General features: G+C 47.2%; 1 protein-coding gene across 3 annotated transcripts; it reads right to left on the reverse strand.

Moving 5' to 3' along the window:
* Window positions 1–10726: 10726 nt before the first annotated feature.
* On the reverse strand, window positions 10727–39985 carry LOC146833685 (heme-binding protein 2-like). 3 transcript variants are annotated; one of them, XR_014960609.1, is made up of 6 exons: window positions 39886–39985; window positions 37430–37545; window positions 32649–32781; window positions 16782–16947; window positions 11640–13686; window positions 10727–11438 (listed from the first exon to the last, which is right to left on the reverse strand). XR_014960609.1 is itself a non-coding variant. In XM_085601583.1 (6 exons), exons 2-6 carry the CDS (start codon window positions 39021–39023, stop codon window positions 13509–13511), a joined length of 642 nt encoding a protein of 213 aa, XP_085457709.1. In that variant the 5' UTR covers window positions 39024–39069; window positions 39886–39904; the 3' UTR covers window positions 10727–13508. The 3 variants fall into 3 exon arrangements, 2 of the variants coding, with proteins under 2 accessions (XP_085457709.1, XP_085457710.1); XM_085601583.1 differs by adding an exon at window positions 38975–39069 and having other exon boundaries at window positions 10727–13686; window positions 39886–39904; XM_085601584.1 differs by having other exon boundaries at window positions 10727–13686.
* Window positions 39986–72089: the final 32104 nt, after the last annotated feature.

Raw genomic sequence — 72089 nt, forward strand, 5'->3', positions numbered from 1 at the left:
CATGTTGTGTCTGCAGTAGGACAAAATAATTAAAGGAAATAGTGCTCACAGACTCAATAAACATACCATGTAACTACACAAGGCAAAAGTCCAGTCCTCATGGGAGGTTACAAATGCAGATAAGGCGTTACTAAGGAGGGATGAACAAGCCTATTAATGAATCAGAAGCAACCATTTAGAAAGGACAGTAACAGGAGCCAATTGAAAAGATGGGCAGAGTGGGCGGAGCTTCAAGTCCATACCATAATACTGCATGCCTCGCAGAGCAGCGCATACGTTGCCCAGGCTTGACCTAACAATCCAGCTTTAAGTGCCAGGCCAGGTCCTCCTTGAACCAGAACACAAGCAACCCAGGACCGTTTTCGCTCTTCTTAGAGCTCATCAGCTGGGTATTTCTTGGCTCCACTGGAAATGTGTACATGGGACCCACGTCTGGGTATACCTGTCCCACTTAGAGCGACACACTCAAATATGCAAAAAGTGATGGATTGTAATTACTTGGGCCGCATCCCAGTCCATTGTTATTTTGCACACAATGCTGCCTCAGTTTGGTGGTGGGAGGTATGTCTGTACGCTGCAGTACACAGGCTACAACCTCAACCGTTTGGGTGGACTGCACCCTTCCAAGGTAGCTCTTCGGGTTAAGATTCCTGTTTTGGAGACTCGTTTGCTCATTGCACAGTATAGGCTGTAATCCTAGACAGGCGTTCCCCTTTTTCACAAGCACTTTTACTCTTTTCTGAGGGCACACTGGCTGCATAAATTGCCAGTTATTGTATTTTCCCATCTCTCCCATCCAAAAAGGTCAATGTGTGTCAAATGACCAAAGCTTGTTTTTGATTACCCCACAATGCCCTCTTCTTGAACATTCAAAGGTTACTGGACTGGGAGAAGTGAGGCAGGGGTGACTGGGTGTCAATCATTAACTGCCCGCAAAAGACTGCTGCCAGGAGAGACATCCTGTGCTTGACTAAGCCGCTCTTCCCTGTCCATCCTGTGACTGTCCCAGAAGAGACCCCTGGGCAACAGATAGGACGAACACTGTGACTACCGTCTACAAGGGACTCCCACCACTGGAGAGACATCCAGTCTGTGACTGTCCAAGAAGAGACCTCCCATCAAGATAGAATACAGACTAAGTCCAAGCTGTGACTGCCACCTACTAGAGACTCCCACAATTGGAGAAGGTTGAGAGACATCCAGCCTGGGACTGTCCCAGAAGAGACCCCTGGGCAACAGACAGGACAAATAGAGTCCACACTGTGCCTACAAGAGACTGCCTCTACTAGAGAAGACAGAGGAATTTCCACTCTGTGATTGTCCCAGAACAGACCTCTCAGCAAGAGAGCGCACAGATGGAGTCCTGACTGTAACTGCAGCCTATGAGAGACTCCCGCCATTGGAGAAGTCAGAGACATCTAGCCTGTGACTGTCCCCAAAGAGACCCCTCAGCAAGAGAGAAGATAGACCAAGCCCAGATTGTGGCTGCCGCCTACGAGAGTCTTCTGCCACCAAAGAAGGCAGAGGAATTTCCAGTCTGTGATTGTAAGAGACCTCTCAGCAAGAGAGCAGACAGGCGGAGTCCAGACTGTGACTGCCTCTTACAAGAGAATCCCGCCATCAGAGTAGGCAGATAAACTTCCAGTCTGATTGTGCCAGAAGAGACCGCTCAGCGAAAGAGCGGACAGACGGAGTCCAGACTGTGACTGCCGCCTACAAGAGACTTCGTGCATTGGAGAGCTCCTTACAGTTTGTGACAGCAAAAAATCAGACCTCTTGTGGGAAAGAGAATTGCGTGCCCGCTAATACTCTGGGGCATATCATCAAGGCCAGGCGATAAAATTATCGCCGCTTTAGCGTCCGTTTTCAGACGGAAAGCAGCGATAATTTTATCGCCTTATCAGCAAGGTCACGCTATTGCGTGAATCCTTGCCTTTTCGCCCTTTCCCCCAACGCTCATCTTTGCACCTCTAATGAGATGCAAAGTGGGCGTTCCACCCCAAGATAACGGGAGAAATGTAGTTCCTATTATCTAGCCACACACTGACCTGCAGAGCGACAAGAAAAGTAGCGATAACCTCGGTTATCGCTCCTTTCCTTACGCCTGCTTTTCAACTGCCTTAGCTACGATATCCTATGGAAGGTGGATATCATGGCTAAGTCTGCCTTGCCCTATCAGCAAGCTTTCGCCAAACGTTGTGCAATTATCGCTGGATTTCCAGCGATAATCGCACAGTTGGCAGCTTGCGCGTTGAATTTTATCGCTTTGGAGATAAGCGTTACTTATAGCAGGCTATCTCCGCGATAAAATTCAGCGTTGGTCGGCAATAATTATCCTCGCGCTAAGAGTGCTGAGCGATAATTATCGCCTGGCCTTGATGATATGCCCCCAAGTTCTTAGAGATTACAGATGGCATCCATACTCCTCTGCTAACCTTAACTCAAACCCAGAGCAACCAGTTCTCTATAATTAATTCTATGGGAAATATACTTTTAATTTTGAAAACAAAACTGTACTTTTTAGAACCTGAAGTAAAAAAACAACATAAAAAGGCTAATAAAACAACAGTAGGAAATATGCATGCAAAGAGCTCCTTCAGACTGAAAATAATATATTACGGTCCATTCACTCAGCACTCATAAACTAAAAGGTCTCTCCTCTCTCACGTAGCAAGTATAATTATTAAACTCAGTGGCACTTATTTTTTATCTATTCTGAAATGACAAAGCTGAGCCTGTGCTCGTGGAATCTCGGGCCTGGCTGGCAGAAGCAGGTCATTGCAGCAGGCCCACAGCCTACCGACCTAGCCAACAAGTTATAAGGTGTAAGATTTAGAAAGGTAAATGGGGCAAAGGAAACTGTACACCCTGTTACATAAACCCTGGTCAGGTTTTTAGGTCTCGGCCGGACGTCAGCAGCGCATGCGCTGCTCTCGTCATACGAGACTTCTTGGAATCGATACGATTCCAGAAGCCTCGTCCCAGCTCTGCCTTCAGCTTTCATTTGTGTGCGTCGTTTGGCGTCACAAATTATGCCAAAGGCAGTGCAATGATTGCACTGAAGGCATAAATAACTATTGATGGACAGAATGCAGAACAATGTCATACATTCACCCCATTACAGAGATCTGGGCCTAAATCCATCGTTTTTTTGCTCACCATGCCATTCCAGTTTGGACCAAGCCATATGCAAATCAGTCTTGACCCTGTGTCCAATGGGAACAGTCCAGCCCGAACTGCCAGGCCAGGTCCTCCCTGGACTGGAAACAAGCATCCTAGGACCGGTTTCGGGGTTTCACCCCGCTTCAGCCAGGATAGCTTGATTTCAGTGGCATGGAGAGCACGGGACTCACGTCTGATCATACCCGTCCCCCTCGGGGGGACAAATGCAAAAAGAACTATTGATGGACAGAATGCAGAACAATGTCATACATTCACCCCAGTACAGACATCTGGGCCTAAATCCATCGTTTTTTTGCTCACCATGCCATTCCAGTTTGGACCCAGCCATATGTAAATCAGTCTTGACCCTGTTCCCAATGGGAACAGTCCAGCCCGAACTGCAAAGCATTGAGAGCAGGGGACTCTGACATTGTTCTGCATTCTGTCCATCAATAGTTCTTTTTGCATTTGTCACCCCGAGTGGGACGGGTATGCTCAGACGTGAGTCCCGTGCTCTCCATGCCACTGGAATCAAGCTATCCTGGCTGAAGAGGGGTGAAACCCCGAAACCGGTCCTAGGATGCTTGTTTCCAGTCCAGGGAGGACCTGTCAATAGCGTGACCTTGCAGATAAGGCGATAAAATTATCGCCGCTTTTCATCCGAAAACTGACGCAAAAGCTGCGATAATTCTTTAACACGTGCTTGCTGATATGCCCCCAGGTCAGCAGAGCTGCTTAGGAGCCAGAGAAACCAGGTCAGCAGAGCTGGTTTAGAGGGAGAGAACCAGGTCAGCAGAGCTGCTCTAGAGCCTAAGAACCAGGTCTGCACAGCTGCTCTAGAGCCAGAGAACCAGGTCAGCAGAGCTGCTTTAGAGCCAGAGAACCAGGTCAGCAGAGCTGCTCTAGAGCCTAAGAACCAGGTCAGGAGAACTGCTTTAGAGCCAGAGAACCAGGTCAGCAGAGCTGCTTTAGAGGGAGAGAACCAGGTCAGCAGAGCTGCTTTAGAGCCATAGAACCAGGTCAGCACAGCTGCTCTAGACCCAGAGAACCAGGTCAGCAGAGCTGCTTTAGAGCTAGAGAACCAGGTCAGCAGAGATGCTCTAGAACCTAAGAACCAGGTCAGCAGAGCTGCTCTAAGAGCTGCTTTAGAGCCAGGGAACTAGGTCCGCAGAGCTGCTTTAGAGCCAGAGAACCGGGTCAGCCGAGCTGCTTTGGAACCAGAGAACCAGGTCAGCAGATTAATTATTAATTGGTAATAACTAATTTATTGTAATTAATTATTCATTGGTAATTAATTTGTAATAATTGGTAAATATTTTTATTAATTGGTAATTAATTTGTATTAATTGGTTAATTGATCATTATGTTAATTGTACTAATTTATTATTCGGTGCGGGTTGTGGGTTTATAGGGTAATAGGGTGGGAAGTAATGTAATTAAAATTAAGTAATTATTGAATATATTTTTGTGTATTAATAATTATTTACTGTTAATTATTAATTGGTATTTTTTATTATTTATCAATTTTTGATATAGAAAATTAATTGTTTGTTGATTAATTATTAATTGGTAAGTAATGTGTATTATTTTGTAATTAATTTATATTAATTGTTTAATTGATAATTATGTTAATTGTATTAATTTATTATTTGTAGTGGGTTGTGGGTTTATAGGGAATATGGTGGGAAGTTATTTAATTGTAAATAAATAATTTGTTGAAAATATTTTTGTATATTGATCATTAATTTATTATGAATTAATTATTAATTTGTATTTGTATTAAGTTTTTTTTAATTGAACATTAATTGGTTGTTAAATAATTATTAATAGGTATTTATTGGTATTTATAAATAATTAATTATTAAAGGTTGTGTGATTGGTAAATAATGTTAATACATTTTTTATTACTATTAATAATTAATTTATTTTTAATAAAATATTAAATTATTATTTTTCCTACTATTGCACTCACTGGAGTGGGAATAGTAATTGTTACCCCTACGCTATCCAACGCTTTCCCTACTATTGCACTTACTGGAGTGGGAATAGTAATTTTTACCCCTACGATATCCAACGCTTTCCCTACTGTTGCACTCACTGGAGTGGGAATAGTAAATTTTACCCTCCCGCTATCCAATGCTTTCCCTACTGTTGCACTCTCTGGAGTGGGAATAGTAATTTTTACCCCTACGATATCCAACACTTTCCCTACTGTTGCACTCACTGGAGTGGGAATAGTAAACTTTGCCCTCCCGCTATCCAACGCTTTCTCTACTGTTGCACTCTTTGGAGTGGGAATAGTAATTTGTACCGCTATGCTATCCAATGCTTTCCCTACTGTTGCACTCACTGGAGTGGGAATAGTAAATTTTACCCTCCCGCTATCCAATGCTTTCCCTACTGTTGCACTCTCTGGAGTGGGAATAGTAATTTTTACCCCTACGATATCCAACGCTTTCCCTACTGTTGCACTCACTGGAGTGGGAATAGTAAATTTTACCCTCCCGCTATCCAATGCTTTCCCTACTGTTGCACTCTCTGGAGTGGAAATAGTAATTTTTACCCCTACGATATCCAACACTTTCCCTACTGTTGCACTCACTGGAGTGGGAATAGTAAACTTTGCCCTCCCGCTATCCAACGCTTTCCCTACTGTTGCACTCTCTGGAGTGGGAATAGTAATTTTTACCCCTTCGCTATCCAACGCTGTCTCTACTGTTGCACTCTCTGTAGTGGGAATAGTAATTTTTACCCCTACGCTATCCAACGCTTTCCCTACTATTGCACTTACTGGAGTGGGAATAGTAATTTTTACCTCTACGCTATCCAATGTTTTCCCTACTGTTGTACTCTCTGGAGTGGGAATAGTAATTTTTACTCTCCCGCTATCCAGCGCTTTCCCTACTGTTGCACTCTCTGGAGAGGGAATAGTAAGTTTTACCATCCCGCTATCCAATGCTTTCCCTACTGTTGGACTTACTGGAGTGGTAATAGTAAATTTGACCCGCACGCTTTCCCTACTGTTGCACTCTCTGGAGTAGGAATAGTAATTTTTACCCATACGCTATCCAACGATTTCCCTACTGTTGCACTCTGTGGAGTGGGAATAGTAATTTTTACCTCTACGCTATCCAATGTTTTCCCTACTGTTGCACTCTCTGGAGTGGGAATAGTAATTTTTACCCTCCCGCTATCCAGCGCTTTCCCTGCTGTTGCACTCACTGGAGTGGGAATAGTAATTTTTACCCCTACGCTATCCAACGCTTTCCCTATTGTTGCACTCTTTGGAGTGGGAATAGTAATTTTTACCCCTACGCTAGCCAATGTTTTCCCTATTGTTGCACTCTGTGGAGTGGGAATAGTAATTTTTACCCTTGCGCTATCCAGCTCTTTCCCTACTGTTGCACTCTCTGGAGTGGGAATAGTAATTTTTACCATCCCGCTATCCAATGCTTTTCCTACTGTTGGACTTACTGGAGTGGTAATAGTAAATTTGACCCGCCCGCTATCCTACGCTAAAAATATAGAATATTTTTTATTAATATTACGTTAATATATATAGGTATTAATTTTATTTATTTTTTAAACTTACAGTAATTATTTATTAATTGTAAAGTTATTTAAGTATTTGTAAGTATGTTTTAGTTAATTATATGTATTATTTCATTAATTTTACATTACTTTTAATATATTAAAAAAATTCGATATTTTGACTAACTATCTTTTTTACAACGATATTTTGGAATCGATATTTTAGTACTTACCTGTTTGTAGATAGGCAGTCGATATTTTGGCATTCTATATTTTTTCCTCGATATTTTTGTAGGTCGATATTCTTGTCATCGATATTCTGTCAGTGATCCGTCAGAAGAGCTGCTCTAGAGCCAGAGAACCAGGTCAGCAGAGCTGCGTTAGAGCTATGGAACCAGGTCAGCAGAGCTGCTCTAGGGGCAGAGAACCAGATCAGCAGAGCTGATTTAGAGGGAGAGAACCAGGTCAGCAGAGCTGCTTTAGAGCCAGAGAACCAGGGCAGCAGAGCTGTTCTAGAGTCTAAGAATCAGGTCCGCAGAGATGCTCTAGAGCCAGAGAACCCGGTCAGCAGAGCTGCTGTAGAGCCAGAGAAACAAGGTCAGCAGAGCTGCTTTAGAGGGAGAGAACCAGGTCAGCAGAGCTGCTTTAGAGGGAGAGAACCAGGTCAGCAGAACTGCTTTAGAGCCAGAGAACCATGTCAGCAGAGCTGCTCTAGAGCATAAGAACTAGGGGGCAGATTTATGAGGCCCGTTGCGCCATCGGAACGTCACTTTTTGTGACGTTCCGTGGCGCAAAATCCTGCGTGATATTTATCAGGCAGCACTGAGCCACTTTTTTTGGCTTAATGCTGCCTCATAAATATCAGTCCCTTTAACGCAGTGTTCTGCGTTAAAGGGGCGTGCAATGGGTGTTGCTGGGGGCGTTCCCAGCAACATCCATGGCCTTTTGACACTGCCTCAGATTTACGAGAAATCGTAAATCTGAGGCAGCGCCAAAAGCTTCCGCCTCCCCAGGGGAGGCGTAAGGGAGGCGCAACAGGGAGAAATATCTTTATTTCTCCTCGTTTTTCCTTTTTCTATGTGTGCTGCATTCTGCAGCACCCGTACAAAGAGGAAAAACCTCTTGTGATTATTTTTGTACAGAAAGGTTTCCCTTCCTGCACAAAAATATTCATCTCCGCAACGCAGGCACCCTTGCACCATGGTGCAGAGGTGCCTGCGTTGGCGCAGGCAGCCCATTGTGCGCCGGCGCAGGGGAAAAGGACAGGAATGCGCCGCATTTTATAGATACGGCGCATCCCTGCTCTTTTCTTTTGCCGTAGGGCTACGGCAAAACCTCATAAATCTGCCCCCGAGTCAGCAGAGCTGCTCTAGAGCCAGAGAACCAGGTCAGCAGAGCTGCTGTAGAGCCAGAGAAACCAGTTCAGCAGAGCTGCTTTAGAGGGAGAGAATCAGGTCAGCAGAGCTGCTTTAGAGCCAGAGAACCAGGTCAGCAGAGCTGCTTTAGAGCCAGAGAACCAGGTCAGCAGAGCTGCTCTAGCTGACACTGACTCACTGACACTGACTGACTGATACTGACTGACTGACATGGACTGACACTGACTGACTGACAGACTGACAGACTGACTGACACTGACTGACACTGACTGACTGACAATGACTGACTGACTGACACTGACTGACTGACACTGACTGACTGACTGACACTGTCACTGACTGACTGACTGACACTGACTGACTGACTCTGACTGACTGACACTGACTGACTGACTGACTTTAGGTCTCGCCTTTCATTAACGTAAAGCCATTTGCTTTGCTATACAATACCATTAGCAAATGGCTTCAACTTAATCAAAGACGAGACCTATTTCATTTTCTATGGTTGGTAAGCGAGGGTAGGTGCAACTGATGCACACCTCCGAAGGCCAATGCAAACCTTTTGAGACGCCAGTCTATATCCCGTTGAAGCATCCCCTTACATTGATTAGGGTTGGATATATACATTTAAGTGGTTTTGTATGACTGTAGCAGACAAGAGGACCACAAAAACCTGACTAGGGTTCATGTAACAGTGTGTACATTTTCCTTAGCCCCCTGTTTACCTTTCTAAATCTTCCACGTTTCGTCGGTTCTGATGAAACGCCAAAGATCCAGTATGGACTATTAGGGCATGAAACCCCATGACCTCTCTCACTCACTCACTTTTCATAAGTAGAACTAACCCTCCTTATTAGTGGAAGGCCAGACAGTTCTTTTCTGTTTTTAACCATACCGAATGGATCCAAGAATAAAATACTATTAGGTGAACCGTTACAATATTTTTAATTCACCTTCACACAGATACTACACACCCGCACTCACCACAACAGCGTTACTCTTAAAAAGATCTCCGCTAAAGAGCCCTCTAGCTGGGCCCGTGGGGGACTGCAGCGCCAACCAAACGAGGAGCAAAAACGCCCTATGAAGAAGCGTGACACCTTAACAAGTGTGTGAGGGCAACTCTTCAAATTTGAGGAATTTCCCTCTGTTTATGCTATCCAACTTGACACTTGTCTGTCTCAGATGAGTGATTCTCTACTTCTTTCCACTCTCTACATATTCCACAACAAAGCTGTCTGGAATCTAACTCTAGGGAGTCACCCTTCAGTGGATTCATTGTATGATCTTGGGAGCATGGGTACTGGACCTCCTTTTTAAGCTACCCGTCCCCCCTCTCTTTTTGTACTTAGATCTGACTTTGAATGCCTGAGGAATAGGGGCGGCTCCTCCATTAGGGCGGAGGAGTGTCACCCCACTGCTTTCTCACAGTGCGAGAAGCAGAAACATAAAATGCTTCTGCTTCTGGTGCTGCGAGAAAGCAGAAGGCAGGGTATGCCTGGTTGGGGGCGGGCGGGAGGGTATGACTGGTTGGGGCGGGGAGGAGTGGCTTGCCCACTGTTGTGGGCCCTGACTGTTTGGTCGGCCCTCTGGGGCCGACCAAACAGTACCATGCGCACTCTACATTTTCTCTATGTAGGCTGCATGCAGCCTACATAGAGAAAATGGCCTCCTTACAGGCGCCCGGCTGAGCGCTGTCCGCACCAATCACAACGCTGCCATTGCACCATTGTGATTGGCGGAGGGGAGGGAGGATGAAAGCTTCCTTTTCCAGGAGCAGAGGTGGCATGGAACCCGGTAAGGTAAGTTTAAAAAAAAAATGTTTAACACCCTTCTCCCCCGCGCGGCACCTCGAGTCATGCAAGCCGCTACTGCTAAGGAGGCGAGGTCTCAAAAGCATGTAGTACTACAGGAGTACTCTTTTACATACTATTGCAAGCCTTTTAGTAAAAGTGCAAAAGAGGGCACAGCCCTTTCTATTTGTTCTAATTGTATACGAATGTCCCCATTTTAAATGTTTTGTGGACAATTCACAAAGACCTGCAAGGGTACATAAGAGTCCTGCATGGATACTACTTTACGTACTCCAAAATGCCTTTGTTAAGATGCTCCTTAGTTTTGTGAATGTGGCTCTGATTAATCTTTCAAGTAACCAGAAGCATTTGCTGAATAAACCTTCATTGGTGCCTGGTGTCCAGGAGCCAGTGTACGTCATCTCTCCTCCGAGGCCCTGCTCTGCCCCTTCACTGCACCCCTACTTAATTATCCATCTGCAGGCTGGATTACTGCTTTAGTTCTGTTTCTACCAGTACTTCCTTTTTCCCCACTCTACAGTATGCCTGTGCTCATCCCTCTTCGACAGGCTGTATGCTGTTCTATATCAGGAGGGACCTGCATACACCAGTGTTCGCCCATTGAGAAGACTTGCCAACCATGATTCGCTGGTTTATGATGAGCAGTTCCTTTTATCTACTGTCAATGTGCCTAGTTATGTGGACACAGTATACTTCAAGGCACGCCATTGCACTACTCACACGATAAGCTATGGACTTAAAACCTACATAGGAGGGTCGACTTGCCCACCTGGGCAGCAAACGCCCAATCACCATAAGCTAGGCTACCCAAAGCCTTTTCATGACCAAAGACAGACTTTGCACTCACAGACACAGCAGTTTTTAATAGAATACATGTTTTTAGTTCATCATTATGTACAGGAATGTTTTTAAAAATGTAACAAAGGAATATAAAAATTTGTATATTAGACAGACTAATAAACAACTGTAAGGTTTTAGCTTATGAATTTGCAGGTCAGTCTTTGCTGAAGTTGAACAACTTAGGCCCTGATTACGAGTAGGCCCTGTCAGATACAATAATTATAACATAACGTGTGTATTTGTAAAGTGGACGTTGACCCGTGGGCATCTTGGCTCTGAATAACAGACGTTTGTTGTTTCCCAACTCAATGGTACTCATTTTATCAACCTCAGGAGGATGAAAGGCAGAGTGAACCCGCCCAGATTTGAAAGTGTGACCATGAGGTCAAACACAGACACCTATAGTAGACGCATTAGTCCACTAAGTCACCCGCCCTGGCATAATTATCCCAGCTGATAAAAATCCGACATTGATGTGTTTGAGATTTATCTGATGTGATTTATTCCAATGGTTTAGTCTTATACCACCAAAATCTGCACATCCTGGTAAATGGCAGACATTTTCTACTTCTTAAATTCTGGCGTGTTTGACCTGCCAGCATTTCACAAGGTGTTTGTGCCGAGAACATAATTTAACAGGCCTTTTGTAGTCAGGTCCTAACTTGTAAGAAAACTTGGGGGCATATTATCAAGCCAGGCGATAAAATTATCGCCGCTTTAGCGGCAGAAAACTGCCGCTAAAATGGCGATAATGGGCTTGATAATATGCTCTAAGGAGTTCCAATTGAAGCCCATGTTAGACGTCCTTCACATTTAACATGGGCTTCAATTGGAATTCCATAGAGCATATTATCAAGCCCATTATCGCTGTTTTAGCGGCAGTTTTCTGCCGCCAAAGCGGCGATAATTTTATCGCTTGTCTTGATAATATGAGCCTACGTTCTATTCATTTGGGCATGGGTGCTGTGGCGCATCCATCTTTTGGAAGGATTCTATGGCACGCATGTGTCAACGCCACTTGGAGGTAGCAGTTGCTGAAGGCTTGCAATGGTGTAGAAATAAGTGAATTTTACAAACTGCAAGCAAGGTTCATAGGGGCATATCAACAAGGGCTGGCAATATAATTATCGCCGCCTTAGCGTCCGTTTTGGGGCGAAAAGTGGCGATAATTATATCACATTATTTACAAGGACACGCTATCGCGTGTTTCCTTGATTCAGCTCCCGTTTAGTTCACGCCTCGCTTTGCATCTCTAATGAGATGCAAAGTAGGCGTTCCCTGCAAAAACTAAGGGAAAATTATCGCTAACTGTCCTTCTCCGTATTTACAATACGGCCCAGGACACCCATAGCGATATAAAAAACAGTGCTAACCGCTGTTATCGCCGGTATTTTAAGTCTGCTATTTTTCATGACTACCCTATCTATGACATGGGAGGTGGATTCAGTGGCTGAATCCACATCTCCCTATCATCAAGATTTCTTCTATCGCTGTGGGAATATCGCTGGATTAACAGCGATATTCCCGCATAACGCCGCTTTTGATGTATAATTTATCGCCCTGGAGTAACGCGTTGTTGATAACGCGTTATCTGGGCGATAAATTACAGCGATATGCGGCGATAAATATAAAAGCGCTAAGCGCGCTTTGCGATAGTTATCGCCGTCTGTTGCTGATATGCCCCATAGAGTCTAAACCTTAATGCATATACAGTAGTTGGTACAGCAATATACTTTCTAGGACAATCGCTGAAGTCTCAGTTTTCATGTCATATTAAAAAACCTATCTAGGTATCCCATGAAACACCAACCCAAAAAAGGAGCGAATTCAGGAATTTGAACTACATTTGGGAAATGAAGACCCTATTTCCTAGGCTTTTCAATTTATCACATAATACTTGAAGACAGTAGGTACAGTAGGCGTGCAGGAATTCAAAACTGTTCCCTTGTAGGTTTGACTTTCACAAATGGCCCCATCTATGAAGCGGGTTGTTTGTGTGGAAGGCCGAAACTTGTCAATTCAAGCTTCCATGTTGGAAGTGATTTAAAAAAAGGTATTTCTTCCTAGATATTTTCAAAGCATCATCACCCATACAAACCATGGGGGTAGACTTCATACAATAAGTCAATCTTACTCCCCATTAGATTTGTACCCAGACTGCCAAAATACTGCCCGATTACACATGCTTAAGTAGTAAACATTTTGGGTTGTGTGTTGACCAATTGAGGTGGACTGTGAAGTTTTTATCTAGAGAGCCCGGTCACATATCGGTATCGGATTCATTTGATTATAGGTTCTGTAACTATGTAGAAACCTCTAGGGCTCTGAGTGTAGCACCAAAGTAGGATTGGAACAAATGAATTTCAATTATGTTTTTAAGTACTTTTTTTTCTCAATGGTAAGAAACCGAGGTACAGAACAGTTGACGCACACGTGAACTATTGCATATGCTTTAGGGTTTTTAGAACCAGGAACATGCAATGCAGGTCTCCTCCTCCCTGGATATATCCTAAAATTGTTGATCTACGAGCGAACAATTAGAGAAATTATGAGAGGTTACATGTACAATAATAGTTATGTTTGTGAAAGATCAGATCCCTGTGAACTTCAGTGTCCTTCCTGGCTGGATTAATGTTTTTTTTAAGTTTAACTCCCAAATCCAACTGAATTAGTAAAAAACCATGAGACGTTCCACAAACAAAATCCTTCGCTCCCTTTCGAGCATGTCTCCGTGAAATTGAATTTGCACCACTCGGTCTCCTTGGCGTTGTTAGGTGATAGGCCTTTACTCCTTCTTGAAGTACCACACCTCATTGTGGCGGTTAAAGACCTTGAATGGGCTGTCATAGCCTGCAGTGTAGTAGAAGTCTTGATGGAAGGATTGCCCATCCTTTATCAGGCTCTGCGCCAACTGCTGGGCCTCTTCTGCAAACTTCTCTTGAGACGCAAAGCCACCAAAGGACCTACAAAGAGGACAAGAGCAGAGAGTTGTCTTGTATCTGGCACTAACTTTGGGACAATGATAATAACTGTGCCTGCTCTCTTATGGGATGCAACACTTACTGTGTCCACTATTGTAAGGTGCACACCACTCCCTGTGTATATCACTTGATATTTTTAATCTCTTGTAGTACACATTGGGCCTCATTTACTACATTTTGACGCACAGCAGCGCAGCAAGCCTTCCTGCAGCGCTGCCGTGCGTCAAAAGAAAAGGGCAGGAATGCGCCATATCTACAAGATATGGCGCATTCTTGTCCTTTTGCCATGCGCTGGCGCACAATGGGCTGCCATGCGCTAACGCAGGCACTCTTGCGCCATGGTGCAAGGGTGTCTGTGTTGTAGCGGGTGATTGTTTTTGTGCAGGAAGGTGCCCCTTCCTGCACACAAATAATCATGAGAGGTGTTTTCCTCTTTCCACGTGGGCTGCTGTATGTAGCACCAAGAAAAAGGAAAAACAAGGGGAAATAAAGGTTTTTCTCCTTATTAAGCTTCCCTTAGTATAGAGAACATTGGGGCATATGTACAAGGAAATGGTGCTGTGGCAGATTATGTAGTACCTCGCTGCGCCATTTCCAAAACGCAGGGAAATGATGGGGCAGATTTACAAACCCCTTGCGCCTCTATTACGCCGCCGGTGCGTCACTTTTATGACACAGCGGCGGCGCAAAACCAGCGCCATGCCGCAGGATATTTACAACGTGACGCATCTGGGAGATGCGTCACGTTGTAAAGCCCTGCGCCAGAAGTAGGCGTTCCGGTGCAAGGAGGGGGGGCGTTCCGGCGCAGGAACGCCTCCTAAAAGTGGCTGAGTGAAATCTACAAGATTTCACTCAGTCACTTTTAAGCCCATGCTGCGTCAAAACCCTGCGCCTGCTTGAAGCAGCCGTAAGGATTGACGCAGCATTTTAAAAATAGGGCACCCCGGAGCCTTGCTGGAGCTGCGTCGCGCTTGTGACGGCACAGCATCTGTCCGTTTTTGCCCCATGGTGCGCCGCATTGTAAATGCGGCGCATCCATGGTGGCGGAGCCGTGACGCACAATAACTGGCACATCCCTGCTGATATGCAGTGATGCGCCAATTATTGTAAATCTGCCCCCATGTATTTACAAGAATGCGTACCACCACTATATTTTCCCTAGCACTGGTGCAAAAAATAGCTGCCTAGCGCCAACACAGACACCCTTGCACCATAGTGCAAGGATGTATGCATTGCGGGAATGATTGTTTATGTGCAGGAAGCTGCACATAAACAATCAATAATGCTGATTTGCTCTTTCTAGATGTGCTGTAGAATGCAGCACACACAGAAAAAGCAAAAACGAGGAGAAATAAAAGTATTTCTCCCCGTTGCGCCAATCGAATGCCTGCTTTTGCATGGCGTTTGGTTTTGACGTTGCCTCAGATTTACAGATCCTTGTAAATCTGGGCAGCGTCAAAAAGCAATGGGTTTTGCGGTGGAACGCCCACAGCAACACACATTGCACGGTCCTTTCACGCAGAATCAGGTGTTGTGGTAGAACGCCTACAGCAACACCTACTGCACGCCCCTTTCACTCATATACCTGTGTTAAAGGGTACCATATTTGCAAAGCGGCGTTAAGTCACAAAAAGTGAACATGGAGCAGGGCATTATGCCACCGGAACATTGATAAAAGTGACGTTCCAGTGGCGCAATCCCCTTGTGCATATGCCCCATTGTTTTCTATATTTTCAAGCTGACCACTGCTTTGCGTCATCATTTTACGTCAAGTAACACATCTTAAAAGTATAGAAAATATTCTTTGGGCAGTGATGGGGTGAATGAGAAGGGAGCAATGGAAAGTGCGCTCTAAAGAAAAAGAAAAATTATATACCATGCACTCATACAGAGGGCTAAACAACAACAGGAAGTAAAAACAAAAACAAGGCCTTCCATGAGGGTCAGTTGTAGAAGGATATGCCCCATCTAATCACATACAAGAGTAAGCAAGTTTGTTCCAGTGGTGGGACGAACAAGAGCAGGGAACTAAGGGGCATATTTACAAGCTGGCGATAAAAAATTATCGCCGCTTTTGCGGCCATTTTCGTCCGAAAAGCGGCGATAATTTTATCGCCTAATTAGCAAGGCCACGCTAACGCGTGAAACCTTGCTTTAGCGTGAGGATTCCTAACGCCCAGCTTTGCATCTCTAATGAGATGCAAAGAGGGCGTTCCTGACCTAACATGTCAGGAGAAATGTCGCTAAGCGACATTTCTCCTATCATCAAGCCCCACGCTATGAAGCATAGCGGCAGGAAAAGTAGCGATAACCCCTGTTATCGCTACTTTCCTTATGCCTGCTTCAGGACTGACTTAGTCATGATATCCTATGGAAGGTGGATATCATGGCTAAGTTTGTGAGTCCCTATCAACAAGCTAACGCCACACTACGTGAGATTATCGCTGGGTTTCCAGCGATAATCTCACGTTAGCCTATTAGCGTGAGGTTTTTATCTCTGAGGAGATAAGCGTTGCTAATAGCACGCTATCTCAGCGATAAAAATCCACGTTACCCGGCGATAATTATCCTCACGCTAAGAGCGCTGAGCGATAATTATCGCCGGGTGTTGCTGATATGCCCCTATGATTGTATACCATGATGTCTACGACAGAAGTCTGCTGTGGTACCGCACAAATTGAGGCTAATATGTAAGGCAGTGAAAGAAAATAATCATACCCTGTGTTTTCCAATCCTGAGAGCAAAACAGAAGTCACAGCAGCAAATGAGAATTTTTTCAGTGTGCCAAACTGGGCAGAGGAAATGGTGGAAGGTGCTCAGCTCTCAAATGGGGAAAACGTACATCAACCAGTTCAAAAAACACTTCAGAAGCTGGATACATGGGCATCATATTGCAATACTTTGATTTGTTTTACTTCCTGGCTCTTTTCTCTAGAGACTTTGCCTTTCAGGATTAAAACGTTTTCAAAATGGGCCTAGCAGAAACATTGGTGCCAGATGCCAATGATTTTCTGTATATATATTCATATACATCCAAATCCTAAATTCCTACAACTAGGGAAGAGCCCTCTTCCTACCTGACAAAGATGGCGGCGCCCTTCCTCTCCTCGATGAAGACGTCTCCACTGGTTGGCTTTGGCGGGCTTTCCTGGTGAACCGGCGGGACGAAAAACGACATGTGAAGGTCCGGGCACCCAGTTTTCACCACCGTAGTCACTGGTACAGTCATCTCTATCTTGGTCTCTGGAAAGACAGGTTTGGCGTCAAACAAGGAAATGTGCACCCCTGAATCAATTAAGCCACCCTAACTGAAAACCCCCTAAAGGAACAGGTGTGCCAGACGAAGGGTGCCAAACACTTTCAGAAAAGTACCAATGCCTGAACTATATACATGTCCAGCAATTTGAATTCCATTCCTGTTCAGAGGTTAAAATGGCAAGGAAGAGAGGAGGAATAGGCAGAGATGAAAAATAACGAATGCTGTGCCTTGGTTTCTCTAAGACGGATGTGGGCATTCTGGGACAGTAAAGACTTGGGGTTGTGAGTGTGCTTTGGGGACATGGAAGGTGCCATAATAGTCAGTCACCGGCCAGTATGCTCACTCCCTTTTTGCGGGGCAGGTGGCCTGTTCCTATCACCTGTGATGGATCCCTGCCGCCACCAGCAGTGTGCAGCAAAAGAAAGCCCTTAGGGCATATTTACAAGAAAGTGGCGAAACGACACGCTTCGTCACTTTAGAAACGGAGGGCTGCACCATATTCACTAGAATATGGTGCAGCCCGGGGTTTCTCCCTGTGCTGGCGTGGTTGAGGGAAAGATTGTTTATGTGCAGGAAGGTACCCCTTCCTGCACATAAACAATCTTGAAATACCGTTTTGCAAGTTCTATTTGTGCTGCTTAATGCAGCACACACAGCAGTTGCAAAACGTGTTTTTTCTTTTTAAATGATTGTTTATGTGCAGGAAGGATACCTTCCTGCACGTAAATAATCATTGGCGTTTTGCTGTTTCTATGTGTGTTGCCCAAGGCAGCAAACATGGTAACAGCAAAACGAGGAGAAATAAAGCATTTCTCCTCGTTTTGCCTGTTTAAGACCAGGTTTTCCCTGATCTCCATTTTGGCGCTGCCTCCTATTTATGCTGCTTTTGTAAATAGGGGGCACTGTAAAAATAAATGGGTGTTGCAGTGGAACGCCCACGACAACACCCCTTGCCTGCCCGTTTCACGCCAAGTGTAGCGTGAAAGGGGGCCTTATTTACAAGGCAGCATTAAGCCACATTAAGTTGCTTATCACTGCATTGTTAATAAGGCGAAGCTCCTATCGCCATCACAACGTCACTAAAAGTGATATTGTGGTGGCGATAGGGGCTTGTAAATATGCCCCTTAGCTACCAACATAAAAAAAAAATACCATCCATGACTCCTTGGTGCCACAGCTGCAGGGTTGCAACGGAACAAGGTGCTGCCTGTCAGAGCAAGACTTTCAGGAGCACCCAAAGGCACATCTACAAGGCCCAGCGGTAAATATCGCTAATCGCGCTTAGTGCGATTGAAGTTATCGCTGGCTATCGCTGGATGTTATCGCTGAGATAGCGCGTTATCATCAACGGCTATCTCCAAAGCGATAAAATATCCAGCGATAGCTGCAAAATCGCTGGTAATCCAGCTATAACATGTCAGCGATAGGGTAGTCCTTGTTGATAAGCCATGGGGTATTCAGCATGACAATCCACCCCCCATAGGGCAATATGGGTAAGTCAGAAATTAACCTGGCGTTAGAAACTAGCGTTAATTGGGTCTTTGCGCGACTTTCATAGCCGCAACGCGGGAATGGGCAATCCTTGTTGATAGCGCAAAGCCGCGATATCGATGTTCTGACATGTAGTGAATGTCAGGAACGCCTACCTTGCATCTCATTAACGATGAGATGCAAGGCGTTAGTGAAATGTGCGATGACACAAGGTAACACACGCTAAAGCCGGTTAGCGTGCCCTTGCTAATACCGCGTTAGGATTATCGCCGCTTTACGGCCGAAAATGGCCGCTAAAGCGGCGATAATCGTCTTGATGATATGCCCCCCAGTTAGTTGAAGCAGCTGAACTTAGCTCAAAATACGGTCTTCCTGTTCCCCTTCAGCCATCACTGCCTTCATCTCGGGTTGTGCGATTCTTAAAATACATGGAAAAACAAGCACGGGCAAAGCCAATATGCCTGATGGCGGCTGACAGTCTTTTGGCTTTGTCAATGTCTGTTGTGTGACGTTTCTTGCAAAGGTTTATTTTTGGGCCTCCATCAATCTGAGGAGGAAAAAACAACTAAAAGCAAAAATATATTTTGGCCTCCAATAGCACATACTGCCATAGTAGTCCCTGGCATTAAAGGGAACTACTTTGCGTGTGAGTGTGCTACTTGAGAAATATCTAATGCTGTCAATCACACTAAAGTTAACCAATGGATGGAGTGGGATGATCAACTGCCCCATACTGTATGCAATAGCTGGTGGAAGAAAAAAAGTGAATGACAATAGCAGATCAAAGCATGAAGAGGACTGGCTGAAAGCCCCTATAAGTAACTATACTATAGATGTAAATTTAGTGCAATCAAAAGGTCTTAGCTAATGCCAGACCTAGTCAGCCTCATGGTACACCCTCTTTTAGTTAGAAATGCGCAGCACAAAAAAACTGTTTAAACAAGCACTGGCAAACCCAACAGGTCTGGCTAACATTTTTTTTTAAAAAGCCATCAGAAATGAAAAACAAAACACAACCTTTTCTGTAGAGATTGTACCTAAGAGATACACAATTTAGTATGTGACGATTCAGTATACTTTTGATATGAAAAATAGTCCCCCATGCAAGCATGCCTTAGAAAGCGGAATGAAACTTTAAAGCAGCCAATAGTATGTGGTGAGAGTAATATACTCCTATAGGCACAGCCCAAGCCCACTCTATGAATGTTTTAAAGATTTGGTAGCAATAGGTCAGACAAATGAGATGTCAAGCTAGACCTAGAAAGGGCGGATCTAATGATAAACGTATAGCTTGTCTTCTTACCTAGCCTTGCATCACCAATAATCATTACCAGTAAGTGTTCCAGAATGTCCTTTTGTTTGAGGAGTCTGGTTGTTTTTTAAAACCTATTTGTTACATCACTGGATGGCCCTTTTATAGTACCAGGTTTATCCATACAGTACTGTACTGTTTTCTAGCTGGCAAGCCATCTCCAATGATAACATCAGGTTCTACAGACATGTAGCCAGCAACCTCTTACACTAACAAAAGTGGCATTTTCTTGTAATGTGTGGGAGGGTGGCAGTGGTGCTGTGTGAGGATTGCAATGCTCTGCAGAGTTCCTTAAGGTGGCAGAGAGCTAACCTACCCCTGCAGGCCTTTGAGAGTGGTAGTGTCGCGTTGGTGATTGAGAAATGGAGGGTCATATTTACAAGCCCCTATCGCCACCACAACATCACTTTCAGTGACATTGTGATGGCGAAAGGGGCTTTGCCTTATTTACAAGGCAGCGTTAAGTCACTTAACGTGGCTTAATGCTGCCTTATAAATAAGGCCCCCTTTCTCACTGTACTTAGCGTGAAAAGGGAGGGCAATGGGTGTTGCTGTGGGCGTTCCACCGCAACGCCCATTGATTTTGACGCTGCCCCCTATTTACAAGGGTGGCATAAATAGGAGGCAGCACCAAAATTAAGACCAGGGAAAACCTGGTCTTAATCTGGCGAATCAAAGAGAAATGCTTTCTTTCTCCTCGTTTTTGCTATTTTCATGAGTGCTGCGTTGAGACACATAACATCACATGATCAGACAAGGAATATGCTACTTACCAGTATGCATCTGTTCTTGGCATGTAGAGCTGCAGAGTTGTACACTTAGCATAGATCGCCATCTGGTGTTGGGCCCGGATGTTTGCAGTTTGTTTTTCTTCTTGGACAGTGTTTGGAAGTCACGAGTTTGGTGACTCCTCCTTCGGTCCGTACTGCGCATGGGCTTCGGCTCCATCCTCAGATTGTTTTTCGCCAACAGGGAAATGATGGAGCTTGGTAATCACAGTGAGAAACCCATGTGTGTAGTATCTAAATAAGATGTACTGGAACGGATACAGGTAGCCGGGGAGGCGGGTGGGCGTGTACAACTCTGCAGCTCTACATGCCAAGAACAGATGCATACTGGTAAGTAGCATATTCCGTTCGAGGCATATGAGCTGCAGATTGTACACTTAGCATAGATTATATAGCAGTACCCAACCCTAGCGGCGACCACCGGTATCCGTTGCAGTGGTTTGAAATAGTGTCTTTAGTACAGCCTGGCCCACTCTAGCTTGCTGCTTGGAATGCACATCTACACAGTAATGTTTTGTGAAGGTGTGCGGTGTAGACCATGTGGCTGCTTTGCAGATGTCATCTAAGGGTATATTCCCTAGAAAGGCCATAGAAGCCCCTAACTTTCTTGTAGAATGGGCTTTAGGCGGAACAGATAATGTTCTTTTAGCCGTTTGGTAGCAAATCTGTATGCATTTTACAATCCACCTAGCTATCCCTGATTTAGAAATGGGGTTGCCTTTATGTGGTGGAGAGAAGGAGACTAACAATTGTTTAGTCTTCCTGAAGGGTTGCGTTCTTTGTATGTAGTATAGCAAGGCCCTTTTTACATCGAGTGTGTGTAAGGCTCTTTCTGCAACAGATTGAGGTTGCGAGAAGAAGACAGGTAATTCCACCGATTGATTGAGATGGAAGGGGGAAATGACCTTGGGCAGGAACTTCGGATTTGTGCGAAGTATGACCTTGCTGTGATGTATTTGTATGAAGGGTTCCTGTATAGTGAACGCTTGTATTTCACCAACCCTTCTAAGGGAAGTGATAGCTACGAGAAAAGCTGTTTTCCAGGTGAGAAACTGTAGCTCGCATTTATGCATTGGTTCGAAGGGCGGACCCATTAGTCGTGTAAGAACTAAATTTAGATTCAATACAGGGGAAGGTGGTGCCCTGGGAGGAATTACTCGTTTAAGGCCTTCCATGAAGGCTTTAATAGCGGGCACTCTGAAAAGAGATAAATGCTGTCTGTTTTGTAGATAAGCAGCGATCGCTGCTAGGTGTAGGCGTATGGATGAATATGCCAGGTTACACCTGTGAAGATGGAGCAGATAGCATATGATGTGCTGTATGGATGCATCTAAAGGGTTGATTGTATTGTTACGGCAGTAAATAACAAATCTTTTCCACTTTGCGGCATAACATGCTCTAGTGGTAGGACGTCTGGCTTCCATGATGATGTTCATGCAATCAGGGGGAAGGTTAAGGTATCCGAATTCTAGGATTTCAGGAGCCAGATCGCCAGGTTGAGCTGAGCTGGGTCCGGGTGCCTGATTTCTCCATGGTTCTGGGTTAGGAGGCATGGGGATAGGTGCAGTTTTTGATGTGGTACCACTGATAGTTGTAGTAGCGTGGTGTACCACGGCTGCCTGGCCCACGTCGGAGCTACCAGAATGAGTGTGAGGGAGTGCGGTTGTAGCTTCCTGACCACTAATGGAATTAGTGGGAGAGGTGGAAAGGCGTATGCAAATCTGCCTGACCAGTTCATCCATATCGCATTGCCCTTGGACAATGGGTGTGGGTATCTGGCGGCGAAGCTTGGGCATTTTTTGTTTTCGTGGGTGGCGAAGAGGTCTATCTGAGGATGCCCCCACTGTTGGAAGAATGGCTGAAGAACTTGTGGATGCAGTTCCCATTCGTGTAGTTGTTGCGTTTGTCTGCTGAGCAGATCTGCCATGGTGTTTTGTACGCCTGGAACGTGTTGTGCCAGGAGAAAGATGTTTTGGGGAATTGCCCATCTCCATATGCTCTGGGCTAAGCGGGAGAGCTGGGGAGAGTGTGTCCCCCCCTGTTTTTGGATATAATACATTGCAGTCATGTTGTCTGTGCGAATGAGGACTGCTTTGCCCGAAATCTGTTTTTGGAAAGATTTTAGGGCTAGAAAGATCGCCAAGAGCTCCAGATGGTTGATGTGGAGCAATTTTTGCTGTGGCGTCCATAGACCTTGCATTGTGAGGTGTAAGAGGTGCGCTCCCCAGCCGGAGAGCGATGCGTCCGCTGTTAGAATCACCTGAGGAACCGGGTCCAGGAACGGCCGCCCTTTGGAAAGGTTTGTGGTGTTCCACCACTGCAGAGAGTGATGTGTGCGGCCGTCCACCAACACCAGATCCGTCAGCTGACCCTAGGCCTGGTTCCACTGTTGTGCTAGGCACTCTTGAAGTGGACGCATGTGTAGTCTTGCATGGGGCACTATAAAGATGCAAGACGCCATCATTCCTATGAGCTTCATGAACACTCTTGCTGGAAGAGAGTGTTGGGGAAGGAATGTTTTGCGTAAGGCTTGAATGCTTGTGATTCTGGCTGTGTTTGGATAGGCAATACCTTTGGAGGTGTCTATAGTGGCCCCGAGATATTGCTTTGTGTGAGATGGTATGAGGTGGGACTTTTGGTAGTTCACCGTAAAGCCTAGCTGGTGGAGCAGTTGGATGGTGCTGTTTGTATGCTGCACGCATTGGTGGTAAGACGCGGCTTTTATCAGCCAGTCGTCTAAGTAAGGGAAGACGTGAATGTGTTGACGTCTGAGGTGTGCTGCTACTACCGCTAGGCATTTGGTAAACACCCGTGGTGCGGTGGTGACCCCGAAGGGGAGAACCGTGAATTGGTAATGTTGCCCGTCCACCACGAACCTGAGGTATTTCCTGTGAGAGGGGTGTATTGGAATGTGAAAGTATGCGTCTTTCAGATCCAATGTTGTGAGAAAGTCTCCCTGACAGAGGAGCGGGAGGACTTGTTGTAGGGTGACCATATGGAAATGGTCTGAATGTATGTAGGCATTTAGAGGCCGGAGGTCCAGAATGGGCCTGAGGGTCCCGTCTTTCTTTGGTATTAGAAAATATAGGGAGTAAACCCCTAGATTTTGCTGATTGATGGGGACCTGCTCTATAGCGTGTTTTTGGAGGAGGGAGAGTACCTCCTGTTTGAGCAGTGTGGAATGTTCTTGAGACATTGGGCGGTGCCTTGGTGGGATATTGGGTGGGGTAGATGTTAGCTCGAGACAGTACCCTGACCGAATGATTTGGGTCACCCATTTGTCCGATGTTATGGACTCCCATGCGTGGATAAAGTTTTGTAGTCTGCCCCCGACCGGAGTGGAATGGTCTGGGGGGAGCGGAGGGAAGTCATTGTGTGGGCGGGGTGGCAGAACGGGTGTTGTTAGTTTTGCCCCTGCCCTTATTGTTGTTGCCTCTGTAACCACCCCTTTGGTTGCCCTTTGAAAAGGTATTTTGAGGAGGGGATTTGTAGGAGGTAGAGGTGCTATCGGTGGAGAAGCCTCTGCCTGTGCCACGAAAGGAGGAGCGTCGAAAGGAACGTTTAGACGCTTGTGTTTGGAGTGCCCCCATAGACTTTGCTGTGTCTGTGTCCTTTTTCATCTTTTCCAACGCTTCGTCTACCTTGGGCCCAAAGAGCGTTTGTTGGTCAAAGGGGTGATTGAGTATGGACGCCTGGACTTCAGGCTTAAACCCTGAGATCCTGAGCCAGGCATGGCGACGAAGCAGGACACTGGTATTTATGGCTCTAGAAGCAGTGTCGGCTGCATCGAGGGCACACTTAATGGAGGTGTTTGTAATGAGTTTACCCTCCTGTATTAGCTCATGAGCCCTACGCTTGTGTTTCTCGGGGAGGTGCTGCATAAGAGCCTCAAGTTCATCGTAGTGTGCTCTGTCATAGCGCGCAAGTAGCGCTTGTGTGTTTGCAATGCGCCACATGTTTGCAGCTTGAGAGGCGGTGCGCTTGCCAGACGCGTCTAGGAGTTTGGATTCCTTGTCTGGCGGTGGGGCTTCTCCTGAGGACTGGGAGTTAGCCCGCTTTCTAGCTGTAGAGACAACTAGGGAATCTAAGGGAGCAGGGCCCTTAATGTATGCAGGGTCTGTGGGTGCCGCCTTATACTTTTTCTCTATTCTAGGGTTTAGTACCCTGGCCCTGACAGGGTCTTTGAACACCTCTGCGGCATGCTTGGTGACACCCTTAAGCATGGGTAAGATGGAGGTGGATTTGTCCTGTATGTCGAATGTATCCAGTAAGAAGTCGTCTTCCACTGGTTCAGTGTGCATGTCCACCCCATGGTAGTGTGCTGCTCTCTGCACTAAATGATGGAACCCTAAGGAGTCCTCTGGAGGAGACGGCCTGGATGGGTATAGGTCGTCCTGAGGAATATCGGGTACATCAGGGTTATTGTAATCCTCCCACGGGTCTGGGGTCCCTGGTGGAGTGGGATCCATGGGGGCATCCGCCGGATAATTGTCCGGGTCCCCGTCGTCCGGATCTGGGGACGGGGCCGGAGAGTAGTGAGGTAAGGGTGGCGGAGACCTGGGAGGGGGAGGGGGTGGAGGAGGTGGAGGAGGTAGGGGAGGTGGTAGTGGGGAGGGCACTCTGAGGGGAGAAGTAGCAGAGTCCTTCCGTTTGGGTGGTGGAGGAGGAGCCGGAGTATCAAGGCGTCTTTTCTTGATAATTAAAGTCAATAGTCCAGTCTTTGGATCTTTGGACAGAGTCTTTTGTAGAGGGTCTGGTGTAAACAGAGCCAGTGGTGTCGAATCGTCCGTCGGCACCGGTGATTTCGGAACCGAGGACTTCGATGGTTTGTGTGCGCGCCATGCTTTTTTGGGGCCTCCTGTTTTTTCGGCGTGGAAGGAGTTTTCGGCGCCGGAGCGTCGGTGCCGACAGATTTATGTTTGTGTTTGGTCGGCACCGAGAGTCCAGGCTTCGGCACCGGTGGCTTCGGAGTCGAGCTGGATATTGCTTTCTTCGGTGCCGGATGCTGTTTTTCGGCACCGGGCGTCGGCTGGCTCGATCCCGACCTGCCGTGAGACTTTGGATGCTTCGACACCGAGCCCGAAGGTGGGGTGATCGAAGCTTTGGTCTTGGTTTTGCCCAGGCCGGCAGGCGAGGGAGTAACCTGAGTCTCTTTGGTTTTGGGCGCGGGGGTGGGAGGGGGCACAGTACTCACGGCCCGCTGCGCCGGTGTGATGTCCTCCACGTCGGAGTCGTCGGCCTCGGAAGCGCTGACGACGTCTTCTTCCTGCTCGGTGTGTGTTTGCCCCGAAGCTTCGGCGCCGTCTCCGAAGATGTCCGGTGGAGCTGCAGACGATGAGTGCGCCATGGTGCGTCGAGCTTTTCGATCCCGGATGGTTTTCTTCGATCGAAAAGACTTACAGGCGGGGCAGTCTCTGGCCTCGTGTTCTGGAGAGAGGCAAAGATTACACACCTGATGGAGGTCGGTGTGGGGAAATTTAGACCCACATTTTGGGCACTTTTTGAACGGAGTCCTTTCCATCGGCCGAGACCGGAGTCGAGGAGGGCCCGAAGGCCGGTGCCGATGTACGGGATGGAGAAAAGTGCCGCTTCGAGAGATGAAGATGATGATGAAGAAACTCGAAGAAACGAGGATTTTCCGTCGAGGCTGGAACCGTAGAAGTTCGAAGCCGGAGCACGAAGTATCACATCCGAGCCCGATGGCGGAAAAAAACAATCTGAGGATGGAGCCGAAGCCCATGCGCAGTACGGACCGAAGGAGGAGTCACCAAACTCGTGACTTCCAAACACTGTCCAAGAAGAAAAACAAACTGCAAACATCCGGGCCCAACACCAGATGGCGATCTATGCTAAGTGTACAATCTGCAGCTCATATGCCTCGAACATAACATTATCAGTGACATAACATACCATTTTGTACTATGTGAAGGAATGATTAACTGATCACATGCACAAGTAGTGCTGTGTCCCACACAACTGTGTGACATTCTTAATACACACATGGTGTCTCACTGTTTGTGTCAGTGCCAGACAAAGATATATATGTATACCCAGATTTACTAAACTGTCACGCAACGCAGCAAGAGAGCTTGCTGTGCTGCGTTACATTGAAAGGAAAGATTTACAGAAATGCACCAGATTTACTAAGATATTGCGCACTTCTGCTCTCTACTTGTGCTTTTCTGCCAAAGCAGACACCCTTGTGTCATGGCACAAGTGTACCTGCGGTCAGGATAGATTTTGTGCAGGAAGGGATGCCTTCCTGCATAAAAACTATGCTTAGAGGAGTATTCTGGTTTGTGTGTGCTGCAGAATGCAGCACATATGCAATGAGGAAGTAACAAGGAGAAATGTAGGTATTTCTCCTCGTTATACCAAGGTCGGGTAGGTGCACCATGTTGGCGCATACTCAGGTTTACTGATGTTAGTAAATCTAAGTTTGTGTCAAAATACATGGGTGGATGAACCGGAACGTCCATGTTCCACCCATGTAATGCCTCCCCAACGCAAGGTAACGCAGGGCAGCGCAAGGCACCGCCTTGTGTTATTTTATGATCAATAAGGGACGCAAGGTTACATAAATTTCAAGTTATGTGGCTTTATAAATGTCACTTGAGCGCTTATGTCAGCTTGTGTGACTCAAGCACAATATAAGTACATCTGGCCCACTGTGTGTAAACTGGCTGAAATGTCCTGCTTTTACACGTGAATTCACCAAACGTACTAATCAAAATTGTACACAGCAACCCACGTGCACCAACACCACAACTTCATGAAACCCATTACGTGCCAAGGATCAAAGAACTGGCACCCGTCCAAATTCTTGAGCCAGTAAGGATGTTCACCAAAGCTGGCTTGGAAGGGTTAGGAATTTGTTCTCCCAAATTGGTTTGGCCTTTGTTCCACTAACACCAGTGTTGAAGCCCATTTGACACCCCCTTCCACTCAACGAAAAATATTTCTCCGATTCTCGGTTTTGAGGGTGAGGCGGTCATACAGCTCCTTTACTCTCAAAGACTTTTGTGCAGATCTGCAGAACGAATATGTGCTCCGAGGCTACCAAAAAGTATTAAAACACACTTTTCCTTTGCAGCCAGGTCGGAGGGACACTGCTTGTATGACCTGCAAGAAGACAGCTCCATGCAACCGTGTGTATGCCAGCGGCCTGGGCCTGGGCCCAGCTCGCCCCTGCTAAAGGCCGACACTGCAGTCATAGTGGTTACTCTGGGACTGGTTCGAATAAGCCTCCGGGACCTGCAAGCCCCTGGATACCCTTCCGGGTGATTAGCCGTGCTTTATAAATCCTGATAGATTGAGTGATACTCTAACGGGTGAGGTACAAGGTTTCAAGACCTGTCCTTTCCCCTTCATCCTCCACAACAAGTAGGAACACAGGTGCTACTCAAGTGTGCGCACCCGCCTTTTCCTGCAGGCTGCTGTTGTCTAAATTCACCAAAGCACAAAAACACAAGCACACTGGCGATACGAAACTCAATCCTGCACTCATTTTACTCTTGATCCTCCTTCCTGCCTGCCACAGCACGCCCCGTCACCCTCTTCTAGCTCCCTTTCCACCACAGCACCAGTGACCAGGTGCCATGACATGTGAAAGTGGGAAAGAAGGAGATTTGCAAAATTAAATCACGGTAATTCATTTTCTCCATTAATTAAACATCGAAATGGCGGTCATTTTAGATGGATGAATATTTGGCTTTAAAAACCTGGAGCCTCCCACCTATATCAGGAGTATGCATGACGTGCCAATCAGAGGGCCAGATGTATGAAGCATTTTACCAGTCGTAAACTGCCCATGTACCGAAGGCAAAATACGACTCGGTAACTTGTTACCAAATCATAGTAGTGGTATGTATGAATGTTTTGCGATTGGGAAGGCGGTCGCAAAACATTCGCAGTTACCAACAACGTCAAGTTGGTGGTAACCCATTCATAAACGAGACGTCTGAATGTGGGCACCAACAATTTTAAGAGCAGGCGGTGGTCCCACGGACCACTGCCTACTCGTAAAAAATTAAAAGGGTAGCTTTTTTTTATTTTTTTATGAAATGCATCCCATTTTCCTTTAAGGAAAATGGGCTGCATGACAAAAAAAATTTGCTTTATTCAAAAAGCAATCACACACATGGTGGTCTGCTGACCCCAGCAGGCCACCATCCCTGTGGTTGTAGCCATTCACAATGGGTTGCACATTGCGACCTGCCTCATGAATATTGATGAGACAGGTCCATTTGCGACCCACTGCGAATCGCTTACAGTGGCAAACACACTGTTGTACATCGCAGTTTGCGATTTCCTAATAGCAAATTGCTAACATTTGCTATTAGGAAATCGCAAGCGCACAATTTCGTACATCTGACCCTAAGCACCACATAAGAATTAAAATAAAATAAAATATTGGTGAAGGAGGAGAAAGGGAGGAGAATGGGGTAAAAAAGTAGAAGGGGTTCTATGGAGAACGGGATTAAAAAAAAAAGTGTTAAGGGGAGGAATAGGATGGGGAATTAAGTGGGGGAACCCCCTAAAAAGAGAATAAGGAGAGAAAGCGGGGTAAGAACAAAGAAGGGATGGGTGTGGGGCACCTTTAAAAGCAAACATTTGTATAGCCAGTAGGTTGCACCTTTGGTGTGTCATGAATCTACGTGGCACCTAAGACAATCAGTAGGCCTGCGCATGCTCACACCTACTTAATGACTCAGGTTTCGGTTTAGTTATTTCTTACTTTACTGATCTAACTTGGCACGGTAAATAGAAAATAATATCTTTAATTACGCTTAAGTGCATTTGTACAAGCAGAGCAGACTGGTAGCAAGTGGGAGTTGCTGGGGCCTTAAGAAATGCAGAGAAAAATCAAAGAAAAATATTAAAAGGACTTTGAGAGGTGATTGAATAGCAGGAAGTGGACAGGGAATGAAATAAAAATAATAATAAAGCCAGGCGGGGTAGAAGAGAAAAATAAGGGAGGGAAAAGCAGCACATGAGGGAGAGAGCAGGGCCGGACTGGTGTAGCAGGCACTGGGGGGCATATTAACAACAGACATATTGCAAAATTTACAATGCGCTGCTAACATGCATTAGCGCATGTTAGCGGCAGTTTTCTTAACGCCTCACCTCGCATCGCTAATTAGATGCAAGGTAGGCGTTCCTGAGGAAAACAGCATTGAAATACACACTAACCCGGCTTCGCCATATTAACAAGCCGGCATCGGATCCGCGAAGTTATGTCTAAACTCGCACTAAGCCCCAATTATCGCTGATTCTAACGTCTGCAAAAAAGCAGACTTAGCCTTATGTCATATGGGAGGTGGATTATAAAGTTAAATCCACACTTCAGTTTCAGCGAGCTCTATTCTTATCGCCGATAATTCATCTCCGGATTTCTAAAGGTAATGGGGTTATTAGCCGCTATCGCTGGATTTCTTATCGCCATTGTGATAAGCGTAGATGATACAGCGCTATCACGGCGATGAAATCCATCGATAGCCGGCGATAAGATAAACATCGCTAAACAAGCTTAGCGATGTTTATCGCTATTCGTTGTTAATATGCCCCTGGGTGTTTTCTCAGTGGGGCGGAAGGGTGGGTGGGGCGGCTTTTGAACCTGTGGGAGGCAGTTTTGTTACTGGGGCCTGGTTTTGCAGCAGTACTGCAATATCACCCCCCTGTAACAAAAGCGACAGCAGCGCTTGACACTAGCAACCCCCTCAGGGCCGGCACATTCACTCATCTAGTGCTTAATGATAATGAAAAGAGTGGTTTTCTAAAAGTAAGTAATGGAAGGTTACAGGTCCGCCTATTAAAAGCATGGTGAAGAGGCTATGCTCCAGTGGAGGGACAAACACAAGAAGAGGAAGGAAAGCCATTGAATAAGAAGCAAGGAAATAAGAGTGACAATAAAACCAACAAATGAAAGCACTGGGCATGCTATACCTCCACTATATGTTTTTAGGGTTGTCCACAAAAGGTAAAGCAGACTTGTGGGCAAAACCTAAAAAGAAAGTTTAGTTAGGGGGAAAACTGACAGGAAAAAAATATTTTTCACTAAGAAGGGCCTTTAACAGCTTGATTTTGTCAGCCTAATGGAAGTCTAAGAGAAAAATTCCTCAAAACAGGTTTGCCCAAAACAATTGTCAGAACCGGTTTCTTCAGGTTGTTTGTTCACCGACTATTTATACAACCAGTGAGTGATGGTGGCAGGACTCTTGGAGTGTGAGGGTAGCAATTTCATGCAGATGTGGCAAGGCTTTGAGGGTGTGTTAAGGTGATGGCACTCTTTGTCTTGGTGAGAGTGGCAATACGCTGAAGATATGTGAGAAGAAAGAGTAATCCAGGGTAAATGGTCAGAGTTCATTGGAAGAGAGGACATGACATAACTTCATCCTCTAAATGACCGCCGCAGCAGAAAAAGTAAGGAATTTCTTGAAAAAATAAGGAAAACAAGTTATTCCGCATTTACTAAATGACTGATGAGATTAACAGAAGTAAAGGAGGAAAGTCTTCAACTAACACGAATGATTGCAAAAATAAAAGTTTGCAGTTCCTGCCGATTACCTGTGAGAAGATTTAAAATTGACTGGAGGGGAACAATTAATCGCCCACGCGACTGAAAGTAGAAAATATAAGAGAAGTGAAAAGGAAGATACCGAACACTATTCCACGGTGGCGTGGGATCTATCCATTATAAAACATGAATTGCACATCTTTCAGGTATACACCTTTATTTGCTGTTTCCCCGGAAAAGCTAACATAATTGTTAACTGTCGCAACCTTGCTCTCAATTCTTACATGTTGAAGAGACAGACTGAATCTAAATAGGTTGCTGTATGCCACACTTGAACAGAGCTAAACAGCATTTAGGGCTGAATGCGAGTATACCTGTGACTTTTGTTTGTGATGGTGATTGTACAAAATGCAGCAATTGTATAGAATTTGGGTATTCGGAATATTAACAGATCATTTCATCTTTTGTATATCTTTTGGGCTGGCTATAAATTGCAATAACAAAATGTAAAAAAGAATACAAAATTACATTCAGTATTTAAGATTTTTGGATAAAATACCTGGTGGTATCTTATGTTAATATTTGAATAATTGGACACATGCAGTTATACAAGGAGATGAATTTATAGAATTATGGTGAAAACCAAATACATTTGATTTTTCTTGAGAGGGCGCACCAAATATGCCAGAAAGTGACTGTATGGCGGCGATATGTGAGACTGCCAGCACCTGGAAGGTGTGTTAGAGCAGCAGCACTCTGCAGGTGTATGAGGGCGACACTGCCCTGCAGGTGAGTGGGGACGGCAATGCCCTTGGAGGTGTGTGCCCTAGTGAACCGCTGGGGGGTAGCACCCTGAAGGTGTGTGCTGTAACAGCACTGTAGGTGTTTGAGGGTGACAGCTCTATGTAGGTGTATGAGGGTGGCAGTGCTCTGCAGGTGTGTGGGAACGGCAATGCCCTGGAGATGTGTGCCCTAGTGAACCGCTGGGGGGTAGCACCCTGAAGGTGTGTGCTGTAACAGCACTGTAGGTGTTTCAGGGTGACAGCTCTATGTAGGTGTATGAGGGTGGCAGTGCTCTGCAGGTGTGTGGGAACGGCAATGCCATGGAAGTGTGTGCCCTAAGGAACCGCTGGGGGGTAGCACCCTGAAGGTGTGTGCTGTATCAGCACTGTGTATGAGGGTGCCCGCTCTATGTAGGTTTTATGAGAGTGCAGTGTTCTGCAGGTGTGTGTAGCAATGCTCTGCTGATTTGGGACGGTGAAAGCTCTCTTCAGATGTGTGAGTGGGGCCAGTGCTGTGCAGGCGTGTGTGTGAGTGGCAGTACTCTGCAGATGTGTGTGTGGCAATGCACTGCTGATGTGGGAGAGTGAAAGCTCTCTTCAAATGTGTGAGGGAGGTCAGTGCTGTGCAGGCCTGTGTGTGGGTGGCAGTACTCCGCAGGTGTGTGTATGTGTGGCAATGCTCTGCTGATGTGGGAGGGTGAACGTTCTCTTCAGGTGTGTGAGGGTGGTCAGTGCTGTGCAGGTGTGTGTGGGTGACAATGCTTAGTGAGGGGAGCAGTGCTGAGCAGGGTCTCACCTTTCTCGTTCTTGCCCTGGATGTAGTCGAAGAGTCGGAAGAAGCCCGTCCTCTGGGCCTGCTTGTGAGGCTGCCCTTGCACGACCGTGCTCACCCACGTCGCACCTTCGTACTGCCGCAACTCATAGTCAGCCTGCTCGACAGTAATGGGGTGGAGGGAAAAACAAAAGTATGAATAACCACTCAGGTGTGTTTGGAAAAATAACACCAGGCCTTGTGTTCTTTGCTTCCTCGTCATTCATTTTTGTAGTGGGGGGTCCCTGGATTTTAAGTCCGTCACTTGGTATGGCGCAGTAACATAGGTGCTTCTTTTAGTCACCCACTCACATAAAGGGTTTGTTTTAGTCGCCAGCCTGGTCATACTAGTTACAACCATTTGGTAGTACCTTCATGATAGATGAATTGCAAATGAATGCAACAGCTGTGGTGCGACCAAGCATTACGGTGTCCCACATCCCACTGTGTACAATGCCACCTGCCCGAATCAGGTCATGGGTATGCCAGATACGGGTCTCGTGCTCTCGGTGCCAGTGGACTGACGCTGCGCCTCACTGACGAGGTCGAAAATGGTCTCGACATGAGCTGCTCCTGTTCCCACCTACAGGGGGTCTGCCCTTGCTGTTCGGGCTGGACCTTCCCCGCCCTCACCCCCCAGAGTTTTATATAGCGCGAACTTGACCCGAAGGTATCAGACCGCTTTACATGAGCACCAGTTGCGTTACACAGGTACACATTCATTTTTGTTGGACAGGGGGAGATTAAGGGGCATATTATCAAGGCCAGGCGATACATTTATCGCCGCTTTAGTGTCCGTTTTTGGGCGTAAAGAAGCGATAACTTTATTGCCTAATCAGCAAGGACACGCTAGCGCGTGTTTTGCTGACTTAGCCCCCATTTCCAGCACGCCTAACTTTGCATCGCAAATGAGATGCAAAGTAGGCGTGGCTGTGAAACCAACCACGGAAAATATCGCGAAGGCAGCTTCGCGATATTATCAAGGAAGGGTAGTGATTTTTTAAACCGCGTTAAGTATGCCTTAAGGCAGGAATTTAACGTCTGTTAAATTCCTGACTAAGGCATACTTAACATGGGGGGTGGATTGTGTGGCTAAGACCACAGGCCCCTATCATCAAGGGTATCGCCGTTTCCATGGAACATCGCTGGAAAACCAGCGATGTTCCATGGAAAACATCGCTATTGCTAGAATAATTATCGCCATTGCGCTGAGCGTTGTTAATACAGCGCTAGCATGGCAGTAATTATCTGCGATAGCCGGCATTAAACATTTTAACGCTAAGAGCAGCCAGCGATTATTATCGCTGGCCATTGATAATATGCCCCTAAGTGATTTGCCCAGAATCACAGGATGTTGAGCGTCCCTGCCAAGACCTGAACCCCGTTCCCCAGCTTCGAGGTCGACCGCTCTAGCCATAAGGCCACATTCTCTCCCCAGCTTTACTATTGGAGCTGATCCAAGGCTAATTTGCATATGGCTGATCTAGGTGTGGAGGGTCATAGTGGGTAAAGAATGCAGGCAAGCTTACTTACCAGCAGGTGAGATTGATTCAAGTATCCCCCCGTAACTGTTTTGTTTTTTCTACATAAGACACCCCAAGTGTGATTGGAATGAAGCCTTCGGTTCAGTGCTCACTGTGCCATGACACTCAAGGGGATCTTCCTTGAGGCCATTCAGCGGTTGCCTGCGTTGCAGCCTAGAGGGGACGTTGCCCAGTAATTGGGACTGAAAAAGCAATGGACTGAACTACGGTATGAGTAATTACCCATAACCAGTGCTTAATATGAGTAATTACCAATCCAGTGCTTAATTTGAGCAGGTGGTTTCAGGTGCTCGGCATCATCACTTAATTGCTCACGGACTCTGGCACTTATGACAGCTGGCAGCTATGGTGGAGCTGTTTGTGTAATTTAAAAAGGAAGACAAAAACAGTTGTTTACTAATTCAATATACATTGTAAACAACTAACACCCACCCACCAAGCCATTCTTATAGCTTTGGGGGCCTTGAACAGTCAGAATTGTCACACTTGTAGCAGTGAGATGGTTAGGAGCAGGGCTGGACTGGCCGTAGCGGGCATCTGGTATTTCCCTAGGGGCCGGTTTTGGACCCCTGAGGGGGAGGGGGGGGGGGTTGCTGTATCGGTCCCCTGTAACAAAAGCAGCTGCAGTGTTTTCCAAATGCGCCCTCACCTGCGCTGCCGGTCTGACTCAATTGCCAGGGCTGGTTTGCGTTCTCAGTCTGGCCCTGGTTAGGAGTTGTGTAAGTACTGCTATTGGCAGCGCTGACACTGACAATTGGTGGTTCAAGCTGCCAAGATGCCTTGGCCTCCTGACGAGTGCCCTGGCACGTTTTTTAATTTTTTTATTATTTTTTATTATTTTTTATTTACAGATTAAGCACTACCAATATATAAGATGTATTCCAGCAGAGGTGCTACTAGAGCCAAATTTCGGAGGGGGCTACTAACAATTTCAGGGGGGCGGATTCTTCCAGCAACATGCAGAGTGGAGATGCAGGGGCTCTAAGAAGGGGTGAAAGAACGACAAAGCCTCGTTAACAAGTAAATGGTCTTTTAAAGACCTGTGAAGTACTCGGGTGCGGCTGCAAGAAGACGGGCGCCAGCCCACAGCAGCTCAAAAACTGTGTGTGTGTGTGCCCGGGAAGCTGCCTCAGCCGGGCTGACACACACGACGGGGGGGCTGAAGCCCTTTGAGCCCAATGGGTGTTGCGTGCCTGTATTCCAGCATCCCTCCGTATCTTTATACTTGCCACTGAGCACCAAAATGTTGGAATGCCTCTCCCTTTGTGTCCTTGCCCCTCTTTTGCTGTCACCTCAGAGACCGAGTGCCCTGGGTCGAGGTCTGTTAGAAGGTAGAGGTTATGGCTAATTTAATGAGCTGAACCACTTCCTTGTGAGCATAGGCAAGATTCCCCCAGTACCCACCACCATTATGAGGCAATCGGAAAATGCACTCTTCAGCCACAGTCACTGTTCACATACAACATATCAGCCACAAAAAATAACACAACTCCAGCAATGTGTCATTACACATGGGGCGAGTCCCATGTAAAAGGCCCTGTGTCACTCCTTTAGCCTGCTTGAAGCAAGCGTAAGGAATGTGACAGAGCCAAGTCATAGGAGTGGCACAGTGAAATACCATAGATTTCACTGCACCACTACTATGAGATTTTTTTTACGGAGGATGCCCACCCTGCTTACATTATACCTGACGTAGGTATAAAGTAGCGCAGGGCTTTACAATGTGACACATCTGCCTAGATGTGCCACTTTGTAAATTGGGCATAGTGAGGCACATTGTTTACGCCGACGCAGCGTCACAAAAAGTGACACAACGACGGCTCAAGCCCTCATAAATAAGACCCTCAGGGCTTCACTTATAAGCACTTTTGCATCGCTGGAACGGCATTTTTTTGACGTTCTGGTGGCACAATATGCCCCGTCATCTCTACATGGCCTTTGAAATATGTGCCCCTTTCACGCAGAAGGTTTTCCTTCCTGCACAAAATCAATCAGCCCTGCAGAGCAGGCACCCTTGAACCATGGTGCAAGGATGCCTGCGTTGGTGCATGGCAGCCCATTATGCTCCAGTGCAGAGGAAAAGCACAGGAATGCACCGTATCTCATTGATACGGTGCATTCCTGCCCTTTTGTTTTGATGTAGGGCAGTGCCGCAAGATTCCTTGCAGCGCTGCCCTACGTCAAAATCTCATAAATTCAAAATCTCATAAATTAGGCCTTCAATGCTCAAGCATGAAATGAGCGAACTCAAAAATTCCAGTAGTCACCATGCAAGAGGGGTCAAGAAAACACCAGCCCTGAATGTACCTGTCTCCACTCTGTCAGAAGAGATTGCCCATGGCCATGGAATTAATTGTAACAGCGTTCATTCTGCCCACATGCCGTCAACTTTTTTGAAGTGGTTTGAAGCAATGAGTTCTACTGTGTGTGCTATATGAACCAATAAAATCATCAACACTGGGAGAGGTGTGGCGCAGCTCAGCATCATGTGACTCTGGGCAATAGCTCACTAAGGGGCATATTAACAAGGAACAGGGAAAATTAACGCTAAGAGCGCTTTGCGTTCATTTTTTTAACGCCCGCCATCGCTGGATAAAATCGCCTGGTTATCGCGTTATTAACAACGCTAACCGCCTAGGCGATAAAAAATACAGCGATAGCGGCATTTTGGGAGGCTATCGCTGGTAATGCAGCGATAAAACTACAAGGATAGGGATATCCTTGTTGATAGCCCATGGTGGATTTAGCCATGTAATCCACCTCCCATTGGATTACATGGCTAAGTCTGAAAATTAGCAGACGTAAAAAAGCAGCGTTAACCGTGGTTAGCGCTGCTTTTTTTGTCTCTAACAGGGTTAACGTGAAGCTTGATAATAGGAGAAATGTCGCTCCTATTATTTTGCTCTGGAACGCCCACTTTGCATTAGAGATGCAAAGGGAAGCGTAGTGAAAAAGGGTGCTAACATGCGATTTTGCATGTTAGCACCCTGTTGTTGATAGGGCGATATTTTTATCTCTGCTTCTTTGGCTTGTTAATATGCCCCTTAATCTCCCGACGGCCCCCAGCGCTTTGAGAACCTTAGGGGTGAATAGTTCGCGCTTTACAAATCCCAGATTTATTGTAATGCTCGTCCAAGAGCCAGAGGGTCCCTTTTCTTTCTTCGCCCATGCCATCAATGCTTGCCTCTCACCACACCCCCCTTCGTTAATCCATCACCTCACCTTGTTCTCCAGTGAGGTCCACTTGGGCGCTTGCAGGTCCAGAGATAAAAATGTCTGCTTCAACGACTTGATCATGTCGGCTGTTCTGGCTGCTGGGCAAGAGTCACACCTCGGGGCTGTGGAAGGACGACACAGTGCTTAGAAAAAGGTGACTTTATAGCTCTAAATAAATATATTTTTCTTAAAATCTTCGGGGCATATTAACAAGGAACAGGGAAAAGTAACGCTAAGGGTGCTTAGCGTTAATTATTTTAACGCCCGCTATCGCTGCATAATATCGCCTGGTTATCGCCTTATTAACAACGGTAATCGCCAAGGCAATAAAAAAATCAAGCAATAGCGGCATTTTGAGAGGTTATCGCTGGTAATGCAGCGATAAATCTACAAGGATATGGATATCCTTGTTGATAGCACATGGTGGATTTAGCCATGTAATCCACCTCCCATTGGATTACATGGCTAAGTCTGAAAATTAGCAGACGTAAAAAAGCAGCGATAACTGTGGTTAGTGCTGCTTTTTTTTGTCTCTAACAGGGTTAGCGTGAAGCTTGATAATAGGAGAAATGTCGCTTAGCGACATTTCTCCTATTATTTTGCTCTGCAACGCCCACTTTGCATCTCATTCGAGATGCAAAGGGAAGCGTATTGAAAAAGGGCGCTAAAATGCTATTTTGCATGTTAGCACCCTGTTGTTGATAGGGCGATATTTGTATCTCCGCTTCTCTGGCTTTTAAAGCCAAAAAAGCGGAGATAAAGCCCTTGTTAATATGCCCCTTCATTTTTATAAGGGATAGCACGCTGAGACTCCTTATATCACTTCCTTGCACACTGCCCAGCGGTCATGAAAGTATCTGGAAATCTATGAAACACTCGGCCTACTGGGCCTTCCTACTCCATACATAGCCTCTGCCAAGCCGCCAGTGATAATAACAACACAACTACTAACCATCAAACTCCGCAAGTCTAATAATTAAGGGGCATATTATCAAGACAGGCGATAAAATTATCGCCGCTAAAACGGCGATAATGGGCTTGATAATATGCTCTATGGAATTCCAATTGAAGCCCAGGTTAGATGTGAGGGACATCTAACCTGAGCTTCAATTGGAATTCCATAGAGCATATTATCAAGCCCATTATCGCCGTTTTAGCTGCAGTTTTCTGCCGCTAAAGCGGCGATAATTTTATCGCCTGTCTTGATAACATGCCCCAAAGACTTTTTCAGGCCCCAAAGCTTTAAGAATGGCTTGGTTGGCAGGTAACAGTAATTTTTTAATGTATATTGAACTAATATTTAACTGTTGTTGGGGTCACCTATAAATTAGCCAGACAGCGCCACCTTGTGGAAGACTGTCACAAGCGCTAATGTGGAGAATTTAGTGCTGGTGCCGAGCACCGGAAACTACCAGCTCAAATTAAGCACTGGATCTTCCTCACTCCTAACTTTCATAGGTGGGGATAGGCTACTTTGCTAGGCTAAGGATAAGAAAGGAGAGTAAATTGTTATGAATATGCCAAGCACTGCCCATACTCAATAGACAATACCTATCAAGCCTTTTGGGTGGTACTCCAGGGCTGATGGACCAACACTCATTGTTGGCACCGGGGTTTATTTTACATCACCAGACTTTGACACAGAGCTAGAGAGAGAAAAAACAGCGCCATGCCTGTTAATTAAATTGATTACTTATAACAGCTTCTAATTAGCCCTGCTTTGAAACACACACCTAAAAAAAGTGCCTCTCACTGCTTTCAGTCGACCCTCTCTAGAAAACGGGAAATTTGTTGAAACACAGGGACTGTTCTAGGAAATCTGATATGCCTGGTGACCCTAGGTATAACATGATGGATAGGACTACAAGTCCCATAATGCTAAGTTAAATTCGGAACTGAAAGTGCTACTCTGTCATGGACCTAGGGAACATGAAAACTCTGGTGACATAAAATAATTACACACTTGCAGCATAACCGTTTCTGTCTCAGAAATACAACAATCTGGTTTTGTGCAGTGCCACTACAAACTTCTGTGCTATAACGCCCTCATGGTAGTACCCCAAACCCCATCCCTGGATTGTCACTATGTTCCATGGCAATAAATTCATCCTAAGTCATATGTGATAGCTCTTGTAGCCAGTCCTGGGTTGCAGCTACCAGCATGTTGCATTCTGGTATTTGTAGTTCCCTCTTTACCCCTGTAAGTACGGATTAAAAAAATTCCAGTAGGCAAGAGATGTGGGCTAAAAAGTCATGTTGAAGATGTACGACAATTAGGCAACTTGGCTGCTCTGACAATCACTCTGTCTCAAGTGTCACAGTTCCCTTGTTCCCGGGAGAGCTTTAGTAGCCCCGCCGTCCCTGTAGTTCCTTCCTCTCTGCAGTGTTAAAATCTCCTTCCACGCCACACCACACCACAATCTTCATTAAAATCTCGTCTATGGCTAGCAATGAACACTTACCTCACACTTCCACCTGCAGTAACGTGTCTTTGAAGCAGTACACTAACCACTCCTACGTCCACTAATTGTTGCAACTTGGCCCCGTCCCTTCGTCTCATTGGCCAGCAAAGTTGTTATGAAACGGCAATTTTTAGCCCCGCCCACATTTGGTTGCTATTGGCCGGCTCGTGCATGCTTTGTATAACACTCCTCTGTGCACTTGTTGCATAAACGGAGGTCTTTTGTTTTCTGGTGAGGGCTGGGATGGAATGGAGGGCTGCGAATGCTGAGGAGGAGGAGGAGTGATGTTGTGGTGCCTGTTTCTACGAAGCCCTGCAGAAGACACAGCCCCATTGTGTACGGAAGCGATACTTTACATAAACAAGCATTGGCAGAGCCAAAAGGTCTTGCCTTTAAAAAGTGCACGCTATGGATTTACCCATGCTTGTTTTCATTCGCCTGATCAAAATCCACATAATTGTGACCAGATTTTACATGGAGGAAATCATGTGTGAAACAGTAAACACTCCAGCGTGCTCACAGAATATTGAGGGGCACCTTTATGAAGAAGTGACGAAGTGAAGCGCCCCAAGTCACTTTGTTGCGCTGAACTGCATGACGGGGTAAGGGCAGGAAAGCGCTGGCGCCCCCTTGAGAGGCTAGTGCCAGTGCAGGCACCATGGTGCAAGGTTGTCTGTGTTGCATCCTGGATTGTTTTTGCGGAGGAAGGGACACCTTACTGCACAAAAACAATCATCCAGGGATTCATATACCTCTTTCTATGTGTGCTGCAGAATGCAGAACACATAGAACGAAACAAGGAGAAATAGTCATGCCTCCCCGTGGAAGGTGTAAGAATTTTGGGCATTCCCAATATGGGAATGTTTCAAAATCAACGGGAGTTGCGTAACTCCCAATTTACGCTGCATGGCTTTACTCCAGTTTTTTTAAGTATCCCAGAGCCACGCAAAGTGGCTTTGCACTGCTTCAAAAATCTGACTAGAGGTTTGCGTCACGTATGTATCACGTTGCATGGTGCAAATGGGACGCAAACCTCTCATAAATATGCCCCCGAGTCCACTGTGGAAAAACGTGGAGCTGTCCAAGAAAAACTAGCAGGGCACTGCAACACTTCTTCACAAATCCATCCACAAGATTTCTGTCCACAGCAGGGAGACCTTCACAATGATATCTGTCAAAGTTAGTGTGATTTGGTCTAAGTTCAGTAAGATGGAATTCTGAAAATGGGCAGTTCTATCACAGGCAAATAAGTACTTTCCATTTGTTTACTTCTTGCTATACTGAAAAGGTCAACTCCAGGGGCTGTATAATGTATACTGGGCAGTGCTTCATTTGAGCCGGTGGTTGCTAGTGGGGAGCACCGGCACTTATTTTTCGGCATCATTTATTTACCAAGCGCAAGAGAGGGAAAATACTCAGATCAGAAAGATGAAGGAAAAGAAAAACAGCAAAACCGTCACAAAAGGTGGAAGTAGGAACCTGCAGTGTCTGGTAGAGGATTAAAGTAGTATGAGGTGGTTTTAAAACTACCAGTATTCCGCGTACCAGTGTTTAATTGATCTGGCTGTGGGCTTGCGGGCAGAGTTTCAGGCACTAACGACTGCAATATGCCCAGGGCAGCTGCGGCCTCGCCATGCCCTCAAGGAGCGCATTCAAGAGAAATATGGAGTGGCTTTGAGTGCAGGCAGCATGAGAGTGAGGGATCCCCTTCCAGGTAGGTGCACTGAGTGACTGCACCCGCCTCCAGGGGGATGTCTAGGGGGGTCCATGTGACCACCTTTCTCCCCTCCCGAGGGCTGCATTTAGAAGGCGTACTGAAGGTGTGCCACCTTTTTGTGACACACTGAAAGTGAGCCTCCTAAAGGCATATTTGCCTCTGAGCTCGCGTTCATAATACGGCACGGGCGCAGATGCAAAGTGATTCCCTTATGTGCATGGGGCCACACCCTCATGCAAATAAGTGCACACCCTCTCATAATATGCACCAGCGCTATCAGTATTACAGAAGGAGACGCACAAGCAACTGCACTATTTCTGAAATAACATTGTGCCCCAGAGGCCCACACAGCGGGCACACATGCCTGTTGCGCCCCCAGTGTTCAGTGTATAATACGGACCCTGGTAGATAGAAAGGAAATTAGTGTAAAATTCACAGTATTATTTTATACCATGGCAATTATCCCTCGGTTTGTTTTAGTGCCCATTCATATATATGAATTAGACAGCTATAAAATATGGGTTATTTCTTCACGTTTGCTCTTTTAAGTTTAGGTTTCATAAGGTGAAAAATATCAAATTTCAGTTTTTTCCAATTTTTTATTGGCTTGGACATAAAATATATGTCAGACTGGTAATAAACTGGAAGGCAGTAATTTCAATTATCTTGGATTTAAATTTTTTACATATATGCATATTTTTTGCAGCAAAAGGAAAATAGTGTACAAACATTGGTGTTGCTTCATTAACACAAATCAGCTACCATGTATATACTCACATCAACTATGAACCATGACCATCGCTATTTCAATCTTCACACAAACACAATCACGTATTCACGCAACTGTTTCCCCACTTACCAGTTCACAGCAGTTCACCCCCAAAAAAACGCTAAGGCATGCACTCATTTTCAGAAAGTGAGTGATGGAGGAGAGGAGATAATAGGGGAGGGGAGCAGATGGGAGAGGAGGCGAGGAAGTGAACAGCAGCTGTGTGCAATGGTTACCAGCAGCCCTTCAAAAGAACAATAAAACAATGCTGGGATCATTAAATGCATAGAACACTGTGGGGCATATTCTCAAGCTCCCATCACCACCACCACAACGTCACTTTCAGTGACGTTGTTGTGGCGATAAGGGCTTAGCCCTATTCACAAGGCAGCGTTAAGCCACATTAAGTGGCTTAACGCGTTTCAACGCTGCCATGTGAATAGGGTCCCCTTTACGCTGTTTTTAGCGTGAATAGGGTGTGCAGTGGGTGTTGCGGTGGGCTTTCCACGGCAACACCCATTGAGTTTGACGCTATCTCCTATTCTCAAGGGCAGCGTAAATAGGAGGTAGCGCCAAACTTAAGACCAGGAAAAATCTGGTCTTAAGGTGGTGAAAGAAGGGAAATGCTTTATTTCTCCTAGTATTTACTTTTTCCATGTGTGCTACCTTGTGCAGCACACATGGAAAAAGCAACATGCCATGGTTTGTTCATGAACAGGAAGGTGTCCCTTCCTGTACATAAACAAACCTATTTTAAAAATGCCGTTTTATAACTTACATGTGTGCTGCACGAAGCAGCACACATGCAAGTTACAAACTGGCATTTTATGTTTGTTTATGTGCAGGAAGGGACACCTTCCCACACATAAACAATCCTCCCTGCCTGCTTGCAGACACCCTTGCACTCTGGTGCAAGGGTGCCGGAGGTGGCGCTAAGTTGTGAAACTTAGCGCCATCGCAGGAGAAAACGCAAGGCTGCACCATATCCTTGAGAATAGGGTGCAGCCTCGCGTTTCCGAAGTGGCGGAGAGAGGCATTAGCCTTCTTGGGACTCACACAGTAGCCCCTCGAGGGTAACACATGACTCATGTGTCGTGTGACACTCTGCCTGGCGCAGATCTCCCGACCCCTGTCCACCTGACAATGCGCGAAGATCCCCCAGGACAGACGTGGTGTCACCATGGTCACTTCTAGGAGACTCAGCCCTTCCGGTTGTCCCCTGACCCACTGGCTCTTCCACTGGGGAACACAGCCCCATGTCACCCCTCTCTCTGGACTTCTGTACCCTCCCAACTGAAGCAGCACCGCCAGACACCAGAACTACTGGAGCTCTATGTACCGACGCTCCAGGTTCTCCAGACACTAGGTGATCCTCCTCAAATGGACTAACAGGACAGCCTAGGCTCCCAACCTGGTGTTCCCTGAAGAAACCATCCAGGTTCTGAGACTGGGTTTCGGTCACCTGGGGACACTCACTCCCACACTCACTCCTACTCCACTGAGACAGGACGTGAGCCCCTACACCCCTCTTACTACTCTGGCACCTAGCTGGGCTACTCTGAACCTCTTCCCCAATACAGGACAGGAAGATACCTGAGCCACTACTTTTAGGATCACTCCCCAATGCGTCTTCAGAACCTCTGGCACTTTCCCAGCGGTCCACTTCTACTATAAATTCCTATAGATCAGAAATCCCAACCTCCAACAGGTGTTGGCGCAACCCTGGCACAAAACAACTGAGCAGGTGCTCTCTGATAATCAGATCAAACAGTTTGTGATAATCATGTTCCGTGTTAACCGTCACCCAATCAGCCAGTGCATCATGACATACCTCCGAAAAATCTGCCCAAGACTGGTGAGACAGTTTCTTACTGCCCCTGAACTTCAACCTATATTCCTCTTCTCGGGAACAAGGTACCATACTCTGGGAACTGGGAATGGGACTTCCTGCACTGGACTCTATATTGCTGCCACCACTGGATCCCACTCTTACTGGGGATTCCAGAAAACCACAACTGCGCTCAGGGGATAATCTACCCTCCAGAGCTAATTTCTCCCTGGCGAAGGCCCTCTCAGCCTCCGCCATCCTCTCCTGCGCTAGGACCCTCTCAGTCTCTAGCGTTTGCTCTTCAAGGCCCAATGCCTTGAGACTCAACTCCTGAGCCAATAATGCCTTTTTCTCTTCTAAGGCTTACTTCCTATGCTCCAACTCCAATTTCTGAGCTTCCATATGCTCATAGCTCTCCTTCTGGAGTTTCTCTAAAGCCAACTGATGCTCCCTTTCTTCCCTCCTATCTACTCACTCCTCTGGGGACAGGGAAATGGATGGGGCTCTGCCCCCGACACTGGACCCAGCAAGGGACTCCCTATCTATGGGGTCCTCACTATCTACTGGCGTCCCTGTCCTGTCACTTTCTTCCTCCTCTTCAGACTCCTCAGGGCTCTCCTCCGACCCACCACCCTCTTAGCGTGCGGCCAGGGCCCTCTTCTCATTGCGCTCACGTTCCCATTCATCCGTTTGCCTTTGGATCAGGTTCTCCCTAAGTTTTGACTGGGAGTCTGACCCACTCACTGCTATGTCTCTCTCTTCACAGAACTCCACCAACTCCCACATATTGTATCTAAACAGACCACAAAACTTAAAAGCAGACTCCATTTTGGCAGGACGCTCAGGGACACGAGCAAGAAAAGGGACCTAGGTCAAAAATGACACTTTTAGGAGAAGAATTAAAATAAAACTCAGAACAATAATCCCCAAACACGTGATTATCTAAACGCAGAGCTTGTGGTGCAGCCAGTTGTTGCTGTGGTACTGCGCAAAAGCAAGTCCTATCCCACCGCTGCCACCAATGTTAGAAATGGGATCTCTGGTTGGCTAAGGCTTGCGCCAAAGCCAGGCAGAGACCACCACTCTAGTCAGGGCAAGGTAGTTACACGACAAAGATAACCCCTGCTCACCCCCTTGGTAGCTTGGCACGAGCAGTCAGGCTTATCCCGGAGGCAATGTGTAACGCGTTTGCGCATACACACAGTGGCAACACCCCACGTACACAACAAAAGGAACTCCACACAAGGTTATATATAAAAATAGCCTTTGTATTGTCATAAATACATTAGAAACATAATCACATAATATACACTGTGCCAACTGGAACTAGGCAATATTCACAGTGGACTATTTACACACGACAGGGCCAATGGGGTCACTGTCAAAACCATCACAAATCACCAATTGTAAATGTAGCACAAATAGTAAACGTAGCACACAACCAGTAACTACTGGTTAAGTTAGGAATTTAGCATGAGATCCTGCAATGTAAAACAGGGGAGGCATGAATCACCTTGAGCATGAAACTTCATTAACATCACACATTATGCCATAATCATATGAGGCATTAGGCCTCGCAAGCATAAACACTTTAGGAAACAATGGGCATCAAGCCAGGGTGCCCCAATCGGGGGCGCAACGCACTGACACTGGCCCCAGGTCAACTGGCCTCTCTCAGGGGCTCAAATGCCCTATGTCCACAACAGTCAGGGCGTAAGCTGCCAATGCAGTAAAGGCAAAGTGCGCAGTTGATTTGCCTAAACGTAGCAGCTGCCCACTACTTGCTGGGCAGCTGTGCAGGCAAAAATGTGGGCACTGGCACTACACGTGCCTAATCCACCCAGGGCCCCTGCGGGGACTCCTCCGGGAAAACACAAATGCCCCCAAGATGTAGTTGCCCGCAACGGCGGCGCAACTATGAGGAGATATGGGGCTGCGGTGCTTCCTGAACCCCCACTGGGGCTCTAACACCAAAAGATGCCCCATCTTGCAGCGGCCCGCCACTGCGGTGATGCTGTGAAGCCACAGGGAGAACGGGCACAACTGTGCCTGGGAGCCCCATTCGGGGGACTCTTGAAAACAAATGCCCAACGTTGGAGCGGTCAAGAAGAACAGGGACCGGCCATGGGGGGTAACGTCCCACTCACCTGGGACTCCCTCGCGGTGTCCTCTCTCTGGTCGTCTTCAGCTCTGTCGGTCTCCTTTGCTTTGCCCCGTGGCAGGCCTGGGTCTCCTCTTGCTGGCGGCAGACATGGAGCATGCAACGCTCCGACTTCTCTGGGGCTGCGGGGCTCTCTCCTGACTCACGAGAGCCCCGCTCCGGCCTCCACCACTTTTGATATGGTCTGCGTGGAGCCGGGACTTCCAAGCAACCCGCGAGGTGCTGCACGACTTCCCCCACCAAGGGGAAGCGGAACTGGAACCTACCAGGCCCCGCCCACAGTCAGGGGGCGCGGGCCTGGCTTCCTGGCTTGGCGGCGTCCTCCTTCTTTGCGGCTCGGTGTCGCGGCGGTGATTTCTTTCTTTGTTTGGCGGCAATTGCAGGGTGGGCTCCCGCTTAAAAGGCAGACACTTGCGGGGTGGGCACCCGCTAGGTATATAAAGAACCACTGAATAAAACGGCATAGATGCGGGGTGGGCACCCGCTCGGTTCCGGCACAAACACGCGGGGTGGGCATCCGCTTTCGGGATTTGGCAAATACGGGGGAATCGCTCGGGATCTCCTTTTTAAAATGGTCGCAGCTCCGTGCTGCAACTAAAATTAGAAGCGCTGATCCTCAGCTGCAGAGAGCAAAGCGCTCTTCAAAAATGAATGCCAAACGCTCCCAAGGCGCTAGAGTCAAAGTCCAAAGTCCAGGGACAAAACGAAGCACACTTTCCCCAGAATTAAAGCAAGGTCCAGGGGGCACAAGGCTGGGCTCAGGCAGGCCAGCACACAGGGTCCTCCAGCAGGGAGGCAGTCCCTTGTGGCGATTCCTCCTGGAACCCAGCAGCAGCAGCCCCCAGCGTCAGGAGCAGCACAGCAAAGCACACTTTCATGGGGTTACAGCCCCTATATTTATACTTCATTTCCCCTTTGTGTCACAGCACAGGGTTTAGGGATACCAGTTAGAACTGGTATAGGGGAGGTTTGGAGCACTTTGTTTAGCTCAGCTCCTCTCTCCTTTGTTAGGTGGGGGCTCAGGGATCAGACGCACTACAGGGGGTGGAGCCAGCATTGTGGTGGGAAGGCACAGCCCTATTCAGGTCCCAGGTGCAACTCCTCCCTCTCATCTAGATGCAGATCTCTCTATTCACCACTGGGCTGACTCGCCCTGGCTCCTGGAATTCCCCACACCATCCAGCACCTGTCAATCACAAGCCAGGCATGCACTCCACATCAGGCAGGCAGACACACAGCACACAGAAATGGCAACTTCTAAAAGTGGCACTTCTCTACCAGTCAGAATAAATCTGCGCACACCATTGCGCAGCATTTATTCTCACGAGTTCGCACATACTAAACTCGACCCTGCACTCCTCTAACACCAGGAATTACCATGGACACACATATCCCCCATCCATTCCTATGGGAGGGCAGGCCAATCTCACCACACGCACTCAGAGAGCGCACACACTTTACACTGGACCACCAATACCAGGTCACAGGAAAGGCAAAAAAGTTTAGGGGTGAACCTGCCAAAAGGGCCAAGTCCAACTAGCATAATATTATTATACCTTTATTAAAACATAACTATTGTATAGCACATGAAGTACGCAGATTGAGTGCCGAAAATAATAACTTAAAAGTACTCCTCTTCATAGGCTTGCACAATCACACTACTTTTTAAAAGAGGTTGTATGTAGAACAGTGATCAGCTTTGACTTGTGTAAGAGAGCCAGTAGCTTAGCAAGGATGCCATTGGCCCTAGCGCAAGCAAGAACAAGCATTTACAATGCAATAGGTTTCGCATCTGCGAGTTTTAGAGCTATTGGTATTGTAAATGGCAATGCCTTTTGAAAAATTAACAGGTATTGTAATTTATAATAGTAATTTTCCACTAGTACCATAACTACCACTATTATTATTACTATCACCACAGAGTAGTAATAGTAATAATTGTAGTGGTGGTTATGGTACTTGTGGTGGTTGTAGCGGTGGTGTTAGTGGTGGTGGTATTGGTGGTCAACGTGGATTTTATTTCATTACTTATGCTACTGCTGGCTTACCAAAAAAATAAAAAAATAACAAACATTATCATTTGCAATGCCAATAGCTCAAACTTTTAGTAATGCAAGCCCTATTGCATTGATAATGCTTGTTTTATGTTGCAGGCATGAGGTGCATCATCTACTTCCCAAAATACAATCTTAGATTTGTAGACACTCATAACAGTCCTATGGTCGGAGGCAGTTGTTCAGCCAGTGTAAGGCTAATAGCTCACACAACGTTGTATTTTGATACCTGAGGTTTTAAATTACAATAAATGTAGTAGACCTCAGGCAGGAGACTTGAGTTACCAGTAACTGTGGAAAGAGCAATAACTTTAGAAACGGGTGCTTTATTTCACCTTTTCCGTGGTGTGAAGGTTACGTAACTGTTTTATTGCGTTCGAATGGGCACAATGGGGCTTATTTACAAGTCCCTTGCACCGCCGGTGCTTCACTTTTTGTGTGGGAAAAAGTGACGCAGCGGCGGCGCAAGGGGCTTGTAAATAAGCCCCAATGTCGTTGGCAGAATTCTTTAAAGATGCCAATCGATTGCCGCTCACTCTATGCGCACACATATATCCCAGAGAAAATCCTGCTCTTAAGCAGTGTTGCCACCTTTTGGTGTCCAGTGAAGCTTGAATACTTCCAACTGAAAAACGGTTGTGAAACCAGGAGCAGCTGAATCTGCAAGACACCTGGACCTACAGCCCGAAACATCTGGTATTAGCAAGGAATTTAAAACATTATTAAAAAAATCCCCCAGGGCCTTAATGTCCTGTGGCAGTGGAAATCCTTCAGTCAGGGCACATACGTTGTTGGCAAACAGTTTAAAGCCAAGGTGTATAAATAACCCTCAGAGCCTCATCAGAATGTAGCCGAGAAGTAGCACAATCAAGACCTATACACAGTTGGAAAAAGTGATCTTAAACATCCAGACCGCACCACAATGCCGCATAAATTCAACTAAATTCATGCTAACTGCCAGTGATACGGCATCTAAGTTTATGAAAGGTTGAGAAAAAAGAAAGAGAAGAAAAGAAAAGAAAAACATCCTAGTGTGAATGTATATACGGTATCTAGTACTTAATTACAACCAGGGCTCTCTGGCTCTACAGCAGCTCTGCTGACCTGGCTCTCTGGCTCTACAGCAGCTCAGCTGACCTAGTTCTCTGGCTCTAAAGCAGCTCTGCTGACCTGGTTCGCTGGCTCTACAGCAGCTCTGCTGACTAAGGGGCATATTATCAAGCCAGGCGGTAAAATTATCGCCGCTTTAGCGGCAGAAAACTGCCGCTAAAACTGCGATAATGGGCTTGATAATATGCTGTATGGAATTCCAATTGAAGCCCATGTTAGATGTCCTTCACATCTAACATGGGCTTCAATTGGAATTCAAATCTGAATTAGCCATGTAATCCAATGGGAGGTAGATTACAGGGCGATAACATTCCAGGGAAATGGGCCAACATCGCTGGAAAACCAGCGATGTTGCACCCAAAACGGAGATAGCCTTGGTGATTCGACCCTATGGTCGTATCAACATAATCCACCTCCCATGTTAGCTATGCCTTAGTCAGGAATTTAACAGACGTTAAATTCCTACATTAAGGCATAGTTAACGGGATTTAAAATATCACTACCACTCGTTGATGATATCACGAAGCTGGAGTAGCGATATTTTCCCATGGTGTTTTGTCAGGCACGCCTCCTTTGCATCTCATTAGAGATGCAAAGCAAGGCGTGAACAAAATGGGAGCTGAAACAAGGAAACTCGCGCTAGCGTGTCATTGTAAATAATGCGATATAATTATCGCCGCTTTTTGGCCGAAAACGGCCGCAAAAGCGGCGATAATTATGTCACCAGCCCTTGATGATATGCCCCTAGGTTCTCTGGCTCTAGACCAGCTCTGCTGACCTGGTTCTCTGGCTTTGAAGCAGCTCTGCTGTCCTGGTTCTCTGGCTCTAGAGCAGCTCTACTGACCTGGTTCTCTGGCTCTACAACAGCTCTGCTGACCTGGTTCTCTGGCTCTAGAGCAGCTCTGCTGACCAAGGGGCATATCATCAATGAGGCGATAAAAAATTATCACCGCTGCTGCGTCCGTTTTCGGACGAAAAGCGGCGATAATTTTTAACGCCCTATTAGCAAGGACACGCTAACGCGTGAATCCATGCTTCTTCACCCTTTCCCTTAACGGCCAGCTTTGCATCTCTAATGAGATGCAAAGTGGGCATTCCTCCCCAGAATAATGGGAGAAATGTTGCTTAGCGACATTTCTCCTATTATCAAGCCTCACGCTAAGAAGCATAGTGGCAAGAAAAGTAGCGATAACCTCTGTTATCGCTACTTTCGTTACGCCTGCTTTGAAACTGACTTAGCCATGATATCCTATGGAAGGTGGATATCATGGCTAAGTATACCTTGCCCTATAAGCAAGCTATCGCCAAACCCTGTGCGATTATCGCTGTATTTCCAGCGATAATCGCACAGTTGGCAGCTTGTGCTCTGAATTTTATCGCTTTGGAGATAAGCGTTGCTGATAGCACGCTATCTCCTCGATAAAATTCAGAGTTGGCCAGCGATAATTATCCTCGTGCTAAGAGCGCTGAGCAATAACTATGGCCTGGCCTTGATAATATGCCCCCTGGTTCTCTGGCTTTGAAGCAGCTCTGCTGACCTGGTTCTCTGGCTCTAAAGCAGCTCTGCTGACCTGGTTCTCTGGCTTTGAAGCAGCTCTGCTGACCTGGTTCTCTGGCTCTAGAGCATCTCTGCTGACCTGGTTCTCTGGCTCTAAAGCAGCTCTGCTGACCTGGTTGCGACAGATATAGGGTTGTTTCTGAAGAAAGGTCACCCAGGAGTAAATCTCCAACATTTTGGAATTGGCAGAGGATCGTAGGAATACTGCTGGGAAACCATGATGACAATCACGCTTTTGTGAGGCCAGTTGTGGTATTCTTTGTAAATCTCAACGTTATCACATGCGTATATGGGTATTTTCGGAAACAAATATAGGTAATGTACATTTACGCATGCGCAAATCCCTCTCAATTACAGAAACCCATTGCCCTGCATCGCAAACAATTTTGGGTGAGTCTGTTCTCCGTTTCCACCCTCCTTAAAGACGTACTCCTGCCCGGACAATATTACATTTTGGACCGTGTCACAGGAGGGAACGGATTGCGAGAGAGACCACCCACAAACACGCAAGCTTGGCGGGGAGAAACTTCCAGTTCCAGAGCATTCCCACCACATAATGTCCGCGCCCTGCCCCTTGGTCGCACAATACATGGAAGTAAATCTCTTTACTAGTGTTATAAATATACACTCTGATTCCTACGCCTGGATTAACCTCTGACGGCCGTGCGCATGCACATCTCCTGTCCGCACTGGCACAGCGAGCAGGAGACAGGGCGGGACTGGCGATGTGCACGCGTTCACATCTCCTGTTCATATGTGTGCACATCTCCTGTCCCCCTTCGGCCAAGAAACCGACAACAATAGATCTCGCCAAGGCGAGCAGCGCCTGCGCTGCGTCACTAGGCGAGACCTAAAAATGGTCCCTTTGGTCGATGTTGGAATCGCCGCTATTAGGGTACTAAAATACAGGAATTATCAGGTTTCATCAGGACTCTGGGTCCTGGAGCCACTGGACCTGCTGCACCAATGGAACCTACGCCTCTGAAGAGAGCCGCCTGAGTAGTTAAAGAAAATGGTAACATGTCTTCACCTGATATACCCTTACCATAAAAACTGAACAATGTTTCTGAGCAATCATTTATATGCAGAAACTGTTTACAGAAAACCAGCACTGGCATCTTTTCCTAACCATTGAAAAAGTCCAGTCAGCTGCCTGCACATGACCAATTAAAGGATGCACCCTCTTAATGCTGAGCCAGGTGCCTTTTCCTGCATTAGATCGCGGGCCTCATCTACAAGAAAGTGATTCAGCGCAGCACCGCAAGCCGTTTCGCTACGCCGCATGGAGTCACTTTCAAAGCACAGGGATGCGACATATTTACAATTTTATGTTGCATCTCTGTGATTTCCCCTGCGCTGGTGCACAATTGGCTGCCATGTGCCAACGCAGGCACCCTTGCACTATGGTGCAAGGGTAGCTGCGTTTCAGGGGACTTTTTTTGTGCAGGAAGGGAAACCTTCCTGCCCAAAACAATCACGATAGGTGATTTCCTCTTTCCATGTCTGCTGCAGAATGAAGCCTGCATTGACAGAGGAAAAAACTAGGATAAATGAAAACATTTCTCCTCGTTGCCCCTCCCAACACTTCCCCTGTAGAGGCGTAGCATTCTGACACATTTACAAGTTTACAAAAGGTTATAAATCTGGGAATGCAGCAGAATCCATGGGTGTTATGCGGGAACACCCACAGCAACACCTATAGCACACCCCTTTCACGCAAAGTGCTGCATGAAAACATGAATAAGGGCCGTATTTACAAAGACACGAAAAGCCACGCTTTACGTGTCCATGTAAATACAGGGGCAGCAAAATGCGCTACCTGTGTGTCACAGAAAGTGACGTACCGGCGGCGCAAGGGGCTTGTAAATAAATATGCCCCCTGGACTTCTTGGGTCCAGATCCCTCACACTGGCAGCCGCTCTGTCCACTAGCCCGAAATTCATGACTTTAAGGCTCTTTATAATAGCCTGATGGTGCTCAGGTCCAGCAGTGCAGAAGGCAACGATCACACTTTAAATACAGACCTAGCGGATTGGAATTAATATAGTTTTAATAAGACACAGGGATTCTAACAGATAGAGACTACAGACACACAATCAATCAATCATGGATTTGTGAAGCGTGCTACTCACCCGTGAGGATCTCAAGGCTCTGGGGGGTGGGGGATTCGTGCAGCTATGTCTCATCCAAAGGGCCAGGTCTTGAGGCTCTTCCTGAATAATTGCAGAGTGGGGGATTATCTGCTGCTGAGGGGGAGTTCATTCCAGGTCTTGGTCACGATGTAGGAGTAGGCTCTTCCTCCCGTTCTGGCTCTGCAGACGCGTGGGTTTTCGGCCAGGGCGAGGTCGGCGGAGTGGAGGTGGAAATTCAGTTCTTCGAGCGAGTCTATGGAGGTGATGGCGTGGGGCGCGATGAGGTCTGTGATGGTTGAGGTGAACGTGGTGCACGGTCCGGGAGGTCTGTAGGCGAGGGCGCCATGTAGGGTCGTTCTGGGGTTGGTCTGGATCTGGAAGTGGAGGTGTTCTATGGGGGACGAGAAGTAGTTTGTGCAAGCTGTCGTGAGTCGAAGGGAGGTTTTGTGTACGGTGGCGAGTCTTCCTCCAGGGTGTTTGAGGTGGTCCTTCCTCTGGATCTTGTATCTGTCGGGGATGGCGGTTGCGATGTCAGGAGCGGGGCTGGCATTGGTCCAGGTCTCTGTGAGAAAGGCGACGTCGGGTGACAGGGTGTCGAGGAGGTCCCAGATTTCTACTGCATGTCTGTGCAGGGAGCATACGTTGAGGAGAATGCAGTTCAGGGGTTTGTGTGCGATGGTTTCCGGTGGGTGGGTGGTAGACGTGGGGTCCGGAGGCGAGTGAAGGTGGGGAGGCAGTGTTGGCAGGAGAACTGGCCACGGGCGGTGTTTGGCATCGACAGCTGGCATTTGTTGTTTCTTCCGGAGTTGAGTGCATGGAGGGCAGTTGAGTCATAGCGGTGGGTGGTCAGAGGACCAGGGTCCCTGGTGCTGGTCGCGGTCGGGTCGCGGACGGTCACAGACGGGCTTGCCTTTCGCACGACAGCAGCGCTCCTTCTGGGTGCGTCCTCTGCCTGGCCGCACAGAGGCCAGCATTAAGTAGGGGTCGGGGGGAGGGCGCACAGCTGGGAGGCAGGAGCGGGCACTGGCAGAGGGGGAGGAGCCGCAGGGGCTACAGTGGCAGAAAGGGAGCAAAAACTGTAAACAGTGACAAAACAATGGAAACAGGCACAAAGAGAATAATAGACACAGAAAAGGCACAAGGAGACAAACAGGCAGAAAAAAAGGCACAAGCTGCACAAACGAGGCACAGACAGACAAAGGCAGAAACTACAAAAAGGCTGGCAGAGCAGACCAGCAAAAGAGCAAGGCTCTCCCACTGGACCACCAGGGATGAGACGCACACAGGAGCCTGCGGGTGGAGGAGGACCTCGAACACCTGGCACAGGGGAGGGGCTGCGCGTGCAGCAGTGACGGGTAGGGAGAAAACACGGCAAACAGTGAAAAAACTGTGGAAAGAGGCACAAAGAGAAAAATAGACACAGAAAAGGCACAAGGAGACAAACAGGCAGAAAAAAGGCACAAGGAGACAAACAGGCAGAAAAAAGGCACAAGCTGCACAAGCAAGGCACAGACAGACAAAGGCAGAAACTACAAAAAGGCTGGCTCAGCGGACCAGCAGAAGAGCAAGGCTCTCCCACTGGACCACCAGGGATGAGGCGCAGGCATGGGTCTGTGGGTGGAGGAGGGCCTCGAACACCTACCTGCAAGCAGAGAGGTGCTGGGGGGCAGCGGCGCAACGACGGAGCAGCATGAGGGGAGAGCAGAATTCCTGACCAGGAGGTCAGAGGTCTTGCACACAAGGGTTAAAAAGTCATCCTTTCATACATGCCAATCGATACAATTTAGGCGGCAGACTCCCGATTTTTCAAAGCCAAATTTTATTTTTATTTTAGCTATCTCCCTGCCTACACTTGTCTTCTCCAATATATTTCAATGGGGAAAATACATTCCTACAATTTGATACTTATGGAATGTTGGCAGGAATGCTCTTTGCCCTTTTCCTGGCTCACTCGGGTGACAGTTGGCTGATGTTTGCAAATCAAACTGGCCATTCTGCACTGCGTTTTCCTAAGTGCAGTGGCAGCTGGTGACATTTGAAAGTAGTGAGGCGTAAATGTTTGGGGTGAGTGCTCGGTGGCGAGTGAGACTAGCTAGTGAGCCTGACTGCCATGAGGTGGGTTCGAGGGTCCTTCTCGCCTTTTTTGTAATTACTCTGACTATCTCCAGAGCTCAACTAACACAGGCTATCAGTATTCGAATGCTGATTAAGCTGTTGTGTAATATCTGAAAAAACTCCGGGTGAAAATGGCGAACACTGCACAGAGATGGTACTGTGACCACCGAAGCGCACACGGTATTGGACAGGCACACAATTCATGCACATGCGAGGTAATTGGCCACAGTGGGTAACAACAAAAGGAATTGGGGCGATTGACACCCTGAAAACAGGCAACATATGCAGGGAACAAGCCCCTAGGCATCCTATGTGATAATGTGACCCAGGAACACCACCCAGCATGGATGCAACGATAAAGGAGTATGCATGCAAAATGAATAGCATATGAAGAGAGCAGTGCCTGAATTAACAAAAAACAGTAATAAACACATTCATGAATGAAATAAATGAATTTACCAACCAGGAAAGAAACACTAAAATACTCATTTATGAGACTCCATGCCATCTGAGCTCCTCGCAGAACATGTCACTACAAGTGACATCACACAGCCAGGTCCTTACCAAGGCTGCACATCCCACCCCTTAAAATACAATAATCTGCAAACACCAGAATCATTGAGGGAAAACAAACCGTGTGACAACACCATGTTAATTTTTTTAATAATTGTCTGTGTGGTATTTTAGATAAAGTCCTTGCGTGCACTGGTTTGTGTAACTGTGCAGTGCTGTTTACATTCCACTCGCCCAAGAAACTGAACTAATAAGCTCTCCGATTCGTACACTTCACTTCCTCACACCTAGCAATAATTCTAACTGGCCTTGTTCTCGCTGTCCACGTGCATATTCAGCCTTCAACATTACGAACTCGAGCTGATCACTCACGCCATCCGCTGCTTTCCTGACCAACTGAGCAATACTCACGGGGGGAGTGGGGGGTTTGGTAGGTTGACGGCCGGGGAAGTTTAAAATTAAAATATAATAAAAGCAAACTTACCAGTCCGCGCCGCCTCTGCTCGACTGCTCCTGGGCCGGGGTCCCGCGCGCGCTCTTCAACAAACAGGAACAGCCGCGACGTCACTGCCAACCCCTCTACTGACGCTGCTCCAGCAGCGCCAGGATTGGCTGAGGGCACAGCTTACGCTACGCTCGCCGCCTGCCCATTAGGAGACCGAGGGGCTCCTAATGGGCATGCGCAAGGCAGTGAAAACACAAGTACGCATGACTGGGCACGGGCTAAAAATTAGCTCTCCATGCCCACTCATGCGCACTTGTGCTGCAGTGCTGCCTTTCCCTGGCTTGTTTGACAATGCATGTCAGTCAACATGACGCCGGACCGCCCACGGTCCGACGTCATGCTGACTGACATGCATTGTCAGTTGAGTTCTCCCCACCCTTGGCGTCTCTGAACTTAAGTAAACTAAGTTCAGAGACAACGAGGAGGGAGCTGCGGGCGCGGGCGGGGGGACAATGCCCCAATGCCCCAATGGACGCACCACGCCTGCCTAAGTGAGGTGTTCGTGCACCTCCTGCACAACGTGTCTCAATCATGCACTTAAGAAAAAAATGAAAACAAACAAGGTACAGAAGCCTTGTTTGGGAAAAGGAAAGGGGTCAGGACTGAGTGACTGTCCAGAATTATAATTTGAATATTACAATAACAGCAGCTTAAAATACATCCAGTGCCTTGAATGGCGCTGTGGGGAGTGGAGGGCAGAGGGTTGGGGAGGCCACAAAGCAGCATGGAAGGAATAAAAAGATAAGCTCCGTTAGGTTGAAGTCTACCACACAGTGAACTGTCTCGTTGCAAAGACATATTGGGGAAATTCTGAAAGCTGACCTAGGAATGCATTACACCGTGTGCTTATCATGGCTTTGTATTTTGTCACTTACATTTGCTTGCATCCCAGTCACTGGCTTTGTTTGTTTTAACCCGTGGAGCATGTCTTTGTCCCTCCAGTGGAGCAGAGCCTGCTTACCACCTCTCTGATTGGGTCCTTGTATTCTGCCACCAGTGATTGCTTTTTGAAAACTCATTTTTAGGTCGAATCCTACCGTTTGCTAAAGACAACTTGGGGACATTCAGAAAGGTGATCTAGGAATGCATTCTGCCAATTGCTTACCATTGGCTTTGTGGATTGTAACTCACATTTTCTGACTTACTATTTGCTGGCTTTATTTTCTTTAGGGCTGTCCAGCTTTAGTTCGTCCCTCCTGTTGCCCAAACCTTGTTTGCCAGATTTTTCCACAAACTCGCTATCCGTAAACCAATCTTTAAATCTAGTTCATATCTTGCCACATTTGCTGGGCATTCAAAGACAGAGGTCAAATGTCAAGCTTTCTCTTCCGAAGGAGCTTGGTGTTTACTTTCCTTTCTCTGACTTCAAAGTGAGATCATTTATGTGACAATCCTGCTGAGTTTCCACATAAGAGGAGAGGGTATAGGATGTTTTTTTCTCAGCACACAAATAAAACAAGCATTGGCAAATCCAATAGGTCTTGCCTGTACGAGAGCTATTGGCTTTGGCAGTGTGATTTTGCCAAGCTGTATATAAGTGTAGATGCTGTTCAGCATGGCTAAAAGGTAGTGGCATGGAGTGCCTTAGAGTGGAGATGGGGGGAGTAGAGTGTCATAGACTGGAATTGTTGGAGTAGAGTATTGTAGAGTGGAGTAGGGGGGAGTAGAGTGTCGTAGAGTTGAGTAGAGGGGAGAAGAATTCAGGGGCATATCATCAAGGACCGGCGATAATTATCGCTAAGCGCACTTAGCGCTAGGAAAATTATCGCCGTCTAACGTAGATTTTTATTGTTGAGATAGCGTGCTATTAGCAACGCTTATCTCAAAAGCGATAAAAATCCTAGCGCTAACTGCCAAATGTGAGATTATCGCTGGAAACCCAGCGATAATCTCACAAAGTTTTGCGTTAGCTTGATGATAGGGCAAGGAAAACTTAGCCATGATATCTACCTTCCATAGGATATCATGGCTAAGTTACTCCTGAAGCAAGCGTAAGGAAAGTAGCGATAACAGGGGTTGTCGCTACTTTTCTTGCCGCTATGCTTCATAGCGTGGGGCTTGATGATAGGATAAATGTCCCTTAGCGACATTTCTCCAGTCATGCCAGGGCAGGAACGCCCACTTTGCATCTCATTAGAGATGCACAGCTGGGCGTTCAGAATTCAGGCGCTAAGGCAAGGTTTCACGCGATATCGTGACCTTGCTGATTAGGCGATAAAATTATCGCCGCTCTTTGACCGAAAACAGACGCAGACAGAAAAAAATGTATTGCCTCGTTGCTGATATGCCCCTCAGTGGTTCAGTGACTGAAAGTGTCATAGAGTGCAGTGTCATAGAGTGGAGTGATGTTGAGTGGAGTGGAGTGGGGTGGAATAGGGTGGAGGGGTTTGGAAGGGATTGAGGTAGTGGGGTGGATTGGATTGGGGTGGTTTGTATTGGGTAGAATGGGTTAGATTGAGTGGGTGAACTGGATGGGGTGGATTGGATTGGAGTGGGGTGGACTGAAATAGGGTGAGGTGAATTGGATTGGGATGGATTAGAACGGTTGGGAGTGGGTGAATTGGAGTAATAGGACTGGGGTTTGGTGGATTGAGGTGGGGAGGATTGGATTAGAGTAAAGTGGTTTGGAGTAGGGTGAATTAGAGTGAAGTGGGGTGGAATAGATTGGACTGAAGTGGGGTGGATTAGACTGGACCGGATGAGGTGGATTGGAGTGGAGATTGGATTTGAGTGGGGTGGACTGAACTGGAGTGGATTGGAGTAGGTTGGATTGGAGTGTGGTGAGCTGGATAGATTGGACTAAGTGGGGTGGACTGCACTTGTTTGGGGTGGGTTGGATTGGGGTAGAGTGGAGTGGATTGGAGTAGAGTGCAGTGGACTGGACTGCAGCTGAGTGAGGTGGATTTGAGATGGGTGGATTGGAGTGGGGTGGACTGGATGAAGTGGTTTAAATTGGAGTGAAGAGGGGTTGATTGGATTGGACTGAACTGGAGTGGGGTGGTATGGTGTGGATTGGAGTCGGGTGGTATGGTGTGATTGGATTGGGGTGGAGTGGGGTGAAATTGGAGTGGGGTGCAATTGTTTTAGTGGGGTGGATTGGAGTGGGGTGGACTAGAGTGGGGTGGACTGGAGTGGGGTGGACTGGAGTAGGGTAGAATGGAGTGAGGTGGGTTGGATTGACCTGGGGTGGATTGGAGTTCAGTAGATTGGTTTGCAGGGGGGTGGATTGGATTGGAGCGAGGTGGATTGGATAGAGTGGGGTGAATTGGATTGTGGTGGAGTAGGGTGAATGGATTGGGGTGGGGTGGGGTGAAATGGAATGGGCTGGGGTGGGGTGAACTGGATTGGGCTGGGGTGGATTGGATTGAGGTTGATTGTTTTGGATTGGAGTGAGGCAGATTGTAGTGAGGCAGATTGGTTTAGATTGGAGTGGGGCAGAGTGTTTGGACTGGAGTGGAGCAGATTGAAGTGGGATGGATTAGAGTGGGCAGATTGTTTTGGATTGGAGTGGGACAGTTTGAAGTGGAGCTGATTAGAGTGGGGGAGATTGTTTTGGATTGTAGTGGGGCAGATTGGAGCCAGGCGAATTGGAGCAGTGCAGATTGAAGTCGAGCAGAGTGTTGTGGAGTGAGGCAGATTGAAGTGGGGCAAATTGGAGTGGGGCAAATTGTTCTAGATTGGAGTGGGGCAGATTGTTTTGATTTGGAGTGGGGCAGATTGTTTGGATTGGAGTTGGGCAGATTGTTTTGAATTGTAGTGGGGTAGATTGTTTTCGATTGGGGCAGATTGAAGTTGGGCAGATTGTTTTGGATTGGAGTGAAGAAAATTGTTTTGGATTAGAGTGGGGTAGATTGGAGTGCGGACGTTTGGAGTTGGGCAGATTGTTTTGGAATGGAGTGCTGCGAGTTTTAGTGGGGCAGGTTGGAGTGGGGCAGATTGCTTTGAATTGGAGTGTGGCAGATTGGAGCCAGCCAGGTTGGAGTGGGGCAGATTGTTGTGGATTGTAATCGAGAAGATTGGAGTGGAGCAGATTAGAGTGGGGCAGATTGTTTTGGATTGGGTGCGGCAGATTGGAGTCAGGCGAATTGGAGTGGTGCAGATTGGAGTAGAGCAGATAGTTTTGGAGTGGAGTGGGGCAGATTGGAGTGGGGCAAATTGGAGTGGGACATATTGGAGTAGTGCAGATTGATTTGGATTGCAGTGGAGAAAATTGCAGTTGGGCAGATTGGAGTTGGGCAGGTTGTTTTGGATTAAAATGAAGTAGATTGGAGTGGGGCAGATTGTTCTGGATTGGAGTGGGGCAGATTGCTTTGGATTGGAGTGGGGCAGAATGTTTTGGATTGGAGTGGGGTAGATTAGAGTGGGGGAGGTTGTTTTAGATTGGAGAGGGGCAGATTGGAGTGGGACGGATTGTTTTGGATTGGAGTGGGGCTGATTGTTTTGGATTTGAGTAAGGGTAGATTGTTTTGGAGTGGGGCAGATTGCTTTGGATTAGAGTGGGGCAGATTGTTTTGGATTGGAAAGGGGCAGATTGGAGTGGGTGGGTTAGGAGAATTGGAGTGTTGTAGATTGAAGTGGAATTGGAGTAAGTGGTTTGGATTGGAGTGGGGGGGATGGATTGGTCTGGGGTGGATTGGATTGAGTGGGGTGGATTGGTGTGGGATGCGATGGGGTGGGTTGGCGTAGATTGGAGTGGGTCGAATTGGAGTTGGATGAATTAGGGTGTACTGCACGGTTAGGTGTTAAAACATAATTTCAGAAATTACACATAAGGAAGAAACAATGGGGCTTATTTATAAGCCACTTGCACCGCAAATAGTCACTTTGCAAAGTGAAAAAAGAAGGTTTGGCAAAATAAAAGAAAGTTAACTATAGTACATCTTTGCAATTTTGTTTGTCCTGCTGCACACATTTTTGCCAGTCACATGCCTTCTGTTTGCTGGGCACTAGAGGTTAAAAAGAACAATATAGTACCTCAATCACGTGGGGAGCGGGAACAGATTAAATTGAATCAATCAATGTTTGGTCCCTGCTCCACAGAGAGCAACGGATTGATGCTAGGCCTGCAGTAATGAATTATGAGGCTGTAAAGATGAGTGCCAAAAAAGCCAACAAATGGTTTGCAGTGTGCGGGCTCCAAGCCCTTTGTTAACAGTGTCTTGCAAGCAAGACGCATGCGCTAGAGCATACTCTTTAAGGCTCGACCTTAAAAAAGAACTATGCTGATGTTTCAGAATATCTCAGAATTAGTACAAGTGAAACACATTTTTTTGTAATTCTGAAGTGTGGTGGAAGCAAATATTTGAATAAGACTAATACACTAGGTGATGACATTTGAACACATTATAGTTTGTGTGTAGTAAAACCATTTTGCGTTGCAAATGTAAATGCCATTTACATTGAAAATATGTTGTCTGTATTGGCAGTGTGCTACCAACCATGCATCCTCCACACTTCGTCACTACACTCCACTTTATGCCCTTGCACTCTACGACATGCCACTCCACTCTATGCCCCTCCACTTTAAGACACTCTACGACACTCGACTCCACAACACTCCAATCTACACTACTCACTTCACGACACAACACGCCACTCCAGTCTACGCCTCTCCAATTCACACTACTTACACTACTCTATTCTACTCCACTCCACTCCACTCCACCCCACTCTACTTCACTACAATTTACCCCAAAAATATCCACTTCAATCTACTCCACTCCACCCAATCTAACCCACTCCACTCAATCTACCCCTCTTCACTCCAATCTACCCCACCCCACCACAATCTACCCAACCCCACTCCAGTCTACCCCACTCCACTCCAATCTACCCCACTCCCCTCCAATCTATCCCACTCCACTCAAATATACCCCAATCCACTTCATTATAACTCAATCTACCACACTCCAATTTACCCACCTCACCTCATTCCACTCCACCCCACCCAACCCCTTTCTGTCCCACTACATTCTAATTTACCCCTCTCAAATCCACCCTACTCTGCTCCAATCTACCACAGTCTATCCCACTCCACTCTAATATATCCCAATCCGCACCACTGCAATGTACCCCAGTCCAACCCACTTCACTCCAATCTACCCTACTTCACTTCAATCAACCCCACTCCACTCCAATCTACTCCAGTCCAATTTACCCCACTCCATTTCAATTTACCCTACTCCACTGCAATCTATCCAACTCCTCTCCACTCCAATCTACCCCACTCCAGTCTACCCCACTGCCCCACAATCTACAATACTCCAATCTACCAAATATACCCACTCCAATCTACCACACTCCAATCCACCTGATCTACCCCACTCTACTCCACTCTAATCAATACCACTCCACTCTAATAAATCCCAAACCACCCCACTGCAATGTACCCCAGTCCAGCCCACTTCACTCCAATCTACCCTACTACACTTCAATCAACCCCACTCCACTCCAATCTACGCCAGTCCATTCTACCCCAACCCCACTCCAATCTACCCCACCCCACTCCAATCTACCCCACTCTAAGCCAATCTATCCCACTCCACTCTAATATACCCCAATCCAATCCACTCCACTACAACTCAATCTAACACACACCAATTTACCCACCTCACCTCTTCCACTCCACCCAACCCCACCCCTTTCTGCTCCACTCCATTCCAATCTACCCCTCTCAAATCCACCCCACTCTGCTCCGATCTACCACAGTCTATCCCACTCCACCGCTATGTACCCCAGTCCAACCCACTTAGCTCCAATCTACCCTATGCCACTCCAATGTATCCCAATCCACCCCACTGCAATGTACCCCAGTCTAACCTACTTCACTCCAATCTACCCTACTCAACTCAAATCTACCCCACTCAACTCCAATATACTCCAGTCCGTTTTACCCCACTCTATTTCAATTTACCCCACTCCACTCCTATCTATCCAACTCCTCTCCCCTCCACTCCAATCTACCCTACTCCACTTCAGTCTACCCCACTCCACCGTAATCTACCAAATATACCCACTCCAATCTACCATACTCCACTCTAATCTAACTCTGTCCACTCTACCACACTCAACTCTAGCCCATCCCACCCCAGTCCACCCCACCCCAATATACAACATCCCAATCTACCCTCCTCCAATTTACCCCTCACCAATCTACCCCACTCCAATGCAACCCACTCCACTCCAATCTAACACACTCCGCTCCAATGTACTTCACTATATCCCAAGCCACCCCACTGCAATCTACCTCACCCCACTGTAACCTATCCCACCCTACTCTAACCCACTCCAATTCAAACCACTCCACTCCAATCTACCCCACTCCACTCCTATCTACACCACTGTACTCCAATCTACCCCTCTTCAATCTACCCCACTCCAATCACTCAATTCCATTCAATCTACCCTACTTTACTCCACCCAATCTACCCCACTCCACTCTACCCTCATCTACCCCACTCCACTCTTCCCCAATCTATCCAACTCCACTCCACCCCAATCCATTCCAATCTACCCTACTCCACTCTATCCCAATTTACTCTACTCTAATCTACCCACTCCAATCCTCCCAATCTACCTCACTCCACTCTACCCCAAACTATCACACTTCATTCTACTCTACCCAATCTACCTCACTCCACTTCACTCCAATCGACCACATGCCACCCAAATCTACCCGACTCCAATCCAATCTAACCTACTCCACTCTACCCCAATCCACCCCAGTCCATCCCACTCCAATCTACCCTACCTCACTCCATCCCAAACTACTCTAATCCACTTTATCCCATCCAATCGGCCCCACTCCAATCTATCCCACTCCACACTACCCCAAGCAATTCCACTCCAATCAACCCTACCCTAACCCAATCTGCACCACTCCAATCCATCCACCCCATCCCAATCTACCCCACACAACTCTATCCAACTCAATCCAACCTACTCCACTCCAATTTACCACACTCCAATCTACCCCATTCCAAACTGTCCCACTCCTATCTATCTCACTCCAGTCTACCCCACTTCACTCCAATCTACCCTACTATAATCCACCCAATCTATCCCACTCCAGTCTACCCCACTCCACTCTACCCCCACTCCACTCCTATCTACCCCACTTAACTCCAATCTACTTCACTCCACTTCAAACTACCCCAATCCAATGCACTCCACTCTTCCCAATTAACCCCACTCCACTACAATCTATCCTAACATATCACACCCCACTCTACCCCGATCTACCCCACTCCAATCTACCCCACTCCAACTTACCCACCCCACTCCAATCAACCCCACTCCAGCCCAATCTACTCCACTTCACTTCAATCTACCCCTCCGCTCTCTACCTCAATCTACTCCACTCCAATCTACCCCAATCTACCCTACTCTATCTCAATCTACCCCACTCCAATCTGCCCCACTCCAATCTACCTCAACCCATCCCAATCTATCCCACACCACTCCTTAGCACAGGATACCGCCACTGGGCCCCACCACCGGCACACGTAAAGGTGCTCTCCCGAACCACCTGCTCAGATACCTAACACCTGCCTTGCCAATACTTCCCCACACTTGGAGCCCATAAATGAGCACAAACAGGCATCCATCTCTCCGTGCAAGCACTGTGGGGAGAAAGGGCCTCTCCATCTTACTCTGGGCTAGTACAAGACGATGACAGCCTGCGCCGGATCGAAGGAAAACTAGCTGAACTAAAGCTGGACCTCCTTACTGTAAAGGAAAACCTCCAGACCCTCCTACACTGCTCATGGAAGAATGAGAAGCTATGCTAATCCTATCCACACCTGAGGTCTGATCTACCTAAGCCACTAGCAGCCACTTTAAGTGGTGGATTGGAAAGGTCCTCGGAGACTAACCCCAGAAACCCACGCTGGCCCTCTCGCTCTCTTCCTCACCTCCATGATAGACCCCTTAGACTCCAGCCTCAGATGTCTGAGGCGGACATGCTCGCTCTCTCACTTTCATATGATGGCTTTGAGGACCCCAATAGCATCATACCTACTATCTCTTATGATCCATATAGAGAACCTAACGTTATCTTTAGATCCATTAATAAGGACAACTTACTTCAGATCGCCACGTCACACCGAGTTGAAGTAACTACCAACTCTCATATCAAATCGATGCTGCTCAACTGCAAATCAGCAGTGAAACACGTGGCGGATATTTCTGAACTCACCCTTTCACAAGATTTAGATCTCCTGATTCTTACGGAAACGTGGCTTAATGACTCCTCCTCCCCTATACTTGACATCCTAATTCCTCCTGGCTATGACATTATCAGATGAGATAGATCTATTCAATCTGGGGGGGGGGCATTGCCTGCATCCATCGCTCTAGCCTCGTACTGAAGCAGACCCATAATGATAAGATGTCCTCATGAGAGGTCCTAGTCACTGAAATCTGGAACAAGTGCAAGATGATCTGTGTGCTTCACTCGATCTATCATCCCCCCGGGGATAACCATCGCTTGGTAGAGCAACTGATGGAATCCATCTCCGCTAGCTTGGCCCTCGACCCCACCCATATCTATCTAGGGGACTTCAACCTTCACTGGCATGACACAGATGATACACTAGTTTGCTCTCTTAAGTCATTCTTCTCCGACCTCAACTATATACAGGCTTGCAACGGACCCACTGACTCCAAGGGCGCTACCCTCGACCTTATTATAGCTAGAGACCACATCATTCAGCTAAATGACATAGGGCCTCATGTAGGTAAATAAATTTTACCGTTTCTTAAATACCGAGCCGTACCGAATCGGTAAATTAGAATCGGTAAGTAATATGTAGGTAAAAATTCGGTAACAGTTACCGATTCGGTAACATTCGGTAATCACGAATCGGAATTCACCGAATCGGTAAATACCGAGGTGGTATTTACCGAATCGGAAAATACCGAGGTGGTATTTACCGAATCGGAAAATACCGAATCGGTATGTACGGAATCGGTAAATAAAATCACATGACTTGACGAAACAGCTAATCCTGTGCAACCACAGCCCACCCAACCAGGAAGTGGCCACACCCAGGCAGGTGTACATAATTAGCCGACCCTGGAGAGGCTTGGAGTGCAGAGGAGAGGCAGGGAGCCGGTGCCTGTGCGAGCGGGAAAACGAACATCATGTCCAGCCAGAGAACACAGAGAGACGGAGGGGAAAGGAGGAGGAAGCTGAAATTTAGCCCCAAGGAACTCCAGGTGCTGGTGGAGGAGGTGGTGAAGCAGCACCAGAAGCTGTTTGGAAGGCAATCCCTGCAAGTGCCTGAGGCTGAAAAGCGCAACATATGGCTGGCCATCCAGGCCCATGTGAATGCTGTGGGAGTGACCCACAGGGACATAGAGGTCCTAAAGAAGCGCTGGTATGACCTGAGGATTGTAACCAAGAGGAAGATGGGCGACATCCAGAAGGAGGCCAGCCAGACTGGAGGTGGAACCAACAGGGCACCTGCCCTCACCGAACTGGAGGAGCTGGTGGGGGCCACAATCGAGCAAGAGAGCGTCGTGGGTCTTGGGGACGCCGACAGCTCTGCCAGAGCCGCCACACAACAAGGTAAGACGAAAGCACAGCAATGTAGCACCCCCTATCCCTATCCCACATCCCCCATCGTGAAACGAGAATCACACTGCAGTCCACACGTGTCAGTGCAGACAGGCAATGCATTCCGGGAGATGTAGTCAGGGAAACACCAACCATGACGTAAATGTTACAGGGCAACAAGGCATGTCACGCACTCGAGGCACAAGGAGACAGAGGACATTTTGGAATGTGAAATTATTTATTGTGACGCTTTCAATGCAGCCCTTCGGGGACACTGAGCCAATGTTGTATTTCTGTCCACAGATGTGACATCATGCAGGACAGGGCATGCTGCAGGAGAGACGGCACACCGGCCACAAATATCACCTCTAGCCAGCACAAGTTCAGACCAGGGAGCAGGCCCACTGGCAGCCGCACCACCAACACAGGCAGCCTCGCCGCAGCCAGAGCCAGCATCACCTCACCCAGAGCCAGCATCACCTCACCCAAAGCCAGCATCACCTCACCCAGAGCCAGCATCGCCACTCATGTTTGAATCACCGGCCACATCTCCGCTTGCAGGTGTGGGAATGAGGAGGCGTCCAGCAGCCAGGCTACGAGCCTTAGACACCTCGTCAGACGACAGCATGGGCCCTGAAGAACTCACCAGGCCCCAGGAAGGGAGCCATGCCACTGTGCCCCACACCTCACAGGCAGCACAGACGGGAGCAAGAGGGCGCCGCAGGTCGCGTGTCCAGAGTCCACCAGCACCCATTGACGGCCATGGTGTCTTCTTGGGTCTCGAGGGCCAAATGTTGAAACAACAGCGCCTGCAAACAAAGGCAGTCATGACAGTCCAGAGGCACATGCGGGTGATGAAAACTACATTAGTCAACATGGACAATAACATCAGCGGCATGGCTGCGGGCATTCGGGACATGTCCCAGTCAATCCAGCAGTTGTGCAGCAAATTAGATGCTGACATCGAGGCACGGCGCCGGGAACGGCAGAGAAGGGACACTACCAACAGGGCACTCAACCGTCTGGCAACTGCGACTTCTCTACTGTGCCGGCGCTCTGTGACGATGCAGGAGGGCCTAACACACTGCTGCAGCGACCTGTCTCGGGGGATGGTGCAGGTGACAAGTGCACTAGGGGTGCTATTTACTAGTCAGGCGTCGACAACTGCTGCAGGGGATGCTGCGGAGAGCATCGACACCAGCAGCAGGAGCAGCATCACACCCCCCGTCCCAGAAGGACGCAGGAGCAGCAGGCGGCTTGGGGTTGGCTCTAGTGAGGATGCACAGGCCGTGCCATCCACCACTGCAGCGCGTATGCGCAAACATTGATGTGGCCCTGCTTAGCCACTTCCCAATGGGTGACGTAACCCTGGACATACTCCTCGTATAGATGGTATATTGCCAGATTGGCTTGTTCATGTGTTCATGGCGTGGTGCCACATTAAAACTACGTCATGACTAATCACAACTGGCTGTGTCCCCTTACTTACTCAGAAATAGTTGCATGTGATCTCTGTCCGTCTCTCTCTCCCATCGATTGCAGTTGGCACTCTAGCTGCGTTGCCCTGTGGCTGGCCTGACTCATCCTCGTTGTCCTCAAAATATGTTAGTTCCACATCTGTACCTTTTTTCGTGGCAAGGTTGTGCAGCATTGCACAAGTGGCAATAATCTTGCAGCAGGTGATGGGTGTGTACTGGCGTGCGCCTCCGCTCTTGTGGAGGCAGCGGAACCTGCTCTTCAGTAGTCCAAACGTGCGCTCCACCACATTGCGTGTTGTTTTGTGTGCCACGTTGTATCGTCTCTCACTCTGGGTTGCTGGGTGTAGGTAGGGAGTGAGGAGGAATGACCGGCATGCATATGCACTGTCGCCTAGATGAGTTAAAGGGAAACATCAGTCACATGCTTCTTTACACTATGATTTGCAGGTTGCAAGGGGCGTCACTGTTACTCACCTAGCAGGTATCCCTCTCCAAATTCTCCGGCACTCAGTCGTGTGTAGATCCCACTATTCTGGAAGATGTACGAGTCGTGGGTGCTCCCAGGAAACTTTGCAACAATATCTGTGATGATGTTCCCTGCATCACAGATCACCTGCACATTGATGGAGTGGGTGGACTTCCTGTTCCTGTAGATGTGCTCTGTGTCAGCTGGTGGACAGATTGGGATGTGTGTACCATCAATACAGCCGATGACATGGGGGAACTGTGCCATGTGATAAAAGTCTGTTTTTGTTTTCTGCAGTGCAGCCTGTGTGTTGGGGAAGCTGATGTAGTGGTGCATTCTCTGCATCATGGCATCCAGGAACTTCCTGAAGAAACGTGACAGGCAACTCTGGGATACACCACCCACCGCAGCTATCACCACCTGATAACTGCCGGATGCCAGCAGATGTAGGCTGCAGAGCACCTGCACATGTGGGGGTATGGCGTGCGCCCTTCTTATTGGCTGGTCCAGGAGTGGGTGTAGGTCCCTGATTAAGTCCATGATGGTTTCGGGGTGTAGCCTGTACCTCTCATGTATCTCTGCATCAGTCAGGTGGAATAGTGTGATGCGCTGTCTGTAGATGCGTTCCTCCCGTCGCCAAACCCTCAGTCCTGCTGCCTGTAGACGTAGGCGCCTTGCAATGACATACATAGCGGCCATGTTGTCCACGCTGTTGCATTTTGGGATTGCTTATATGCACTGTTGATGGTTACCACCTGCTTTCAATCCGTGTTAATTACCGACTCTTATTTACCGATTTTCTTGGATTTCTTAATTACCGAGTGCTCCTACATGTCATTTTAATTTTTACCACTTCATATTTACCACTTCATATTTACCGATTCGTTAAGTATGTATTCGGTAAATCTGATTCGGTATTTTAGAATTCGGTAAATATGATTCGGTATTTACCGCCTCATATTTACCGAAAAGTCGTTTTTGGACTCCTACATCTCACTTGTCTGAATACCGGTCGGTAACGGCATATTTACCGGAAATCGGCCGTTACCGACCGGTATTTGGCTACCTACATGAGGCCCATAATGCCATGCGATTGGTCTGATCATCACCAAATCTACTTTCACATCCTGGAAAAGGTATTGCTCAGACAAGGTCAACCACTCAAAAACAAGCAACTGTCTCGTAACCTGAGAGACATCAACATGCCTTACCTCACCAACTTGAGCAAGAAGCTTCTAGAACCTCCCACTAACATGAATAATTTGGAAGAGTTGACAGATCACTTCATCAACTCCATGACAAACATCCTCGGCTCTGCAGCCCCAAAGCAACTAAAAAGGATCCCTTGCAAACAATCCAAACCTTGGTTCAATGGTGCCCTTAATGACGAAAGATGCAATTTAAGGCTCTCTGAGAGACGGTGGAGAAATTACCCCTCCACCCCTAATCTCAATCAGTTAAGGAAGAAGAGAAGCTCTTATAACAAACACATTAGCATTGCTAAATCAGATCATTTCAGAGCGCAGCTTGACAGCGCTAAAAACCGTCCCAAAAAACTGTTTGATATCATCAAACAACAGGCTAATCCTACTCCTGCAATCAAAACAACAGGTCCCAGTGAAGACTTCTCAGGGCACTTTTCAGAAAAGTCTGGGAGTATTGATCGGGAACTGCAACGTGCCGCAGCTAATCTGCTGTCGATGAGCTCCCTGGATGTGACAGTACCTGCAGCAGTGAGTGCTCCGCCTTACTCCCAGAGTACACACCCAAAAACAATGCTTGCTGGAACACCTTCATACTCCCTGATTTGGAGGAGATATCACACTCAATGGCATCTCTTAAACCATCCAACCGTTTCAGTGATCCACTCCCCGCTATGCTGCTCAAATACCTCAACCCGGCCATTCTGTCTCTCCGGTCCAAGATCATCCAACAATCTCTCTAACAGGGGAGGATTTCAGATTGCCTTAAAATGGGGCAAGTCACACCTATCCCCAAGAAGCCCAATGCAGACCTTACTGACCCCAATAACTACCGGCGGATCACCAGCATCATGTCCTTAGCAAAGTTGCTCGAGAAGTGCATTCACACTCAGCTATGCAACCATATCGAGAAATTTCAGCTGCTAGACCGACATCAGTCAGGCTTTAGACCAGGTCATAGCACAGAAACTGCCCTTACGCACATTGTGGATGACGCCTTGAGAGCTCTGGACCAAGACACACATTGTCTTCTAATTCTTCTAGACTTTTCCTCTGCTTTTGACACTATCAAACATGATAACTTGATTAACCTTCTGCAATATAGGATGGGGCTATCTGGCCCTGTCTTAAACTGGTTCTCCTCCTTCCTGCACAATCGAACGAAGAGATTCAAAGTCAACCAATTTTTGGCTGCAAGCCCCCCGGTCACTATCGGGGTACCTCAGGGATCTGCTCTCTCGCCCACGCTCTTCAATCCCCTCATGGAACCGCTAACTGCTATTTTGAACGGGTCAAACATTTAATACCATATGTACGCAGAAGATACGCAACTGTATTTGAAGATCTCCTCTCCAGATGACATTAAAACTCTTAATGGAGCGCTCCAAAAAACTCAACAATGGCTAACACATAACCATCTGTTACTAAATGCACTCAAAACAGAATTTCTCCTGATTACACCCCGCAACCAAGAGACCCCAACGCAAAACTGGATCAAAGATATCTCTGCACTCATCTGCTCCCCGCACGTGGTGGACTCCGCTTGCTCTTTAGGTGTAACTCTCGACAAATTTCTAAACATGCAGGGACACATCAGGGCCACTACTAAGAGTGCGAACCATCAGCTCAACACACTCAGGAAAATCAAACCTTTCCTACCTCCTGAGGACGTCCAATCAGCAGTCCAATCACTTGTTATCTCGCGAGTTGAATATGGCTTGGTAACCCTAGCAGGGCTTCCTAAAGCAAGGTTAGCGCCACTAAGAGCTACTTTGAATTCCTCTGCCAGACTAATCACAGGCTCCAGAAAGCATGATCATATTACACCTGACCAAATTCTACTTAACTGGTATCCCAATGAAGCATGGATCTACTTCAAGATTGCTTGTCTGACACATAAAGATATTCACCGCAATAGCCCCGTTTACCTGGCAAAGAAACTCAAGCTCTCTGGTTCCAGTCGAAACTTAAGAAGCTCAAAAACCCTACTCCTGAAACCAACCAAATTAAACAAAAAAAGAACCTACAATCGCACCTT

The sequence above is a fragment of the Triturus cristatus genome, chromosome 4_2 (genome assembly GCF_964204655.1).
Source record: "Triturus cristatus chromosome 4_2, aTriCri1.1, whole genome shotgun sequence".
In the NCBI taxonomy this organism is placed as follows: Eukaryota; Metazoa; Chordata; class Amphibia; order Caudata; family Salamandridae; genus Triturus; species Triturus cristatus.

What these genes read in the sequence shown, in the direction of transcription:
- LOC146833685 (XM_085601583.1), bottom strand. Translation starts at nt 39,023, where the DNA reads ATGAGTGTTGGTCCATCAGCCCTGGAGTACCACCCAAAAGGCTTGATA. An exon ending in CCACCCAAAAGGCTTGATAG is followed by an intron (nt 37,546 to 38,974) that starts GTATTGTCTATT and finishes GTCCTTCCACAG; the next exon opens with CCCCGAGGTGTGACTCTTGC. An exon ending in GGACCTCACTGGAGAACAAG is followed by an intron (nt 32,782 to 37,429) that starts GTGAGGTGATGG and finishes ACTGTCGAGCAG; the next exon opens with GCTGACTATGAGTTGCGGCA.